The sequence below is a fragment of the Oncorhynchus mykiss genome, chromosome 24 (assembly GCF_013265735.2).
Source record: "Oncorhynchus mykiss isolate Arlee chromosome 24, USDA_OmykA_1.1, whole genome shotgun sequence".
NCBI classification, from domain to species: domain Eukaryota; kingdom Metazoa; phylum Chordata; class Actinopteri; order Salmoniformes; family Salmonidae; genus Oncorhynchus; species Oncorhynchus mykiss.
The window spans coordinates 12,436,792-12,508,880 of NC_048588.1; the positions used below are offsets into that span (position 1 = coordinate 12,436,792).

At 42.5% G+C, this 72,089-nt stretch overlaps 1 protein-coding gene across 2 annotated transcripts; it reads left to right on the forward strand.

Annotated features, from left to right (window-relative positions):
• The first annotated feature begins 2,157 nt into the window (after positions 1–2,157).
• On the forward strand, positions 2,158–38,256 carry snx19b (sorting nexin 19b). 2 transcript variants are annotated; one of them, XM_021582284.2, is made up of 12 exons: positions 2,164–2,473; positions 2,930–4,645; positions 4,913–5,051; positions 5,172–5,272; positions 7,224–7,343; positions 8,027–8,133; positions 10,295–10,388; positions 10,508–10,679; positions 12,011–12,140; positions 32,698–32,882; positions 33,362–33,449; positions 35,428–38,256. In XM_021582284.2, exons 2-12 carry the CDS (start codon positions 2,960–2,962, stop codon positions 35,549–35,551), a joined length of 2,946 nt encoding a protein of 981 aa, XP_021437959.2. In that variant the 5' UTR covers positions 2,164–2,473; positions 2,930–2,959; the 3' UTR covers positions 35,552–38,256. The 2 variants fall into 2 exon arrangements, with proteins under 2 accessions (XP_036817804.1, XP_021437959.2); XM_036961909.1 differs by lacking the exons at positions 12,011–12,140; positions 32,698–32,882; positions 33,362–33,449; positions 35,428–38,256 and adding an exon at positions 11,353–11,999 and having other exon boundaries at positions 2,158–2,473.
• The last annotated feature ends 33,833 nt before the right edge of the window (positions 38,257–72,089 follow it).

Sequence of the window (72,089 nt, forward strand, 5' to 3'; positions counted from 1 at the left end):
TTCTCATGTACCAAATGAAAAATACAAGTTAAATGGGTTTCCATCCGCATTTTCAACTCTACTGATGGTTTTGTCACAAAACTGTTGCGTTGTCTTGGCACATGTGCTCTAGCCAACAGCTCTCACATACAGTGCGAGTAGACTACCTACATTATAAGATTAAAAGGCAGTCAAGCATCGATCATCATGTCACCAGAATAAGACCCTCGATATTAATTGCAAAGGAGCATCAAGCTCATCACCTTGCACATTACTTGCACATTCACCACCCTGTGAAGCTCATCATCATTTATTTAATCTGTAGCCCAATAAACTGGATGCTTTCCCTTGTCATAGTGGCAGGACCACATAACATATCATCGTGTGACTGACTCCACGTTTACTTCGATATGAGGGTTATTATGTCAATAGTGGCGCATAACGGTGTTTCCACCGCCATTTCTTGCATAATTAATTTTACCGACACAAAAATATCACACCATGTTGTAATAACAACTAGTCTGTCAGCATTTATAAAATTGTACCGGCATTTCATGTTTCCATCAGCCCGACCTTTTTCATGCGTCAGGTAGTGTGAGAATTGGTAAAGTGTGACACATTCTGAAAATGTGCTTTCCAGAATACAGAATCATCCCATTGTCTTAACCCCCAACATGATACCATTATAAATAAATTAAGAACTATACTACACTCTAAACACGAGGTGTTCAACAAGGGTTCTTGTAAGATCCTCAAAGTCCTTCAAAGAACCGTAGGGATCTTGGCACTGAAAATTGCCCTAAAAAGGTTCTTCCAAGAACCCCATAGGAGGTGGGGTTCATCGATTAACCTCCTTAGTTGGTGGGGGTTCTTGCAGGAACCTAACTGCCCAACTGAAAGATTTGGATTTGAATTTGAAGGGGGTGCAGGTCCAGGCATTTAAATGAAAAATGTAAAGATCTCCTCAATTTAAGGTAAGGGTTATATGATCTAAATTGATATTGTTTTGTGATAATACCATCTATCTTTTCATATTTGTGTAAATCTTTATACAATAGAAAATGGACACAATTTTATGGATATCAATCAACAAAGAGGTAAGAATATGTATGCTATAAGAATATGTTGAAGGCTAGCTGTATTGGGTGCCGATGACTGAATTGCTCACTTTTGTGTTTGTGTCTGCAGGTATACAGATGAGGAAGCATACAAAGGTATATCAATTGGTATTGGTATGTTATGCAGATCACACGCCGTCCTCCTCCCTTACCTATTCAATGAAAATCACATAGGCCTCTACATTATGGACAAGGTATGTGTATGAAAACCATTATCAAAACAGTTTTTTTTCATCCACATTTACCACAAAAACCAAGGTATGAATACTGTCGTGTGCATGTTTTGTTAAACATCTGTATAATTACTACTTTTTGGATTTACAGACTTCAGCCCCTCCCTACACCTCTGATGATATAACAGGAAACCAGTTAGATCACCATGCACTGCATAATCATTCTGGCTATGGATACGGAGAACATCAAAACATTTACTTCAACACGGAAGAGGATATACCAATTGGACTTGGGGCTCTGCTGGGAGTTTACCTCATTATTTTGATTTTTTATTCTGCTTTGCCACTAAAATCATGAAGAACACTGACAACTAAATTATTGTTCTATTGTTATGCGGGGGTTTAGTTAAAAAATGAACCCCAAGGTCAACAGGTTCTTCAAGGATCCCTTAAAGGGGGTCGACCTTAACCCAATTGAGATGGTTTGGGATGAGTTGGACCTCAGAGTGAAGGCAAAGCAGCCAACAAGTGCTTAGCATTTGTGGGAACTCCTTAAAGACTGTTGGAAAAGCATTCCTCATGAAGCTGGCTGAGAGAATAACAAGAGTGTGCAACGCTGTCATCAAGGCAAAGGGTGGCTACTTTGAAGAATCTCAAATATGAAATATATTTGGATTTGTTTAACACCTTTTCAGTTACTACATGATTCCATATGTGTTATTTCATATTGTTGATGTTTTCACTATTATTCTACAATGTAGAAAATAGTACAAACGAAGAAAAACCCTTGAATGAGAAGGCTTGTTCAAACTTTTGACTGGTACTGTATATTTAAACTCGGAATAATTCTTATTTGGATGGAAAACCAGCCTTTGCATTTTAGCCTACGCAGTTACAAATTACGTCGACATTCCTTAATTCGCTCCATAGCGTTATGGAAAAAGGGTTTATTGGATTAATGTGGCAACTCTCTTGCTGTGGAGAGAAAAATTTGCATCAGTTTTGAGACGTCATTGACTAGAATTTTGTAGACCTGGCAACCCTGGTCAAGAGATACGGGAAGTAAACAAACTGATGGAGCTGTCAAAAAAAGAAAACAAGACGTTGCCAGCTTCTTGCAAGTGATACAGTTGCCATGACTGCTTGTATCATTTTACTTGTCGTACTTTCCGGAACATCAAGCTAGGGGTACATTTGACGAAGGTAAATTTAGCAAGGGTAATTTAGCTTGGCTAGCTAGCTAACGTTACTGTAGCAAGCTAACGAAAGGAAAGACGACCCGGCTAGCAAACTAACAGTAGCTTCCCACCCCCACCATGAATAACCAGACATCTCATCATATCAATAATATATCATCAGTTAATTGTAAAGTCAATGTGTCATTACAAAATCGTTAGATGAAGCTAGCTATGTGGATTGTCACTTTTACATGGCAACAAGCTAACGTTAGTTAGTTTAGTACAGTAGCTAACGTTAGCTAGGTCCACTCCACTGGCTGCTACTAGCCAGAGCTACTCAGCTAACCAGGCAAGAATTCCTGTAGGTTTCAGAGAAGAAATTTAGTTCATCACAGATAATAAATTCACTAGCTATGTCTGTGTTGCCAGGTAGATAATGTAAAAGGAATCTAACGTTACTTATGTTATAAATTTTTTGTAGACACTGAATATAAAAGTCATATGAAGAACCATGTCTCACACTCAGTCCGAGACTGTTGGCCCAATTCAGTGGACCATGGCGGAGCTACTGGGTCAGAGGAGCCTACTGGGCTTTGGAGCTCTTCTGACATGGCTGATTCTCTTCCATTTACTGGTGAATGTATGGCTGCTGTGTGTCTTCACCAGCCTCCTGGTGGTCATGGGAGGCTGGCTGGGATCTCAGGCTGTCCTGGACTCCAACAGAGTTGTTCACCTAGAGCGGTTCATCACATTGGAAAGGGTCCCTCCTTTGCCTGAGAGTGAGCGGCAGCTAGACCACGAGATACAGACCACCGTGCGCAAGATAATCAGAGACTTTGTGTCCTCCTGGTACTGCATAGTGTCCTCGGAGCGGCACTTTGAGGTCGAGGTGCAAAGTGCCATGTACTCCATGGCGATGGAGCTGAAGAATCGGTCAAGAAGAGTGGACAGGAAGGTCCTGACCCAGAGGGTTTTGGACCTGTGTGGCGGCCACCTTCAGAGCTACCTGAGAGCCAAAGAAGTCATGGCCGAGCTGAAGAGGCAACCGGATGGAGAGAACAGCCTCTGGAAAGCATACTCCCGGGTCTGCACACCTCACCCTGCTGTGAAGAGCTCGGCCATGGAGGTGAACTACGCCAGGGCTATTGTTGACCTGCTGCTGCATGTCCTTGTCCCACTGCCTCACCTGGAAACCCGAACGGGAAGGTTTGTGGTCGGAGAGCTCATCACGTGCAATGTCCTTCTCCCCTTCATTACGAAACTATCGGATCCAGACTGGCTGAACCTGTTAATCGTTTCCATTTTCACCAAGTCAAGTATGCAAGCCCCCAAAGCCTCAGAACCACCAAAAACACCATCACTGCCACATCTCACTGTCTTAGAGCAGGATCAGCCCCAGCAAGACGTTCAGGTCCCTTGCTCTTTACCCTTAAGGATCCTATCAGAAACACCTAACGACACAGAGGCTGCCACACCCGAGTTGGCTGCTTACGATATCATCGACTCGGCAGAATTGTACTGCCCTCAGAATAATATAGAGGAAGAAGAGCCTCGACAGGCTAGACAGTACATTGGTATCTGCCCAATGGACTACCTGAGACCAGTCAAATCCAACCCGTTCTACCAAGAGACCGACTCAGACCTGGACTCTCCTCTGACAGATTTCAAGAGGAGCTCAATGGAGTCCCTGGTTCTGATTGGTGCAGAGGAAGCGCTGTCGGACCGGTTTCGAGAGTGTGCCACGCCCACTGACATCAGCAGCGTCATGGATCTGGAAGATGACCTCCGGGTTTACCCTGGTCTAGCCGAGGTCACTTCCTCCCCCAAAGTCCTGGTCTCTGAACAACAGGATCACCCCGAAGCCTTCGCTAACGTGTTGTGCACCACGACCGAGGACGTTCCCTCGAGTTTCAGCAGCCTCCAGGACCTGGAGATGAGGGACAGCGGCACTAGCCCAGAGAGAGAGCTACTGAGCGTAGACCTGGCGGTGGGCTGCCACTCCAACGGGCTAACGGCGTCGGTGAGTGGCCCTCTGCAGACCTCCTCCCCCATGGCTCCCCTGCCCTCCTTCAGCTTCGAGCCCCTCAGCAGCCCCGAAGGCCCAATCATCATCCAGAACCTTCGAATCCCCGGGACCATCACGGCCAAGGAGCACCGTGGCACCGGCTCGCACCCGTACACTCTCTACACGGTCAAGGTGAGTTATTATTGCAAGGTGAATTTGTTTAATGTTTGGAGAACAGTATGCAGAACATTACATGTTGGTGGTTTGAATATGCTAGGTTACATATGTGTCATATACGCTGCTAAAACAACTTATTCTGATCATTGATGAGGTGTGTTGGTTTTAAGGCCAGAACACTGAGTAGAGGAAAGAAAAGGTAAGTAGTGGAAAGGGAAGTTTCGGGGTTATTTTTGTCTATATTAATCTAGTTTGTTTTGTGCTATAACATATGTCTTTCAGTATGAAACAGCAATGGACTCTAATATCCCAGGGTCTATCCAGCCAGTTGCCTATCACACGGTCAACCGGCGATATAGTGAGTTTCTCAACCTACAGACCCGCTTGGAGGAGAAATCAGACTTGCGAAAACTCATCAAAAGTGAGTATTGTTATCTGAACAATGACAGGCGTTTTCAGGCGTTTTAGTTCCATGTGTCATGTGGAACTAGACTGGGTGTCTTTCTTACAGCTTCTAACTGATCTCACTAATATGGTTTAGATGTGAAAGGACCAAAGAAAATATTTCCAGACTTGCCGTTTGGTAACATGGACAGTGACAAAGTTGAGGCCAGGAAAGGGCTGCTCGAGACTTTCCTCAAGGTTGGTAACATCTTAACTCAAGCCTTGGGAATTAAAACAAAATGTTTTTGTTCATTTTGTACTTTGTAAACTGCATGTATTATACACTTTAATGTAATATTTCTCATTGCCATATACAGTTGAAGTCGGAAGTTTACATACACCTTAGCCAAATACATGTAAACTCAGTTTTTCACAATTCCTGACATTTAATCCTAGTAAAGATTCCCTGTCTTAGGTCAGTTAGGATCATCACTTTATTTTAGAATGTGAAATGTCAGAATAATAGTAGAGAGAAGGATTTATTTCAGCTTTTACTTCTTTCATCACATTCCCAGTGGGTCATAAGTGTACATACACTCAATTAGCATTTGGTAGAATTGCCTTTAAATTGTTTAACTTGGGTCAAGTGTTTCGGGTAGCCTTCCACAAGCTTCCCACAATAAGTTGGATGAATTTTGGCCCATTCCTCCTGACAGAGCTGGTGTAACTGAGTCAGGTTTGTAGGCCTCCTTGCTCGCACACACTTTTTCAGTTCAGCCCACAAGTTTTCTATGGGATTGAGGTCAGGGCTTTGTGATGGCCACTCCAATACCTTGACTTTGTTGTTCTTAAGCCATTTTTCACAACTTTTAAAGTAAGCTTGGGGTCATTGTCCATTTGGAAGACCCATTTGTGACCAAGCTTTAACTTCCTGACTGATGTCTTGAGATGTTTCTTCGATATATCCACATAATTTTTCATCCTCATATTGCCATCTTTTTTGTGAAGTGCACCAGTCCCTCCTGCAGCAAAGCACCCCCACAACATGATGCTGCCACCCCCGTGCTTCACGGTTGGGATGGTGTTCTTCGGCTTGCAAGCCTCCCCCTTTTTCCTCCAAACATAACGATGGTCATTATGGCCAAACAGTTATATTTTTATTTCATCAGACCAGAGGACATTTATCCAAGAAGTACAATCTTTGTCCCCATGTTCAGTTGCAAACCGTAGTTTGGCTTTTTTATGGCGGTTTTAGAGCAGTGGCTTCTTCCTTGCTGAGCGGCCTTTCAGGTTATGTTGATATAGGACTCGTTTTACTGTGGCTATAGATACTTTTGTACCCGTTTCCTCCAGCATCTTCACAAGGTCCTTTGCTGTTGTTCTGGGATTGATTTGCACTTTTTGCACCAAAGTACGTTCATCTCTAGGAGACAGAATGTGTCTCCTTCCTGAGCGGTATGACGGCTGCGTGGTCCCATGGTGTTTATACTTGCATACTATTGTTTGTACAGATGAACGTGGTACCTTCAGGCGTTTGGAAATTGCTCCCAATGATGAACCAGACTTGTGGAGGTACACATTCTGTTTCTGAGGTCTTGGCGGATTTCTTTAGATTTCCCCAAAGAGGCACTGAGTTTTAAGGTAGGCCTTGAAATACATCCACAGGTACACCTCCAATTGACTCAAATTATGTCAATTAGCCTATTAGAAGCTTCAAAAGCCATGACATCATTTTCTGTTTAAAGGCACAGTCAACTTAGTGTATGTAAACTTCTGACCCACTGGAATTGTGATACAGTGACTTATAAGTTATATAATCTGTCTGTAAACAATTGTTGGAAAATTACTTGTGTCATGCACAAAGTAGATGTCCTAACCGACTTGTCAAAACTATAGTTTGTTAACAAGAAATTTGTGGAGTGATTAAAAAACAAGTTTTAATGACTCCAACCTAAGTGTATGTAAACTTCAGACTTCAACTGTAGATCTGAGTGAAATTTATTTGGATGAATTAACATAGTGTTCATGACATTACAAAATCAAATACTATTTTATTCATCACGTGCTTCATAAACAACAGGTGTAGACTAACAGAAAGCAAGCATTTCACTGTTAGTCTACCTACACCTGTTGTTTACGAAGAATGTGACAAATAAAATGTTATTTTATTGTTACTTGAAAACTAACACTCATCTCCCCTATTTTTCAGCAACTTTGTGCTATACCCGAAACTGCCAACAGTGAAGAAATGCAGGAGTTCCTTGCTCTTAATACAGATGCAAGAATTGCCTTTGTCAAGAAGCCGTTCATCGTATCACACATAGACAAGGTATGTGTTATTGATAATCACTTTAATTAACTAGGCCTGTATGCATTAGAAACAAGGAGATGCTGTAGAGAAAACCTCAATGCGGAGAGTGAGGAACTTAACAGGCATCAATATCGCACTCCCAAACATTTTACCTTCCCTGTAAATGATAATGGTGAGAAGTTAGACTGTTTTTTCAATATTCACGTTCCATTCCCGATTATGCGTAATCATGGTAGCATCCACAACAGTGTAGAAGTGCTCAGAAACATCATATCATTTTATTTACAGTAAAAGTCACTCCATAATGACACAATACATGATTTACCATTCATTTCTATTGGGCACAAAATATTCTGAAACACAACCAAAACAAACTACAGATGCATCCAACAAGTTTGTGGAGTCACAAGTTTAATATAGTCATTGCGAGGTAGGAATATGGGACAAAAATACTAAACCTTTTACTCAATTTAATACACTATAATAGGGGGACTAAATACAACAAGTGTGTTCATTTCTAAACGGTTAAACACATATGTATGAAAATACCCTCAGACATTATGCACTGTCGCTTCATATAATACATTGGATCTCAAATCCAAAATGCTGGAATATAGAGCCAAATTAAACGCTTTTGTTTCACTGTCCAAATACAGTAAATTCGTAGGGGAATGTAACTGTGTGAACAAATGGCTCTGTAGATTGTGGATACCTTGAAGACGGCGTTTCCTCGCTCAGAGCTACAGAGCCCTACAGAAGACATGGACGGAGACTCTGAGGGAAAGCCTTCCTCCGATAAGAAAAACAAGTAAGTCAAATGAACTCCTTCTGTAGAACAATACAATAAATGGTGTCTCAATAATAGAATCAGAGTTGGAAGTAATGGATTACATGTATTAGGTAATAACATAAAAATGTTTATGTAACTGTAATCAGGCCAGATTACATTTTTTAAAATGTGTAATTGGATTACAGTTACATTCTTAAAAACAGCTGATTGCACTACTTCTTCTAATATCAAGATGTGGGCTGTAAGTGTTTGCCTCAAACACACAGAAATGGCAGATCAAAGCCGTTTTGAGCCCCACTGCTTAGAAGTCACCTTTCAGTGGGAATGGAATCTTTTCCTTTCTGCTCTAATCTATTTTGAAATCTGCCTAGTTTCGTTTCACAGAAATATTTTTCACCACAAAAAAAGTCACAAAAAAGTTTGTGTATAAAGTTCATTTTTGATGAGTCAACACCCTTTTCACTTCCCAAGAACTGGCATGACAGATATGACAAACCGCTACTTACTGCTAAATCTCACGTTTCAGTGGAAATGAGTACACTGAAATCTACCTGTCTGTCTGTCTTGGAAGTCATACCAGACTGTTACATGAAGGGTGGGCCAGACATGACCATTTCGTGGGAGGATGTAGGCCTATAATTAATAATTCAATTAATAATTAATAATTTCAAAATCAAAGAATGAGTGTTGGAAAAGCTTTTCCTGGTACTTGACAGTAACACTGACGTTTTAGTGATGCCATTTCATCAAGAAGATGCATAAAAAAGTTGAGCCAGCACTTTCCCAAGGATTCTGGGGTTGAGTGGGCAGAGTAAAGGTGTCTGCATATGTAAGGTCAGTTTGCTCCTAGCAGAGCTAGGTCTGCTCAGAATACTCCGTTAAAATTCCTTTGCTTTTGTCCCTCTTAAGATGCTGTATCAACAATATAGCCAGTACACTTCCTCAAAATAGTCTAAATTAATCTAAGATAACTCAATACATTTGTAAATCATGTTGATGTTTTTGCCTTGGAGGTCTTAGTCAAACAAGTGTACATCTAGCTAAGATGTTTGGTGCAGTATTTCTCAGGCGAAAAGATTTGCATGAAAACGAGTCATCTGCCGTTGAATGACAACACTTCCTTGAAGAATCCCTAGTGTTGACCAATCACTGACAAAGGGGCGAAGACTTCGGCTACCGAACTTCGACAAGCTTCAAGACAACATTTTGTGTGCTCAAACAGCCCCAAAAACTTCTGCTGAACACCAAAACGTCCCAAAATGTTGTCATAATATATGCTTGAAATGTTTAGACTGGGAAGCTTACAGTAAGCTTTAGAGGGAACTGATTGTTCTGCAAGATAAACTTACGAGGCGTTAATCCAAAAGTAATCAGTTTACATTATTCAATTTGATTAATCCAATGGATTATTTTACAAATTACAGTTATTGTCATGTAATCTGTATTTACATTTTTCAAGTCCAACCCTGAATATATACACTGAGTGTACAAACCATTATGACCACCTGCTCTTTCAATGACATAGACTGACCAGGTGAAAGCTATGATCCCTTATTGATGTCACCTGTTAAATCCACTTCAATGAGTGTAGATGAAGAGGAGGAGACAGGTTTATGAAGGATTTTTAACCTCTGAGACAATTGTGACAAGGATGGTGCATGTGTGCCATTCAGAGGGTAAAGTGTCATTCAGAGGGTGAAGTGCCTTTGAACAGGGTATGGTAGTAGGTGCCAGGCACACCGGTTTGAGTGTGTCAAGAACTGCAACGCTGCTGGGTTTGTCACGCTCAACAGTTTCCCGTGTGTATCAAGAATGATCTACCACCCAAAGGACATCCAGCCAACTTGACACAACTGTGGGAAGCATTGGAGTCAACATGGGCCAACATTCCTGTGGAAAGCTTTCAACACCTTGTAGAGATCATACCCTGAGGAATTGAGGCTGTTCTGAGGGCAAAAGGGGGTGCAACTCAATATGAGGAAGTTGTTCTTAATGTTTTGTACACTCGGTGTGGGTGGGTGGGTGGATGGATGGATAGGTGGATATGTGTGTGTGTGTGTGTGTGTGTGTGTGTGTGTGTGTGTGTGTGTGTGTATGTATACATTATTTCATTATGAAATGTGCATGACATTTTGTGAAATGAATTTCTATAAAGTTCGATATGCGTGTCTGTTTACAGGTCCCGGCTAAGGTTCTCCAGCAAAATCACCCCAGTCCTTAATGTGTCTGACATGAGGCCTAAAGTGCTATACTGCTTAGATGAGGGGAGCACAGTAAGTACTTCACTGTACTGTGGTCTCTCGTCTACAGTGACGATTGTTGCATGACATTTTGTTATAAGAGTTTTTAATCCTTAAACACATGAATGTTTGTCATGCTTCTCTTTTTGCAGGGGTTTAACGGCCTGTCGGTTGCTGGTCTAGAGGCCTTTATTAAGGAGCAGGAACTAGCGGTGATGTGTGACGCAGAGGCTGAGAGGGAAGGCTGTCCAGGCCTCAAAGGAGAAGTTGGAGGCTGTGGGTGCACGCGGAATAATTTACCAGGTGCATCCATTCAAGACTCTGGTAAGGACTGTGCAGAGAATGTGGATATTTTAGAAGTTGCGGGTGCGTAAACTTACATAATGACACCCCTCACAATATTGTTCAATGCCCCATTAGTTCAATACAGGAACTAGGTTCATGCAAAAATCTTGGCTTGTGATAATGGATCTTTACGTTATGACCGCTTTCTGTTCATCCCGGCAGTGTCTGTTTGTACGTGCGTGAATGCATGCTTCTTACTGTGTGGACAGACAGACGGACAGAGTGGCGTGACTGTGGAGTCAGGGGAAGCACAATTCCGCCCACATCTTCCACTCCAGACTGAGCTTGACTAGCTCATTCATTGTGAAATTATGTTTTTTACTGTACATAAAAACAGGATTTGCTACTTTTCTTACTTGGTTTAAGTTCAGTTTCTGGCCCGGTCTATGAATATTCAGTGTTTTAGAATGTGGACCGAAGGTTTAGGTCCTCTAACTGATCTTGCCTCTTACTTCTATCTCCACACATGGAAGGCCAGCAGTCTATTGTATGTCTCCGATCCAGTGAATGGTGAAAAAAATGGTGATCTCAGTTTCCATATGAAGTCAATATCTCCCACGACTCGACATTGGAATGAGCATGTTCCTTTTTAATTGAATCCAAATTGCTAGGGCTTCCATGTTTTAACGTCTGCTCATTGTCTTGTCTGAAGGAGATGCGTTTCAGATGTGGGCCAGACTTTCATGGTGAGCCGTCTGGCTCACTCTCACTGACCAGACAGGTCTGAAACATCCAGATCACTCCTGAACATTTCAAGGTTGAAAAGTTAACCCGAATGATGTGACCAGCAAACCCATGCAGTACTATAATGTCACCACTAGAGGGAAGCATTGGCAAACATTTGTTGGGGGTATTTTTTTGTCTATGCTGAGAAATCTGTCCAGGAGCAAGAGGTTACTGTTTGTTCATGCCAATGTTTGACATTGTGTGTATCATAGGTTTTTTCCTTTTTACAGATTTCCTCTGACAAATTTTTGCCAATAATGTTGACATACAGTAGATATCCAACTCTTACGTGAGGCTTTAGTGTTTTGTGATTTTCATATTTCATAGCCAGAATGTTATTTTGTATTTTTGGTTGAAAACTGAGATGCAGTTGCTTTCTCTAAATGATTTTACTTTGGACCATTGCTAATGCATGGTAAATAGTGATACATACACAAGGCTTCAAACCTATGGTGTTTATTGTGCTTGTTTCAAGAATGTGGGCTACTTTGTAAAGTGTGCATATGTGTGTGTGCATGCGTGTCATTTACGTGTGTGTGTGTGTGTGTGTGTATTTGATGTGTGTTTTGTGGCACTGTCCACAGTGGGGGAGACGGCCCTGGCTGACGTGGCCCTAGACATCATGTGTCTGCTAATGAAGGACCAGTGGAGCTGGCTGTGCACCGACAACATCCGGAAGACTATCCGGCTGCTGTTTGGAACCCTCATTGACAGGTACTGTACTGATGCATGGACCATAGAAATATAATTATTACTCTACTCCATTCTATTACTCTACTCCATTCTATCAGCCATAGAGCACATGTCCTCCAAAACTAGTTGACATCTGTCACCACTTACCAGTCAGCCACTGACCTCCCATATCTAGTACTGTATATCAGAACATATGGAAATCAGGAACCTATCATTTCGAAATGGACCTTTTCAGAAGATTGACTGTGTGACTTACTGTGCACCCAAACTCTTATTAGAATGAAGCATTTAGCAAAAGGCTTATGTGGATACAGTATTGTTCCAGTATTATTTTGTCAAACAAGTAAGGTGTCTTGCATATCTCAAGGAGTTTATAAAAAAGGCCAACGTGGTTGTTGTTGTGGTTTCTGCTGAATAACTGGAAACTGTTCCTCTAATGTGCAAGAGTACAGTCTCTGAGCTCGTAAAGAATTTGCACCTCAGCGATGTTGTGTACTGGGACCAGAGCATGTGTGCGAAGTTGTGCGGTCAGAAATCCCGCTCATCGCTCACTGAACGATGCTTGTGCTCCACTCCGGCGCCCCACGTCCTTTACAGCGGCCCCGCTAAAAAACACTGCTCCAGATTCGCTCCATTCATTAAAATCACAGTTTAACCAATTTTGTGATTACCTGGACCTATCATTTAGATTTGAAGTATTGAAACCAAACCATATGATTAGAATGAAACGTATTTTAATAAACACTAAAAGGTGACAGTAAAAAACACTCATCATTTCAAATAGGCTACATGTCACATTAAACAGCATAAAACACTGTAAATAGGTCAGGAGCCAGACAGGGAGCCTAAGAAGCATCGTTCAGAAGGAACGAAAATGAAATATTTAGGCTATATTATTATTATTATTATTATTAGCTGATTATTTCAAGGTTATAGCCTCCAAATAAATAAATGGTGAAGCATTTGTGAGTGAGACACGCTAGGCTGGCATGAACATTAAGCGCTCAGCATTTAAACATTTCTTTGTATTCAATTATTATAGTCTATAAATTGTGCATAAAGGCTATGACTTACTTACAAGTAAATAAAATGAAGAATGTCTTAGGCCTATTCACTTTTAGAAACACGAACTTGGCCGGAGTCTGCGGCTGATGCGATGGTGCCTGGAGAGCTTGCCTTCTTACCTTCTCTGCGCTTGCAGAGCCACTAGGGATGCTAAACACCCTTTGGGCCACTTGCCAGGCTGGGCAGGGATGCAGAGTAAAAAATAAAAAAAAGAATAAAATATATAGGTAGGCCGAAAGGTTTTTAGGCAAAATAACCCAATCAAAACAGAAAGCTCCTTGAAAGAGGTTATATGTCAGGCCTATTGTGCCAAAATCAATGATATTCTATAGATAAAAGAACCAAAATCAACCAAACTTTTACGAGATCAGATTTGTGATGATTATAAATACTTTGCTATAATGACACTTTGCTAGCTACCCACCTCATTCCTTTCCGTTAGCAAGTGCTCGTAGTAAGTACACCATCATGCTTTCGAGATACATGTCTTTTCAGATTCCATAATGGTTCTTTAGTTGTGGACACTACATCACCGCACTCCCTCTCTTGCTCTTGGTCCTCCTGATCTTTGGAAGTCAATCAATCAATCAATCAAATTTATTTTATATAGCCCTTCGTACATCAGCTGATATCTCAAAGTGCTGTACAGAAACCCAGCCTAAAACCCCAAACAGCAAGCAATGCAGGTGAAGAAGCACGGTGGCTAGGAAAAACTCCCTAGAAAGGCCAAAACCTAGGAAGAAACCTAGAGAGGAACCAGGCTATGTGGGGTGGCCAGTCCTCTTCTGGCTGTGCCGGGTGGAGATTATAACAGAACATGGCCAAGATGTTCAAATGTTCATAAATTATCAGCATGGTCGAATAATAATAAGGCAGAACAGTTGAAACTGGAGCAGCAGCACAGTCAGGTGGACTGGGGACAGCAAGGAGTCATCATGTCAGGTATTCCTGGGGCATGGTCCTAGGGCTCAGGTCCTCCGAGAGAGAGAAAGAAAGAGAGAATTAGAGAGAGCATATGTGGGATGGCCAGTCCTCTTCTGGCTGTGCCGGGTGGAGATTATAACAGAACATGGCCAAGATGTTCAAATGTTCATAAATGATCAGCATGGTCGAATAATAATAAGGCAGAACAGTTGAAACTGGAGCAGCAGCACAGCCAGGTGGACTGGGGACAGCAAGGAGTCATCATGTCAGGTAGTCCTGGGGCATGGTCCTAGGGCTCAGGTCCTCCGAGAGAGAGAAAGAGAGAAGGAGAGAATTAGAGAACGCACACTTAGATTCACACAGGACACCGAATAGGACAGGAGAAGTGGAAAAAGTCACCTTGAAGTCACCTTGATTTACCACCTGAGTGTTTCATAGGTTTCTTTATGAAAATATTTAGTGAACTCCATGACAGTAGCTAAAGCAAGGAGCTGTAGCAGCACACAAGTAGACTACAGATGCATGCTGGGCTGGGCATGTTCTGAGCTTGTGAAGTGAGCGAAATTGGAGTGGGAGAGAAGTCCGCTGCTCCAACTTTTGGGGAACTCGCTCCACGCTCCAGTCAAATTGGTCACACTCCTCTCCTCGCACATATGGGACAGGTATGTTGGCTCTTCGGAGGGTAATCGTTATTTTGGCGGTCAAGTAGCCTGTCACTTTGCATGCCTGTGTGTCACGGTCATTTATTTGAAAGGGTAGTCTCAAGCAAGGGGAGATTTTTCTCTAATTCTCCAATGACCTTTCGCCTCTCCCCACTTTCCGAGTCCGACATGCTCTCAGTCAGAGCTTGACACACAGACACACACACATTTCCGGTACCCACAAGGATAGCAATATGCACACACACGCACGCAGTTATAAACGTGTCTGTCATGGTCCCTTCAAATGGCTTCACAATAATACCATCTGTCAGGAGCTCGTATTTTAAAGGAATGTTTTTCCTTTTGCTCCGAGACAGATGTTTTCTTCACATTTCACAGAGTCCCGTTATTTATTTCACGTTGCAAGTTTACAGTGATTTGGAAGATATACAGTGGGGCAAAAAAGTATTTAGTCAGCCACCAATTGTGCAAGTTCTCCCACTTAAAAAGATGAGAGAGGCCTGTAATTCTCATCATAGGTACACTTCAACTATGACAGACAAAATGAGGGAAAAAAATCCAGAAAATCACATTGTAGGATTTTTAATGAATTAATTTGCAAATTATGGTGGAAAATAAGTATTTGGTCAATAACAAAAGTTTATCTCAATACTTTGTTGGCAATGACAGAGGTCAAACGTTTTCTGTAAGTCTTCACAAGGTTTTCACACACTGTTGCTGGTATTTTGGCCCATTCCTCCATGCAGATCTCCTCTAGAGCAGTGATGTTTTGGGGCTGTTGCTGGGCAACACGGACTTTCAACTCCCTCCAAAGATTTTCCATGATTTTTCTTGATCTGGGGCTCCACGCAAGATCAAAATGATCACAAGAACGTTGAGCAAAAATCCCAGAACCACACGGGGGGACCTAGTGAATGACCTGCAGAGAGCTGGGACCAAAGTAACAAAGCCTACCATCAGTAACACACTACACCGCCAGGGACTCAAATCCTGCAGTGCCAGACGTGTCCCCCTGCTTAAGCCAGTTCATGTCCAGGCCCGTCTGAAGTTTGCTAGAGTGCATTTGGATGATCCAGAAGAAGATTGGGAGAATGTCATATGGTCAGATGAAACCAAAATATAACTTTTTTGTAAAAACTCAACTCGTCGTGTTTGGAGGACAAAGAATGCTGAGTTGCATCCAAAGAACACCATACCTACTGTGAAGCATGGGGGTGGAAACATCATGCTTTGGGGCTGTTTTTCTGCAAAGGGACCAGGACGACTGATCCGTGTAAAGGAAAGAATGAATGGGGCCATGTATCGTGAGATTTTGAGTGAAAACCTCCTTCCATCAGCAAGGGCATTGAAGATGAAACGTGGCTGGGTCTTTCAGCATGACAATGATCCCGAACACACCGCCCGGGCAACGAAGGAGAAGCATTTCAAGGTCCTGGAGTGGCCTAGCCAGTCTCCAGATCAACCCCATAGAAAATCTTTGGAGGGAGTTGAAAGTCCATGTTGCCCAGCAACAGCCCCAAAACATCACTGCTCTAGAGGAGATCTGCATGGAGGAATGGGCCAAAATACCAGCAACAGTGTGTGAAAACCTTGTGAAGACTAACTGAAAACATTTGACCTCTGTCATTGCCAACAAAGGGTATATAACAAAGTATTGAGATAAACTTTTGTTATTGACCAAATACTTATTTTCCACCACAATTTGCAAATAAATTCATAAAAAATCCTACAATGTGATTTTTCTGGATTTCCTATGATGAAAATTACAGGCCTCTCTCATCTTTTTAAGTGGGAGAACTTGCACAATTGGTGGCTGACTAAATACTTTTTTGCCCCACTGTATTAATCACTTTGAAAATCTATTATTTCCAAGTTTCCTCAACCTGCTGTTCTATAACTTTCCACAGTGCCTCTGTACCTACAGTAGGCCTATGTTATGCAATTAGTTGCTTCTGTTTCCATTTCTTTGTGGGAAAACTGATTTTGAAGCAGTAGGTTCTTCTCTGCTATGATCAGTAGGCCTACCAAGTTATCCTAAAGCTTGATAGACCCTAATGATAGTATCTTGATAATGCATTTCATCTTAATTGACAACATTTATTTCTGGAGTCCTTGTGTATTAGAAGCAGTTTGGAGAACTCTACCTGTATTCACAAAGTGTCTCAGAGTAGCAGAGCTGATCTAGGATCAGGTCTCCCCCCATCCATATAATCATATTCATTCTGTGGCGGCAGGGTAGCCTAGTGTTTAGAGCGTTGGACTAGTAACCGGAAGGTTGCAAGTTCAAACCCCCGAGCTGACAAGGTACAAATCTGTCATTCTGCCCCTGAACAGGCAGTTATTCCTAGGCCTTCATTGAAAATAAGAATTTGTTCTTAACTGACTTGCCTAGTTAAATAAAGGTAAAATATTAATTCTGATCAAAAATGCTAAACTGATCCTATATCAGCACTAACACTTCTACTCTGAGATTAAGCATACTGGATGGTGTATAAACGCTTGACCTAGTTTAATTCAAAATAAATATCGGTGATGCTGTGATAATGCTTAGGCTAACTTGTTTTCCTAATGAGATTTTCTCCTCTGACTCTTGCCGCTCTGACGACTTTTACGAGGGTTTCCGTTTCAACAGGAGCATCGGAAAGTATCGTATCACAGGGGCCCCTGGGCCTTGATGTGTGAGCTGAGCCTCAGCCAGACTGGGATGTGATTGGCCATGTGCAAGACCAATCCTGTTCATGAAGTCGAAGCTTCCTAGTCTTCATTCTAATTCTATGAGGAAAAACTGTGTTTCTCTTTAAGATTAATAGAAGGATTTTGATTAATGTAATGAATGTTGCTTTTTTGAGAAGGTAGTTTTGAGGTTGACATTTTGAGTTTAGGCTCATTAAACTTATTTTCTTGAATGGAAAGAGAGGTACTTCTGGTGTCGTCAAGGTACCTCTGGTTGGCTTCCCTTCTCTGAGAATGCCTTCAGCAACAACGTCACAGAGGTTCGGTCATAGACGGGTATAGCTGACCCTGTAGCAGTAAACTCAACATGCATACAATGTTCTCGGGTTTGTGTGATCTAAATCACCTAACCCTCCCTAAAGACAGAGGGCCCTGTATTAGTGGCCCCTGTGTTGTTGGTCCGAGCTATTTAAAGCATCAGTCTGTCAGCAGAGACCGTTCTCACTGGTGACTAGTCCTCTCATCTTTTTACATGTTGCTCAGCTATGCTAGCTATACCCTAACAGACAGGCCTAAGAGCCTCTGGAGATAGCAGTAGAGGAAAACACGTTTTAATTCTTTCACTCTTTAAATTCTCTAACAAGGGAAAGGTTAGCTAGGCTAAACAGTTACTAGGCATATAGCTTTGGCTACTGTTGACTGTACTGTCTATCTGTTCAGGTTTTCGAGACACTACCGAATTTGATTAAAGGTTCGCAGTACTTCTCAGTGCAGTGCATCGATGACTTCAGAGTTTTTGAGTTGTTTACTTACAGTTACAAAATTGAAACGCCAAGAAACCAGCGCTTAACCTATTTAATATGACATAAGCTTTTAGTAAAATGCAAAGGAGATGCAGGCTATGGAAACCCGGTCCATGACTGTCACCGGCACCGCTTGCATGTCTGCTCTGCTTTAATCAAGAACCGCGAGTGGCTGGAGCCCGGCCTCCAACACACAACGTCTGTGTGATGAATTTGGCTGGAGACATGCTCTCGTAAATGGGGTCCAAGGCATTGGTTAGGGAGATGCATAATTTTATAGACTGGAAACTGGGACAATCTAAGATGAAAATATTCACCCTTAGACAGAAGTCTGGAAAATCCACTCGAGGCCAGATTTGTGTCTTTTTGTCTGTACATGAAGCAAGCACAATCTTCAGAGGAACGGCATCGAAGGAATGACTGACAATCTTATAGCATTGAACAATATGCCTCATATACTGTCCGGTACATTTGGTAGGAGTGTGGTGCTAGCAACACCAAGGTCATGGGTTAAGTTCCTGCAGGGATCACATACACACATACTCAATTTATGCACTGTTTTGTAACTCTCTTTGGATTAAATCATCTTCTCAGTGACATTATATATATATAGTGTAGCCTCACAGGGTACAGCAGCAAAATGATCTTTAGGCTTTGTGAATGACAACAATTTCATATACACAGATATGAACTTCACACAAACAGTCCTTTCAATCTGTCTGGTTTCTGAACAGTGGGTAACGTCGTAAGTGTTAAATATGCCACATTTCCCCATAAGGTGGTCCCACAGGGTGATTATATTCTTGTTTTGTTATGTGCAGTATCCTTCAGCCATCAGTGTACTTAAGGGACCATCTTAAGCCAAGGGAATCTGAGATCTGTTTTGCACGACATGGCTCTCAAATGTGTCCAGATGCATTTCCAAAGTGAGAAGAGGTGTTGAGAAAGAGGTGTCTGTGTCCTTCTCCACTGTTTTGTATCACATCGCCTGTACCGTTTTCCCATTCTCTTTCATTTTCACCCTTTAGCCCCTGTCTTATTATCAGTTCAATAGAATGATAGTTTCCTCTTTTTGGTCATTTTGGATCCCACTTCTGACACCTGTAGTTTGAGACAGGGGTATGCCTATATAGTACTGGACTGTTGTTCTAGCATCCAATGTCAGTCTTACTGGCATGACATAACGGTGATAAATGAAGTGATGATTGAAACCTCCCAGTAGTCAAGTTGAATAAAGTAGCTTAACTTCGGTGCAACATTTTGCCTCAGCTGAGCACAGTTGATAACATATTCCAGTGTGGGACATTTTGCTCCCCAAGTCCAGAAAATACTTCATATTTGGGTAATGAATCGACAGCAAGCCAAGTATGACCCTTGACAGAATAGACAAAGTACAGGTGTTCCCTGCTGGAGTGGCACCTGAAATACCCTACGACTCCATCACCACACAACCTTCTTTCTCAGGATGTTGAATGGTGCACTTGCTCGTGGTGGAGGTGAGGTGGCAAACAACTACTGTACGTTTTACATATTTAACCCAGTTGAGGACCAGTCTGACCACAGCTTGTACAGCCCGGCTCTCCAGCTCTGCTGTCATGTGTGGAGCAGATCCGTGCGGTGACATGTTTTGCCATGTCAAATGGGTAATTTGCACTGTAGTGTACAAGAGGCTTCCCGCCAATTCCACAGCCGACATCCATTTTCGGAGGGGGAAAGATGGAATGATGGGTCCTGCCAGTATACTGGTGGACAGGCCCAAAATGTTACAGATGTGTATTACTGTTACCCAATAGTTTGCTTGAATTATTTTTTATTTAGCACCTAAAAAAACACCAGCTGTTTCAAGGCAATGTTTTTCTGTTGGTGTCCTGTTATGGATTCCGCCTTGTCCCCGTATTAACTTTTTATTTCTCTCAACTTCATTAGCTGTCTTTTTGGGGAGGTGTCAAAGCTGATTTTTTTATTTTTTTATCCAGAGTTAAGTGTGAGGCCTTGTTGTTTTTTAATGGTGAATGCTTTTCATTGACAGCCAGGGCGAGTTCAGCTGTTCAGCCTAAATAATTGGCCCCAAAATAAGCATCCTTCAAAGGTGGTGGTTTCTAACAGTGGTGCTGGTTAGTTTCATTGCACAGAGGGTCTTCCTGTGCTTCATACTCTGAGTTATGAGTCGTTCACCCAGCAGTGAAGGAGGGGTGGAGGAAGACCCCATTGCAGGCGCCCAACTTTTGTTTGAGTCCACTACACTGGTGGTCAGGCCATTGGTTTCCAGCAGATTTGGCAGAGCAGGAATGGAAAAGAGCCCTGTTTATGTAACCTTATCACTCGTTGTTCCGTTGAGGAGGTGTGACATCCCCAACAGTCTGTTCTGACACGGCACCCTCTTCAACAGTGTGATCATGCTGTCCGAGACAAAGACAATGAGCAATATCAGTGTTGAACTTGTACCCAATGGAAAGTCCATTGATGGAGGGAAGGTTCCTCGTGACCATGTTGCAATCAGGTTTGGACCAGGCTGCATTGGTTCCATCGTTACCCACCACCACTTAACAGCTTGGCTGGCGGAAAGTGTCCGGACACCCTGTATGGGTTCTAGTGATCTGCCAGGCAAGGATCAAGTCTTGGTGAGTTTTATTCCCCCCTGCCGAAGCAAACGTTATGAAATACATTGTTCTATGCTGTACTCCCCCTAGTTCAGTCAGCTAGCTGTGTCTGTAGGATACTTGCAATTTAAAACATGCTTATATCAGACATATTGACTTCCTGTTGGTTTTTGGTTTAAAAGTACGAAAGTTAGCGGTTTGGGACAGTGGCTAGGTCCAGGGGACCTATATTGTTTGTTTCCTGAAAAGTGCACAACCAGCAACACGATCTGAGGCTGGGTAAAATTAGCCCTGATAAGCGATAAACACACTTGTCAGTGACGTGAAGTCAGCGGTAGACTAATGCCTCTGTTCACACTATCCTTTTTATTCCACCTGAGCTGCATGGGGACGGCGTGCTCTGTGACCACAAACCAAAGGCATAGTTCTGCAGTGACTCGGGCTCATAAAGTTGTTGGGTAATTTTAGTTCAAACGGATCAATGTTCCTTTGACCAAAAATGGTAGTCTTCAGCCAAAGCAATACAGCCCAGCGTCAACAACATGAATAGTTGCAGGCACAACTTGACAATCTTTTATGCCTATACTAGCCTGACTGGCCATCCGTTTTTATGACTGATTCCTGGCCAAGCATTCAATTTATATTCTCTTAAACTAAGGAATTGAAACTAATTAATTCAACAGTTAAAGTTATTTTGATTGGGCTCTGATTGTAATTGCCTTCACTGGTATTTCTTTGTATTGAATAATTTATTATGTGTAGCATCTGAGTTCCAAAGTCAAATTAGACTGTAGGCTAGTTAGTACGAGCAAGGTACAACCATGTGTTAGTTAAAGCTCAGTTAAAGAGAGCCATGTGTATTGAAATGTTGGATTACTCTAGTAGGTTATACCAGTGTTTCCCAAAGTTGGTCTGTGGTATTGTAGATGCAGCATACTGCCACTGACACGTACTGCAGTGATACTGCACTCTGACTCCAATCCACTTTGACAGCAATCTTTTTTCGTAAGGATGGGATCTTGGCGAGTACAGCTCCTCTCCATCACCCTCTCTCGGTCCGTGCTTATCTTGGGCTGGCGGTCGCTCATGGTTCCTGGTATTCTTCTCGTCGTGTGCCGCTCCGACCACAAGGAAATTCTGCTGGGTGATTTTCTTTTCAGGATGACATGTCACCTGCTGCCGTATATTGCTCTGTCCTGGCAAGCCCCAACCCACAAGTAATTACTAACAGAGAGGAATACTGTCTGGCAGGTTCCTCCTCTCATTTCTCATGTGAGAGACGTGTATTTCACCCAGACTGACTGGTCTGCTACTACGTCTTCTATAACTGTCTCATAGGCTGCATATATTCAATCACTCTCCTTTACTAATATGTATGGCAGTGAAGGGTTTGCGAATGACAACGATGAATTGAAACAAGCTATTGGCAAAGTAACTCATGCGACAGGTATGCGACAGGCATGCAAATACTGTTTCTGACTTCTATGAGCTGTGTTGGGTGTCAAGCCAGTACCCAAATCCTATTGGAATGTTAGGTGTATAACATTTTCCTTATACTTTCTTTGCTTTCCACGGCATTTCAGTATCCAATCTTTCTCAGCTTTATCCCATTTCCTGTAATTGAGGATCTTTTAGATAGTCTGTAATGAGATAATTATTCTGGTGGTTTTCATGGTAGCTAAAATGCCGTAGTCCTCCAGACCACAATCGTTGGTATAGAGTCTGCCCTATGCGCAAGTGAATCAAAGGGGGATATGATCTTCAGTCTGAGAGACTATTAGCAGGAAAAGGGCACTTTGAGATGGATGTTGGAGAGACACAGCCTCAAATTGTCCCTGGCGCGATGCACTAGACTGTGAAATCAGCCTTTCTGAAAACCTGCCCCAGCCACACACGGTCGGTAACGTTAGATGTCAGTGTGTTGACCAGCCGATGAAATGCGGTGCCACGACACTCCCAATAAAAACAGCCCCTGACACACACAAGACACACGCAGATGCACACACACAGAGATATGTCTTACTCTATTTGTGAGGACCAACAATTGATCCCCATTCAAAATCATATTTACCTAACACAAATTCTGAACCTAACCACAAACCCCTAATCCTAATCATAACCATAACCGAACCCCGAAATTGTATTTGTACAAGGGAGGACAGCAACATTTCCTCACTTCTCTGAATTTGAGTTGGTTTACTTTTCTTGTGAGGTCTTCTGGTCCTCACAAGTATAGTCAAACGTGCACACACACATACACCGACATAGCACGGATGGGGTAGATGGTGGATGTAGACGGTGATCTGATGATGCCAGACCATACCTGGTTAGGCTATGCCAGCCTGCGCCTCAGTGGAAACAGACACATCAAATGCCTGTGGAGGCCAGAGGAGAACTAGGTAATACTTTACTATACTGTGCTGCTCCTGCTACTGCTGGCCTTTCTGGCTCACGATCCGCCTGGAGTCTGAAGGCTGCCTGGAGGCCTCAGTCTGCCAGACACCTTTTGGATGCTAATTGGCTCTACAGAGGTTTCAACGGAAGATGTTAGCACAAGACCTGGGTTTAAAAAATAGTACTTGAAATCTTTCCAATACTTAAGCTGTGCTTGATTGAGCTCGCCTGGTGGAATGGGACCACTGAAATAGTTATAAGAGTGCAAACCCCATCCATCTGACACATTCCAGGCAGGCTCAAGCAAACACAAGTATTCAAAATATTTCAAATACTTTTTGAACCCAGGTCTGGTAAGCACTAGTTCTCTGATGCAGCGCTCTCCTCACTTACCCAGGCATGCCAGAATGATTAGGACACCAGACACCATACAAGGTTTTCAGAATAAAGACCACAGTGGAGATGGATCTATTTGAAGAGAAATGCACCCCAGATGATCACACTCCTCCATTCTTACCAGGAAGTCGGCTGTATAGAGTGGGGCTTTTACTAACACTTTTACTAACACCGACTGCTTATTTTGTCCCATCCAAATGACTTCCCACTCTTGGAGGTGGTTACGGTAAGCACAGCTCAAGTCTGCCACGTGGTTATGTTTACCAAGCACTTTGTGCTGTAATATCAACACTGGAAGTGTATTGAATGCATTCCATGAACAATCACAGAGGAGACTGCCATTATAATGAATTTAAGAAACTTAAAGAACTCTCTGGCAACAAGATAACTATGGCATTTTAATAGCTCGAGCTATCACCTTATAGTTAACCCTTGATAGTCTATGGTTCTGTAATGAAAATATTTCGCAAAAGGCTTCTGAATCTTTGTTAACATGTTGTTCTACCATCCTTTTTCTTATTCATTTAGTATTTTTACCTCTCTTGGCCATTTGTGTGCAAAGAACAGAGGGAGATTGTTAAGGGATTTTGGATTGCATCGTGTGAGTTTTAATGAAATGCTCTCCATGTCTCTACTACAGATTCGGATTGAACGCAATTTGTTAAGCTTGCCTAATAGGCCAATGTAGAAGCACAACATAGTGTGTTCTGTTGAGGTCATTAGGGGTTATTTGAGGTGTTCACCAAGCTATCAGTCTCCCTCTGATGATCACACTGTGCTGGTAGGCCTATGTGCAACCACACGTGTTCACAGGACTTCACACACAATATCCACCCCTGGTTTTTAACAGTCTCATGAGTCTCCCTCCAAGGCATTGTCAGATCCAGAGGAGAATTATAACATTGCCCCTTAAAGCCCCTTTTAGTGGGAGCTGCAGTGAGCCAAGTAGTGCATGTCTATAGTATGCCTGCAGTGCTAAAGCTCTTCATAATGATGCCCCAGCACTGCCACTGAATAGCCCCCACTCTGCTGTGTCATTATTTGTCAGCCCCCCAACCTCTATTCCTTATGAGGTTCTGCTGGGCCTGTAATTAACATGAGTCATACAGCGGCAGACTTCCCGTAAGTCCTTTCCAATTTATGGACAGTCAAGATGTTGGGTCATAAGAAAAAAATATGTGCTCTTCCCTGTGAGCTCTCAAGTGAAGAGGCCACAGCTTTTTTATGGTGGGGGGGGGCAACATCCTGACTGTTTATAAGTTGAAAATTATGCCCCTGTCCCCCACACCCCTCATCACACAGAACTATCAGCCTTAAACCCCCCCTCTTCTGGACATATAGACAGTCGAGTTTCCTCTAGCAGACATCCAACAGGAATTGTCAGACAGAGACAGACCTCTCAAGAGCCCCTCGATGATGCGCCTTATTGCTCAGGCCATCTGCCCAATGTTCTCCTCTTTCGGAGATGTAAACTCTGGCTTGGCTTTGATTTAAGCCAGAGATCTCTCCTCTTGTACTTTACACAAACTTCTGATGTAGCACTTGGCCTTGAGGGCTGAGACTAATTGAGACCCAGAGTACACAATTTCTTGGCTTCACATCGATGTGCAGAGATGTTATCAGGGTCGAGATGCAGCCGCAGCGCCTCTGACTGAAGTAGAGGTGCTTTTACCGCTGTTGGAAGAAAGGTGTCACGCAGATGAGATGACATCCGTCTGTCGGAAGACATTTCTGTTCCCTTTTATCCCAACTCAAGCTCCTAAGTTGTTTCTTTTTGCTTATGGTTAAAGTTCCAAATAGACGTTTTGTGGATGTGTCATTAGTGCTCTGATACATGGAGAATGGCTTTGTGTTTCAGGTGATCAGCAGTTAGCGGTGGCCTAGCCATACCATTTTCTATTGTCTTTGGACTGAGGAGTAGCATGCATTTTGTTGTTGTACGATATGGTGGTCTCTTTGGTCAGAAATAATCCCCAGCTGTCCCCCTCTCCAGCCAGTGTTGTTGGTCTGTAGCTAAAGGCCATGTTCGTTCATTATAAGGCTAGCGAGTTTTTGCAGCACAGCCCATCTGGAGCCACTTTGGGGATGTAGCCGGCGGATAAAGACGGCGCTCTCGTATTACCAGCCGTACTGTAAATACTTGTTTATTTGTTTGTCTTTCACTCTTTATTACGTCCGTGTGGTTGTGTTGTTTCGTTTTTTTACAAACAAACGAGTCCTCCATTAAAGGGATACTTCGGGATTTTGGCACTTCCCCAGAGTCAGATGAACTCGTGTATACTATTTTTATGTCTGTGTCCAGTACAAACTAACGTTAGCACAGTGACTGGAAGTCTAAGGGTATCTACTAACATGCTAGCAGATACCCATGGACTTCCAGTCATTGAGCTAAAGCTAGTTAACAACTTCCTTCAAACTGCACGCAGACACATGAAAATGGCATCCACGAGTTCCTCTGACTCTGGGGAAGTAGATTGTTGCCAAAATCTTGAAGTATCCCTTTAAGACCCTTGGAATCTTTCCCTGGACCTTGTATTAGGTGTTTGAGGAGTAAAATGCTCTTGTTGTGTATGACATGGGCTTTACTATTGTTGATGCAAATGATAACTGTGAGCTAAAGCAGACACGTTGCACTGAGGAGGAACACTTTGTCTCAGTCCAGTGTGCCTCTGGGTTTGTGGAACAGTCTGTTAACATGTAATGAGTTGTTTAAAGGCTGGCTACAGACCTCCATTCCCAGTTTGATTATTCTGCTAGCTAAATAGATTGATGGAATTCAGCTCTTTGGCTGCCTTGGCATCTTGCTCTGTTTGGCAACAGCATTGTGGGAATTCAGCTAGCAGTTGGATGGATGGATGGACGATGGCCTTTTTTTGTTTAATTACCCAGTGCACACACAGTACACCTGCATTCACTAACACCTGCACCCTGGACATGCTTAAAATCCATCATTCTGATTTTTGTTCGATGTTTTGATTCTGGTAATTAACTCAATGCAATTTTGAGTCGTGAGTGAAGTGGAAATGCATCATATTTTTCTTAGGTCATCTAGCCGATTGTTAAGCGTTGTTGTAATTTAAACTGAAGTGTGATGCAGGATTTGAATGTGTTTTTTAATCCAGCGGCTATTTCTAAATTAGTACGCAATGTCTGCTAGTTCAGCTGTGCTGGAGTCCGACGTTAGAGAAAGTAGTAATTTTATTTTCCCCATTTTGTTTGAGCTCTATAAAAACACTTTCATGTCTTCCTCCACATTATTGTTTGAAAAAGTGTTTTTACTATTGGCTGCCGAGTCCCAAGTCCTTGTGCTATTTTCACCCAAGACTTTAGAATAACAACTACAGTTTATGTGATTGGCACCGGATGGTTTTACACAGATCACATGGAATGAGTGTTAGTCTGAACCCAGACAGGCCTCGCGTTTTAAACTGGTTTGACAGGCTCGCATCCCACTGCCATGGCAGAATATCCCTAACAATAAAGCACAGGTTCTTCATTCTCAAGTGCTATAGGGCCTTCTTCATGATGGACTTCTCAATCCTAAAGTCCTCATTTTGATAAGATAATCGTCTACGTCACGTGTCAAACTCATTCCACGGAGGGCTAAGTGTCTGCAGGTTTTCGCTCCTCCCTTGTACTCGATCGATGAATTAAGGTCACCAATTAGTATAGAAATCCTCTCACCTGGTTGTCCATGTCTTAATTGAAAGGAAAAACCAAAAACACACAGACACTAGGCCCTCCACGGAATGAGTTTGACACCCCTGGTCTACGTAAAAAAAAAAGCCAAGGAGATGCTTTTCCATTCATTTTTTTCATTAACCCTGTGTGTGTCAAGGTATTACATGAAGGTGAGAGAGTGGTCCACTACTTCTATCATCTCACTTCGAACAGCTAGCGAGTTCCAACAAGGGCTCCAGTGAGGAGAAATGACAATCAACTAGCAGAGCCAATATGCTCCAAATCTGCTGATGTTAAAGGGTTCCTCCCAGCATGTGCATCAGGGTCGGTCTCTGTCTGTCACAGACGATGAATTAACTGTCTTTCTCACTCCCCTTTCCATTGCCCACCCGACACAACACCACGTCGTGGACTGTGTCAATTTTTCCCAGCAAATTTCACATGTCAATTAGGCACTTCAAAATAAATATAGTTGTCACGTTGATGTTTTTGCAGTGTCAGAAGAAATCAAGGCACCTATTAGAATTTGAAACGGGATTGTTTAAACATGGCTGGCTATGGGAGAGCTTTAGTAACCCCCTTTTTTCCCATTCTTCCTGAGGTGGAGAAATGTATTCTCTGCTAATGCTGCGTGTCCCTGTCAAAGCCGCCGCCAGTCAAAATGGACTGCACTTCATAAACGGCCCGACGGGTCAGCAGTAGGAATAAAATGTACTACTGTTGATTCCGAACAACTCACTTTTTTAGTTCCATCTCCTTACATTAGCTATGGTCCAACGTCAGCCCTTAAATGGTTTGTCTGGACCAGTGCAGCTTTTGTCTTCTTGTTATCCCAGAGAGGCCTGCATTCCATCCACCGACGCCGATGTTGAGTGGCTGGTTAGCTATTGCACTTTGTGTTGCATCATTTTCATCAATGATACTGTAATAAGTACTGTATTGTATTACATATTTAGAAAGTATGTGGTGGTGGGAATTGGGTGCCGTTCATCGATATAGCAAGATGCACAATCTTTTCCAGAGACAACATCGCCCACTGTGTAGACTTACTTATTCGGTTGGTTTCCCTGCATGGTTACTCATGGCAGGAGACCTTCACCAGGTGCACCGAGTCAGGGCGAGGTTATTTCAACGTGAACATGACTTACTCTGATGCCGACTGTGAAAGACATCACCGCTCTGAGTGTTTCCAGGGCCTCGGTGTTTCCTGATGAAATAGTGCAGTCGGGCTGCTATAAATCTCCCCAGTGACTGGGTAGGAGGAGCTGGAGTGACTGCTCCTTCCCCAAGACATAAACCACGACCGCGTGCATGTCAGACCAGACCAGACCAGCCCTCCCATGACATTATAGACTGGGGAGACTTGGGAGGTTCCCAATGCTTTCAGCAGGATCTGCCGCAATGTCCAAAGATTTTCCCAAATGAGGGGAAAAAATAATGTTTGGCTGAAAGAAAGTCTGTTTGGCCTTGGCAGCTCGTGCCCACGTCTTTGTGTTTTCGACTCGCCTCTGCTGTTTTGTCGTCGTAAGCGACCATGATTTAGGCTAATGCGCTTGCCTCCGGTCGGTACTGTATGTGGCGTTGAACAGAATACTCATCATTGTCCACCTTCCGAGGGGGCTAAAATAAAACTGCAGAGTTAACTTCAGAAGAGTAGGAGATCCGTGGCAAACAAATGCCAAGGTTCACTTCCCAGAATTCATAGCTGCTCTGTGAGACATGACAGTTTCTTCAGTCAAGGAAGTATTGAGCTCAATGTGCAACACATTTTTGTAAGGAATCCATATTACTTGTGTTACGTAACTTGTATTTTCTCAGAACTCCTAGTCATTGTTATTTGTTAGTTGAACTCAGAAGGTCTCTCATTGGAATGTATTTTTCCTATTAACTTATCTTCACTCTCCCTCCAAGGCATACAACATATGTGCAACTATAATAATTGCTCACATCAATCTTGCCAGAGGTTCTTAGCAGGCAATCCTTCATAGGCTTTATAGTAACATTATCTCACAGTCCCACATCATGGTTCCACACAGATGTCAGGATGTCATTGGTTTGGGAGGCCAGCCTCGCTGTTATGAAACATATTAACAATGAGAAGGTGCAAGGTAGTGAAAAGAACACGAACAAGGGCCGTCCATGTCCCTCAACAGTGTGTGGCAACACAGGACGAAAGATCCTGTCATGAAATAACTCAATTAAAGGAACATCAAATGTGCCATGAACGATAAATGACATTTTGCCTTGAAGGACATATTCTGTTGAACATATTTTAGTGGCATTTTACAGTATTATGTAACATCTGCAGAGTGTTATTACATGATTTTGATCAAGTCTCTCATCCAATTGAATACAGTCTGGATACAACCACTATTTGTGTTCTCTCTTTGCTTAAGTCCTACTCAAGAGACCACCAGCAAATCTTCTCTCGCTGTGTGTGTATGACTGGAAACGCACCGATCATTTTACAGGCATGGCACGTTCTTTGGTCTGCTTTCATTTAGTTGATTAACACCATCTACTGTATTTCTATAAGGTTATCGTTGTACGGCCATTACCTTGTGCTCAAAAAACCTCTGCACGTTATGTGGATGGCGGGTTGTTGCGTTCTGTGCCTACATTATGTAAGTCAGTCTGGGTTTTAATCTCGTTGGGAGTTAAATATCCTCTCTATGTGACAGTATCGCCATACACAAAGTCTTCCTTTAGAAGTGGACAGTTTACCTTGTCAGAAGTGGACGGTTTACCTTGTCAGAAGTGGACGGTTTACCTTGTCAGAAGTGGACGGTTTACCTTGTCAGAAGTGGCCGGTTTACCTTGTCAGAAGTGGACGGTTTACCTTGTCAGAAGTGGCCGGTTTACCTTGTCAGAAGTGGACGGTTTACCTTGTCAGAAGTGGACGGTTTACCTTGTCAGAAGTGGACGGTTTACCTTGTCAGAAGTGGACGGTTTACCTTGTCAGAAGTGGACGGTTTACCTTGTCAGAAGTGGACGGTTGACCTTGTCAGAAGTGGACGGTTTACCTTGTCAGAAGTGGACGGTTGACCTTGTCAGAAGTGGACGGTTTACCTTGTCAGAAGTGGACGGTTTACCTTGTCAGAAGTGGCCGGTTTACCTTGTCAGAAGTGGACGGTTTACCTTGTCAGAAGTGGACGGTTGACCTTGTCAGAAGTGGCCGGTTTACCTTGTCAGAAGTGAACGGTTTACCTTGTCAGAAGTGGCCGGTTTACCTTGTCAGAAGTGGACGGTTTACCTTGTCAGAAGTGAACGGTTTACCTTGTCAGAAGTGAACGGTTTACCTTGTCAGAAGTGGCCGGTTTACCTTGTCAGAAGTGGACGGTTTACCTTGTCAGAAGTGAACGGTTTACCTTGTCAGAAGTAAATTGATGTTTCAACGAAAGGAACTGTGATGACATCGGGATTGCACTGTGCCTTGACCTGTGCAGCCAGGTGGTATTTCACCACGTAAATGAGTTCCACAGGTACATCTTAGCTTGTCAATGCTGTAGATGCGCAGTCTGGATGAATGTCAAGGCTGCCTCACGTCCGCTTGCTGCTTTGGCACATGCTGCACGAACCAAGCAAAAAGGCAATACCGTCTCGTGTCCAAATAGCCTAGTATTTTAAATCTTCCAAATACGCTGAGCATTTGGTTGAGCCTACCTGGAATGACAGACATGGAGGGTTTGCACTCTTGGAATTATTCCATTGGAATAGTATCTGTTATCTAGTAGTATCATATCTGTTGTATAGCGTGCAGGGATGTGCTGCTTTTTGCTGCTACATCAGGAATTCCTAACTTTTTGCCGTCATTCTCTATTCATACTCAGTGATACTTTCTATGTTGCCCTGGTAATTTTACTGATGTGATATTCCCTGATTCATCAGGAATTTCTGCTTCTCTGCCATCAGCCTCTATTCATGAACATTTACCCTACTCCCACACTGACCTCCTATCTTTACAGCTCTACAGTGCTTTCAGAAAATATTCAGGCCCCTTGACTTTTTCCACATTTTGTTACGTTACAGCCTTGTTTTTCCCCCTCCTTCAATCTACACACAATACCCCATAATGACAAAGAGAAAACAGGTTTTTCGATATTTCTGTACATAAAAATACTTATTTACGTAAGTATTCTGACCCTTTGCTATGGGACTCAATGTAGCTCAGGTGCATCCGGTTTCCATTGATCATCTTTGAGATGTTTCTGCAACTTGACTGGAGTCCACCTGTGGTAAATTCAATTAATTGGACATGATTTGGAAAGACACACCTGTCTATATAAGCTCCCACAGTTGACATCGCATGTCAGAGCAAAAACCAAGCCATGAGATCGAAGAAATCGTCCGTAGAGCTCCCTGACAGGATTGTGTTGGGGCACAGATCTGGGGAAGGGTACCAAAAAAAATTCTGCAGCATTGAAGGTCCCCAAGGACACCTTGGCCTCCATCATTCTTAAGTGGAAGAAGTTTGGAACCACCAAGACTCTTCCTAGAGCTGGCCGCCTGGCCAAACTGAGCAATTGGGGGAGAAGGGCCTTGGTGAAGGAGGTGAACAAGAACCTGATGGTCACTGACAGAGCTCTAGAGTTCCTCTGTGGACATGGGATCCCTACGGTGAAGTGTGGTGGCAGCATCATGCTGTGGGGATGTTTTACAGAGGCAGGGACTGGGAGACTAGTCAGGGTCGAGGGAAAGATGAACAGATCAGTCCTTGATGAAAACCTGCTCCAGAGCACTCAGGACCTCCGACTGCGTTCCTGAACACAGACTTAAACCCGGAAATAGCTGTGCAGCGACGCTCCCCATCCAACCTGACAGAACTTGAAGGAATCTGCGGAGAAGTATGGGAAAAACTCCCAATATATATTCTCCATACTTCTCCGAAGATTCCTTCAAGCTCTTGTCAGGTTGGATGGGGAGCGTCGCTGCACAGCTATTTCAGGGTTTAAGTCTGTGCTCAGGAACCCAGTCGGAGGTCCTGAGTGCTCTGGAGCAGGTTTTCATCAAGGACCGATCTGTTCATCTTTCATATATATATATATATATATATATATATATATATATATATATATATATAAATAAACTGAGTAAAGGGTCTGAATACTTATGTAAATGTGATTTCAGTTTTATTTTTTATACATTTGCGAAAATGTTTACAAAAAATAGGTTTTTGCTTTGTTATTATGGGGTACTGTATGTAGATTGATGGAGAATTTTAAAAAAAATCAATTTTAGAATAAGACTGTAAAATAACAGGATGTGGAATAAGTCAACGGGTCTGAATACTTTCCGAATAGACAGTAAATCAATAAAGATACAATCTATAATATGTTGTCCTGATCACATCCCTGATGTGTGTGTTGTCTGTCCCTTGCAGGTGGCTTGACGTGAGCGTGGCTAACCTGACCTGTACCCAGTACTGGGTGATCTACCTGCGGGTGCTCCAGGAGGCTGTGTGGCCGGGGGGCAGCCTACCAGCTCAGCCCCGCCCAGAGCGCAGCCACCAACAGAAGGAGGACACCAAGCAGCAGTCTCTGCACTGCCTCATGAGACTACTGCCAGGTAAGGGATCACTAATAATGAAGAGGCAGGCTCGTGTTCATTAGGCACCAAATGGAAGGAAATGGACTGAAACCGGGGGATTATGGACTTGTTCAATAAGAAACGCTAATTTTTCTTTTTCCGTTCCAATTATTATTTGTATAAAACATTTTCATGAACTTTACTAATAAACATGACCCAGGAGTTTATCCTGACCTTGTGACCTGACCATGAAAAAGGAACCAGGTTATAATTATAACTTTGGTCTGGAATCCAGTACAGCACATGATCAGGAAAAACTCCTGGCCTATACACACTCATTCCTATCTAGCTCTGCAAACATACAATTCATCAGTATTACAGTCGGAGATATTGCTTATGTGCAATACAATGGCATTTAATGTAAATTACTATATCCAACTAGCTATGGTTTTTAGCTTATCCCTGTTGAGTCCTGTGTGGCCTCACGGTCCTATATTTGTACTCTTCTGTGTTTACAGATCTTCTCTCAGATATGCTGGGCTCAGACAAATACCAACTAAGCTGGCAGACTGCACTGGAATCTCTGCAGGACCCTTACATAAACAGGTGACCACACACACACACACACAACAAAGTAACGTACACTACCTGTCTCTCTGTCTGGCCATGATTTAAAGAGCCTGACATCATGGTCTTGCAATAGATTATGAAGGAACATGACATGAGGTGTTGATAAAGGGTTCTAAAGCCAAGTGATGAGCTGGTTTTGGATCAGTGGGCATCAGCCAAGTTTTCTAGTGTGTTTGATATTATATACCTCTTTCCAGACACGTTTCCAGTGGGTAAAGCTGATGATTTCTACATTGCCAGCCCTTTGTTCTTGAGATACGTTAGTTTTGATTATTGCAGCATGTGTCACAATTAATCTTCTTATTGAAATGTTCAAATAAGGTGTGTAAGGTACAGTATAATATATTTACAACAAAACTAAGTCCCTGTAGTGTTTGAAACATGCTGTTAGAATCAAGAAAGTTGTCTCAATTGTAAGGATTTCATTGCTGATCTAATTTGGCTCGTTGAACCTTGTAGGAGGTTTTGGTCCTCTTCAAATCAAATCAAATGTATTTATATAGCCCTTTTACATCCGCTGATATCTCAAAGTGCTGTACAGAAACCCAGCCTAAAACCCTAAACAGCAAGCAATGCAGGTGAAAAAGCACGGTGGCTAGGAAAAACTCCCTAGAAAGGCCAAAACCTAGGAAGAAACCTAGAGAGGAACCAGGCTATGTGGGGTGGCCAGTCCTCTTCTGGCTGTGCCGGGTGGAGATTATAACAGAACATGGCCAAGATGTTCAAATGTTCATAAATGACCAGCATGGTCAAATAATAATAATCACAGTAGTTGTCGAGGGTGCAGCAAATCATTAAGAGTATCTCTACCACTCCTGCTGTCTCTAGAGAGTTAAAAATAGCAGGTCTGGGACAGGTAGCACATCCGGTGAACAGGTCAGGATTCCATAGCCGCAGGCAGAACAGTTGAAACTGGAGCAGCAGCACGGCCAGGTGGACTGGGGACAGCAAGGAGTCATCATGCCAGGCAGTCCTGAGGCATGGTCCTAGGGCTCAGGTCCTCCGAGAGAGAGAGAGAGAAAGAAATAATTAGAGAGAGCATACTTAAATTCACACAGGACACCGGATAAGACAGGAGAAGTACTCCAGATTTAACAAACTGACCCTAGCCCCCGGACACATAAACTACTGCAGCATAAATACTGGAGGCTGAGACAGGAGGGGTCAGGAGACACTGTGGCCCCATCAGTAAGCCAGTGACTCAGCCCCTGTAATAGGGTTAGAGGCAGAGAATCCCAGTGGAAAGAGGGGAACCGGCCAGGCAGAAACAGCAAGGGCGGTTCGTTGCTCCAGAGCCTTTCCCTGTAGTGTTTGAAACATTATTGAATTTGATTTTGATTTGATTTCCGTTCACCTTCACACTCCTGGGCCAGACTACACTCAATCATATGACCCACTGAAGAGATGAGTCTTCAGTAAAGACTTAAAGGTTGAGACCGAGTCTGCGTCTCTCACACGGGTAGGCAGACCATTCCATAAAAATGGAGCTCTATAGGAGAAAGCCCTGCCTCCAGCTGTTTGCTTAGAAATTCTAGGGACAATTAGGAGGCCTGCGTCTTGTGACCGTAGCGTACGTGTAGGTATGTACGGCAGGACCAAATCAGAAAGATAGGTAGGAGCAAGCCCATGTAATGCTTTGTAGGTTAGCAGTAAAACCTTGAAAAAAACATATATTTGGCCTGTATATGCTCTTGGCCTGTATGCTTTCGCCTAAATCATGCTTTGATGTAAATTAGGGAAATTGCAACACAATTGCAGAAATATCAGGTTGTAATTTGACCCATTGTAAAATTCACTAGCCACAAATGAAGTTTTCAACATTTTAAACAAACTTAAAATGTCCACCTGTAACTTGCCAGAATGAAATTATGTATAATTTTGGAGAGAGGAAATGTTGGACAGCAGATTTCTGGAAGACCCCTGACCTTTAACCTGTGACTCTTACCCTGTACAGACACCTGGTCTACTGTATCTGGGACCTTCTCCTCGAGTTCCTCGTCCCTGAAACATCTGAGGAGCACTTTCAGAAAACCCTGCTGCAAAGTCTGTCCAAAAACGCAGAGAAACTACCACCATAAAAGCCGTGGGAGAGATACTCGCGCACACACACACACACACACACGTTTAATCAACTGTGTCAGTGAATAGCCCCCGATGAAAGTCCAGCCTGGCGCATCTGGATAAATTCCATTATTCATGTGTCGCCACCTTCACCGCTGAAACTTTGGATCCGAGGACATCCGGGTCTGTCTCCGATTTAGTCCATGACGCCTGTGGGTCTCAAACATCGGCCACACATCCGGAGCAGCTTTGATTACCCAGCACCTGTTTTCTGTTTGATCAGAATACCTCTCTGATCTCAAAAAGCCCAACACACCAAACTTCCCAAATCCACCCTTTTCCTGCTTCCTAAAACCTCCAGCTTTGTACCAAACTAATTTCAGATGGACTTCACACCATCGTTATCCCTCGTGGTCTTTCTGCATCCTGTTGGAGCTAGAAGTTTACTAGAATCGCTAGTGGTTTGGAGAAGTCCAATTAGATTTCTTCCCCCACTTTAGGCTTACTGTGTCGTGCTTTGCCCTTTCGGGATGACTTGCCTTTGTGTTCTCTGTTATATGCCCCTATTCCTTTTGATACCCTTGGCTCTACACCGAGCAGCACATGTGCTGTGTTGCATTAATACTGTACTCCCTTACTCCTGGGATCCTCCTGAGGCCTGGCTCGTACTGATATGGTCCACTGATACGTTTCTGTTAAAGTGGTCACTCGCACGTTTTGAACTTGTATGATGAAGGCCACTGCACTTTGAAGCTCTTGATGGCCGCTTTTCCCACGGGCCTGAAATGGTGGTTTTAAGTGATATACTATACAAGTACATCCAATTTTCAGTGGTCTCTGCTATTTTCTGAATGTGCAATCCTACAGGAGGGTGTGATTTGGTTAATGACCTATAATGTACGGCACATTTCGATGTATATCATTGATAATTTCTTTGAAAGTAGCAGAGAGCCCTCTCTGGAAATGTGATGTGTTTTAAGAGCATGTTGTTCCAGACAATATGTCTAAGCTAAATCAAAAAAGGTACTTTTGAGATATTTATAATAATGTTGTTAATGTTGAAACAATTAATGTGATTATTATTATTTTTAAATCTAGACATACTCCATATTTCAGAGCACACTATAAGGAGGATAATGACACCAAGATGTCTGTACCACATACTGTTCACAGATCATAGGGTCTTATAGGGTCAAAGGGCCTCAAAAAAGCATGTGAAACATCCTTCCTCTCAATTAAGTTTTTATGTGAGAATTGGCAGAACAATCTGAGATGACCCAAATATTTTTGGATGTTGCTGGTGTGCAATCGCCTAACTTATGTCTGTGAAACTGGCACAAAGACTTCTCAACATTGGCATTCCGTGACACAAGATGTTCACCGTGTTTGACATTCCTCACTCTTACTGATGCTTATTATTGCCTTTATATGTGTACAGTAGGTCTGACGCCAGGTGAAGCTCATGCAGGCAGCATAGTAGCGTACGTCTGATGTCAGAGGTCCAATGTGTCCTACACAATCCGTTGCACTCTCATCTTTGTCTTAAAATAACATAATATTGCAGTCATTCTTTATTTCTGTATTCTTGTTAACGTGATTGATTTATTTGATTGTGTTTAACTTGCTTGTTCGATTTGTAATGTGAAAATGTGTATTGCTCAAAAAGATTGACCAGGGATACCAGTGGTACCGAAGAGAATTAATACCTGTAGGAAATGCTTTTAAATTGCCTTAAACATGGCTGGAAGAGGTCTCGTCTGTCTTTACTATGTAGTCTGTGGACATGCCTTTTGTACATCGTGTCACAAAGTAGTAGCAAACCCCAGTGACAAGGTGTGTTCTGATGTGCTGAATGTTGTGTACTGTGATGTTTATTCCCTCCTGAACACGTTCCTAGCTGTTACCTCTGTTCCTGTTGAATCCTTTGTGATGAACATTAGGGGTAGCTTGCGTTTTGCAAGACAGTTGTCCTGTCCTCAAATGTATCACGTCACATGAAATGTTCATGTTCAACACAAAACTAATTTGACAAACTTGTGAGTGCCGTTTTCACATGGAACACATTGCAAATCTGTCAGTTTGTTACGTGGCTTTTTTTGCTAGTTGTTTGAGTACTGAACAAAAACAAGTTTGTCAAATTATCTTATGTACTCTGTATGGTGCCATTATAGACACAATCATTTGTTTACCCCATGATAAAAACAAGTTATCAGTGATTAATTAACTTACAGAAGTGGTATTGTTAGGCATTTATTTGATTTCTCGTCAGAAGGGTTCTGCACGCAATGGCTGCTAGCTGCTATTCCACTGAAGTCTCGCCATTTCTCCCTAACTTCCCTTTTGTCAACACCTCATGTCGTTCTCAATCGTCTTTCCTCAATTCCTCTTGTCCTATCACCTTGCCTCCTTCTCAAAACACATTGGAGGAGAAGGTCTGAGGGGAGGGAATTGAGAAAATACAATTTATCACTTAATTACATGTCTGATTTGACATTACAATCCCAATTCAGTTTACACCAGTGAAGGCTTTTTGAGTGTGGAATTGTACATATTAATGCTTTGAATGTGACTCTATGTAACTCTGTCAGTGTGTTATAACTGGACTCCATCACAAGGTTTTACATTAGCTGGTGTTGATCATTTCCAAAACCAATAAAATGACCTAAAGTGTATACCATTTGTTGTTCAATATCAAACGAGGCAAAAAAATAAATAAATTGATGTACTTGTGCTTTTTATATCTTATAAGCCTAATTAAACGTTATGTTTCTCTTTGTAGGAGATTGCCTCTGACACAAAATGGTTGTTCAATAGTTTGAATCGTTGTGAGATGATAAGCCTTTATAAGGTGCTCACGCATGTTTATGACAACTGTACAATACACTAGAACTACATAACAATGCATTCTATTTCTCAGCGTTAGTGTCATCAACATTTAACATCAGTGTCATCAGCATTAACATGAACATGAATGCAAACACATTTTCTCCAGACCGTAACAGTGAGGTCATTGAGGCTAAGGCCCAGTAGTTTCTTTTGATTTGAGCGTTTTTCATTGGCTAAATCGTTTATAACTCAGAGCCGTATAGCTAGCACGTCCCCATTTAAGAAGGGCCAGAATGTGTTCATGAATGGAACATAGGTAATCCATCTTCTTTAAACAATGGCCCAGAGCTGCAACATCAAACACAGTCATCGCCTCTCTACCTGAGAGCTTTGTTTGGCCTTTGTCTCTCTGTGTTGATCAAACGAGAGGCTACACCATAAATTAACACAGGTGTGAAGAGAGAAAACACTGTCTGCGAGGCGTCCATGCCCTGATCCTGATGACGCCATCTTTAGCCAAAGCCATATGGTGAGTCAAGGAGGGGAGCACCGGTTGACCGGGGAACAATGGTATTCTGTGCAGGGCCTGCTTTGCCAAAACACGTAAACGTAAAATAGCAGTGTTATCAAGGAATATTTGAATTAGAATATGCAAATCTGGTCTGTGTTCATTGGGACATGCATCTGAAACAGTTTTTAAAACGTTTTTCAACGGAAATAGAAATTTGGTGGCTTTACAGGTAATTGATTTAGCAGACGCTCTTCAGTCCAGGTCGTCCCTCCCAGTTTCAGCCAACTTTACATGACCCTGGTCTTAGCAAATGCATACAACCACCAACCAATGAGAGCCAAATATTTTGGTATAGATTTGCTGTCTCCAAAGGAGTGGTACATTCTGATGTTTATGGCCTACTCTGGAGTCTAAAAGCCCAATCTAATATTATACTACATTGGGGGAGCATTGCACGAACACTGTGACTAGACCAATATGTTTACTGAATAATCCAAAGAAACTCACCCTAGGGTGTGAGTCTCGCAGCCTCATCACTCATGTTCTCAAGATCTCTTATAAAACGATAGCTGTAACAAACACGTGCATGCACACAGTCACACAAACGCAAACCAACACAGTCACACACACACACACACACAGCTTTCTGGCCCACTGTGAGAAGGAGAGTTTAAGTTTGCATATTCATTTGAACCCAAAAATCCAACTATTCAAAATTCTATTCTTATGGATCAGTGTGAAAAAAGAAAAATAAATCTGCCGAAGCGCCTTGCCAGGTTCCCCGCTGTGCCCTGAAGACAAATGGTTCACTTCCAATGGCAATAAGGAAAATGGATGAAATCTGTAGACCTATCATAATTCAAATCAGAACAGACCCTTGGAACCGATAGTTCTTTGCTTGCTTGTATAATACCACAAATTTTTTTACAGAATGGCATTAAATGACCATGAAGTATAATCCAATGGCGATAAAATAAGGATTTGCTCTTCAAATCTATAGTCAAACCTGATAAATAACAGGGTCATTGTCACATGGTCTTTTAGGTACCTCCTTTGAAGTGCCCAATATGACAAGTCAGACGATTATTTCATGCATGAATGATCTTTTCTCAAAGTACACATACTAAACCCAATTGGCAAATCAAGTTGACTACCGCCAACTCCCCACAGCCTCACCCAAGGACCATCATCATCGTCATCTCTGCGCCTGTTATCCAGCATGGAGATTAGCTAAATGTTTCCCCAACAGGGACTTACGTTCTAGGTTTGTTTATCATGAAAGTCTCCCATCCAACCAAGGGCAAATGTTTAGATATATTTTCTCTGTCAATGTTTCCATGAGGTGCCTGGGATCCACATCAACTGATCTATATCGTGTTTCCACAGTTTTCCCCTCTCCCTCTACTCTCGTGAACGTTTCAGTGACAGCTTTGATTAGATTGAATGTTACGTAACAGCTGGGTGAAGTGGAGATGATAAAAGGGGAATCATTTTGTCTGACTAGGCTATACACAGTAGTTCTGGTCTGGAACTGTGGTTAAGAGGGCGGTTTTCTGAACCATTAAGGCTTGGCTTGCCCCCTTAAACATACACAGAAGCTATCTAGTGGTATATCACACTCTATACATATTATACACATCAGGGGAAGTGGTATGCATAGAAATAGGATTACCAGAAGGGACAATGACCCTTAGACCACAGCAATTAGACCGGAACACTAATGGGTACACACAATATGACTGACATGGTATAATAATGATATTTCAATATGGGTACTTACATCACAAAACTCAACGCTCCCATGCGAGGATCTGACGCAAATGGGTGGACAAGCCCCTACACAATAGTCATGGACAGACAAAGCTGGTTAGTGTAGCCTAGCTAACCTTGACCATGGCTTCACTGAAGCAGAACCCGTGTTTAATTTTTGCAGGAAGGCAAATAACTGTGCATTATACAACGTAAAGGTTGAACTGCGTTATGCAAGCCAAAGGGTTCTGATTGTCCAACCGACATAAAGGACCCAAAAAGAAGTTGTCCCTTGTTCAAACATAATCAACGTGTGCGTGTGTGTGTGTCTGTGTGTGTGTGTCAGTCCAAACAAACAATGTGAACTATGTTAAGGTTTACATGTAGTTATAAAGATGTCATATTAACATTTTCACTCTGTAAATGTTTGTTACATTATGATGAATGAGTAGGCTTAACATCTCGGTATTCTCTCTATCTTATGCGAGGTAGCAGCTATTTGAATCGGATTGTGCCTTAAGAGGCCCTGTCCTATTGAATTGGCCAGCTATTCCTGGAGAGATATGCTTGGGTATGTCCCCAATGGCACCCTATTCCCTACATAGTTCACTCTACGGGCCCTGGTCAAAAGTAGAGCATTGTATAGGGAATAGGGTGCCATTTGGGACGCACCCTCTGAGTGTCCTTTTTTGTCAAACTGTGGGGGGTCTCTGTGATGTGGCGGTGAGCCAGGGAACAGTTTGACTATCTACAGTACATAGAGTACATGCCTCTGCAGGCCACACGTCACAGTGACTGCACTTTTCCACGCCTCCCTCTCTTTAGAAGGAATTTGGAAAATTGTGCCTTGTTGAATCAGAAACCGAGTGCAACAAAGGAGATTGATTTTGTATTGTCTTGTGAGCACTGGTTGCAGAGAATCAGCGTTGCATCCCAAATGACACCCTATTCCCTATTTAGTGCACTACTTTGACCATGACCCATTAGGACACAGACTCAGTGTTGGGGTGAAAGGAGACACTCATGGATCCACCATAACCTCACATTTATAGACTGTCAGGCCTGGGTCGCTGCGGCAACTGAGAAGGTTCCAGCTTTTAGCTGTCAGAGACTTCTATGTCAGTAAAATGTAGGCCCCAGGAAGCAGGCTTTCAGGCCAATCTATCTTCTCTCACATATCCAGAGCGAGGCCTGTGGTTGCTGGGGTGAACTCCTCCCCATCCCCCACCACCATACAAAAGCTTCTTCTTCACTGGAGAGTAGAACAAGTGAATCGATGAAGCTCCTTTACTGTGGCGGGACATTGAGTAGGGAAGCAAGGATATTGAAAATTGTACGATTTTCGCTATGCAGATAGCTGGAACATTTGAGGGAGAAAATGCATGTCTGTTTTCCCAGCATGGAATAACTTCCTTGAGAGAGGGAAAAAAACAAAGGAGAGAGGAGAGAATAAATCAACAATTTAGAGAGGAGAGGATATAGAATAGTATGTCTCCATTTTTACATTTAAATATATATATAAAAATTGTAAGGTTCATTCTGTCATTTCCAAAGGTGACTTTTATGTTATTTCACCCCTGACAGCTATTTCCCCAAATGAGCAAGCAGTAAGTTGAAAAATAAATCACTTTTGATCTTCCATATAGTTAGTTGCTCAGGTTTTGGGCACAACTAAGGCCATAGCATTGATGCAAGGCGTGCATGGACGGAGCTCTCCAGATGGATGGTGCCCACAGGTATTTGTTGTTGGCACACAGCATAGAGTTGTAATAGAGTAAATAGAAGAAAGACTTGTTTAAGATCAGCAGGAACCCCACCAGTCTTCATGTCCTCAATTACATTGACAACATATGTTCTCACTGAAAGTTACAAAATCCCTAGAGCTTGAATCACCAACATTATTTGACACGCTTTGGGTTTTTGGCAGTGTTGAAAGGCACACTGTGCCTGTTTTCTTTAGTTTTCTTTTCGATCTTATGTAGACACACGTGCCAGGCAGAAATTTCACGGGAAAGAAGAGCAAGGACGTTTGAGGTAGTCTTTTAAGCTCGCTTCGCTTACTAGTAATACCACATTGGTGGACTTATTTGTAACCTGTATGTTTATCTGTATAATGTGTCTCACATTGCGGCTGTTATTTGAACCTCTCTCCTGTTCATTGTAATAGTGTCTTTATACATCGAATCTATGAGCATGATATATGCTATAATATAAACGGGTATACATAGTTTAGCATATATATTACCTTTAAACCTACCTCTTATTCTTGGTGAAATAATCAAAAGTGATTTCCTTTTTAGATAAAATGGTTAACGCATGACACCACTGCTGCACACCATACCACGCCTATCCTACTAAATGTTGTTGTAATGTCGATGAAACACACCATACCACGCCTATCCTACTAAATGTTGTTGTAATGTCGATGAAACACACCATACCACGCCTATCCTACTAAATGTTGTTGTAATGTCGATGAAACACACCATACCACGCCTATCCTACTAAATGTTGTTGTAATGTCGATGAAACACACTATACCACGCCTATCCTACTAAATGTTGTTGTAATGTCGATGAAACACACCATACCACGCCTATCCTACTAAATGTTGTTGTAATGTCGATGAAACACACCATACCACGCCTATCCTACTAAATGTTGTTGTAATGTCGATGAAACACACCATACCACGCCTATCCTACTAAATGTTGTTGTAATGTCGATGAAACACACCATACCACGCCTATCCTACTAAATGTTGTTGTAATGTCGATGAAACACACCATACCACGCCTATCCTACTAAATGTTGTTGTAATGTCGATGAAACACACCATACCACGCCTATCCTACTAAATGTTGTTGTAATGTCGATGAAACACACCATACCACGCCTATCCTACTAAATGTTGTTGTAATGTCGATGAAACACACTATACCACGCCTATCCTACTAAATGTTGTTGTAATGTCGATGAAACACACCATACCACGCCTATCCTACTAAATGTTGTTGTAATGTCGATGAAACACACCATACCACGCCTATCCTACTAAATGTTGTTGTAATGTCGATGAAACACACTCTACCATTAGTTTAAAGATCCCTGACTTCAGTCATCCATGAGACCATGACTGTGTCTTTATTGAGCCACACACTCTGACTTATGTGATCCCTGACGGGGGTGTGTGTTCATTAAGTATGTGACAGTGGGAGATGGTGAGGAGGGTCACTTTGCTGTACAACAGTGCCCGCTGGTGGTTATCTTCCTGTCAGATGGCCACGGTACAGGATGTCGATTGACAAACTCCCTGCTCTATATTGTAGTTGTAGTAGCTACACATATAGTATCCAGTGTATCTTTTCCAGTATCAGTGTATCTTCAGATTAAGCTTGGTAAATAGTTTGCGTTGCAACTAGAAAATACAGAAGGGTGTGATTCTTTGTACTGTTCTGGTTTGTTAGTTATCTTGGTAAGTAATGAAACACTAGTTCTCCCCTGATATCACAAAAGTTAAAAAAATATTAAACATCCTTTATGTACACCTGCACAATATTTTACTCAAAAATAAATGACTTATGCCTATCTTTATGTTCATAGAATTCTTCTTGGTTGTAAGCGAGCACATTTTCCCCCAGGGGGAGCTCTGGTCAAATAGTTGGGTTTCAGTGCAATTCCACATGACTTATGTATCGACAACAGGGAGTCTGTATCATAAAACATAAAACATTGGGATCCACCTGTGACCCTATCTTCTCATCTCTTCTATCAGTCAGTCAGTTAGCTCCTTCTAGAATGTTTAAATACTCATAATCCATTCAGAAAGCAGTTTTACCCTCCTTGGGCCTACAAATCAGCTAAGCATCGCTGTACTCTGTATGCTGTACTTTATTTGATGCCGAGAGATGGGAGGAATGCAGTCGTTTCATTCAGAGGATTCAGATGTAAATATCAGTTTGACTGTGTCGCAATGCGGCCGGAAATCATAGACTGAGAAAATGCTCTCACTCACAGCTGTGACCAAAATCTCTTCTCTTCCCATAATTGACTGCACCTGTCTTTTCAAATGGACAATATTTGTTTTGATTGCTCCAACAAAATGAGAGGGCTAATGCCTGCGATATTGAAAATGCCATTCGCAATTTCAATATTCCTTCATAACAGATCATTAGATGGTCATTTAGTTTCAGTCATTAGGTTTGGCTGAACAGTGGTGGTCTGGTATGGAATCCATCACTATTACTGCCAAATCTAACAGGTGCATAGAATGCAATGAATGTTTGAGAAAAGCCCAAACAGATCACAGAACTTTGTATTTGCCAATGATCATACAGCTCATTAGTCATACTCATCAGTCAACCTACTGCTCTCCTGAAAAGCTAAGTACCTGACTCATTTCATCCATCTTTGTATTTGTGGTTGCACTTTACACATGAGAGCCTTTTAAAGCCAGTGTGCAGCTGTACTTAGATTGTAAGACTTTGCTTTCTTTCACATGAAATCAACAGTTTCCTCTTTGATAAAGTTGCTTCCCACTGGGCACAGACATACATTCAATGTCTATTCCACCTTGGTTCAAAGTAATTTCATTGAAGTGTGCCCAGTGGTTTGTTTGCTCAAGTAAATAGGAAATTCAAAATGGCAGCCAATAAAATTTCAAATAATTATGCAATAGTCAAGACAGTCCAGAAACCCACAATCAATGCTATCTTCATGTGCAGCACAACACAGTGGAAGAATACAGTGTCAGGATTCCGCGACTGCTCGTGCAGGTAGGTATCTGTGGGTCTTCATTATAGCTGTTATTAGATTTTTTTGCCGGTCATCGGAGGTAGTTGCCTGTGTTGGAAGAATGTGTCCTCTAACTGACAAGTTTAGTGTTCACTATTGCTAGCTAGAGATATAACACAACAGAACTTTACATGTGATACAATTTCATAGATCAGATTGAATACAGCTGGAACTGACACAGTATTGCCTGATGTTTGCATATTTGTGTGACAACTTCCGTTCAGGGTATTATCCAATTGTACCTGCCTATACTATTGTGCCTTTGTACTAACACTTAAAATCAAGGAAAGTGAATTGTTGATTTATGATACCACGTTAATCTAACTCCTTGTGATGTCTCAGCTGTTGCTCTTTAGTCAATTAAAGAGAAATGCATCAGCCATGATAGGAATTTTGGGCAAATGATCATCTCAATTCAAGTTCATTTGTCTTAGAGAAGACTCATACATTTCATCTCTGGTCCATCTCTTTATTGCTCGTAAGGGACCTTTTAGGATTAAAAAAAAATTGAGACATTAATGATCACACACGGATTCAAAATTGACATCCATTTCACAAAATGTAGTTAGTTACCTTTGCTCCACTGTGCAGCTCCTCCCCAAGCCAAGCTATCAGTGCATGGGTAGTAGAAGGCAAAGAAGGGGTTAACTCATGAATGACTGGTGCCATTACCGTGACCCCAAATGACTCTGACCCCAGAGCCAAACCAAAGAAAGAAAACAGGATTTATTTGGATAGAATTTGTTCCTATAAAAATGGCTCTTTTATTGGGAGACCTGATGGCTATCAGACTTCTTAGATGGCAACTGACTTTATGGTGCTCCTGATTGGTCAATGATCAAAGCCTGAACCTTGTTTGACCCTATCAGGCTGCAGCTTGATCTCAGGAAAGATTTACATAGGGCCATTTAAAGGGAGATTGAGCAGAGCGTTAACTGGTAACTGCCAATTGACGACAAAGAGCAGATACTGCACAGCGCTGTCATGTTAAGAGTTTATTGCACAAGTGAAATCCTATTGGCATGTCCTCAGGCAGACGCTATATCCTATGATACTGTGCTTGGTCCAGAGTTGTTATGGAATAATAGCAAAGATGTGCTTTCTTTATAAGTCAATGGCATTTGGTACAATTGATACTTGGTTCTGAGTTGCACGATAAGGGGGAAAAACAATTTCATGTAGAAGTTAATACATTTTACTCTGTAGAAGGTAGAAATCTTCCCCCTCAGATGGAGTAAAAAAAATACATTAAATTAAATTGCATGCTGCCACTTTTTGGCAGAAGTGATGAATTGCTGAAATAAAATGGGAAATATTTGGTTCTGGCAGTTCAAAAGCTCTAGCGAGGCACAGTCATGTATTGCATCTGCCTTTCCTCTGGTGACAGATGGTCTGAACAAACCTGACCTGCTGCATTGAAATCCACTCACTTATCGTCCTACAAAGTAACCCTTATCCCTTCACCCGAAGCATCAGTCATCGTTTACCCCCAAAATGATACCTAGACTAGTCCCAGTTCTGTTTGTGCTGTCTTGCCATTGATCATGCCAGGAGTTGGCAAGACAGCAGAAACATATCTGCGACCAGGCTAAATGATCTCCACTTCCAAAGGGTACATCACTGTATGGGTATAGTCGTGCCACTGACAAGACCATCTGCGAGAGTGGAGTTGCTGCTTCTCAGGAGTCTGCTATGTGTTTGTTGAATTCCCGATTAATTCCACTCTCTTGTCTTTCAGCGGCAGCGGCTGTCTTTTTCAATCATCCTTCTCTTAACTGACAGGTCTGGACAGGCTCAGCTGGCCTAGGAGTTTCAATCACAGAAAATAATTGGAAGTGTTGGGTCCTTATTTAAAATGTTAAAGTTAGATTGAGTTGAGACCAATGGTTTATGTATGTACTAGATGACTGTATGGGGCGCTGTGTCGAAGCCTCCATCTTGGCACTCCCCCACCATTGTAAAAAACATTTAGGAATCTATAGAAATGCATTTATTAATGTCTACATTCATTTTTGAAACATGTATTCTATTACAGACACCTTAATGCATACTTTAAATTATATTATGTGAGCTAAACATACAAATTACGTTTTAAAAAAAAATATGTTTGGTAAAAATCCTTAAAGTATAATATTTAGAGATGATTAATGTCTACTACTGTTGCCACTATAGCAAAATAATACTTATATAAATGTAATTTTGTCCTTGAAACATTTAATTGAAATATTGTAGAATTCCATTCATTCCTATGGAGAGCTGCTTCAAAGCGTATCAATGGCCAATACATAAGATCAGCAATCTAGGGTTTATATACATCGTTGGTCGAGACAGTTGAGCAACAGACCCTTAGAAAATAATTACTAGAAGGGACAAAGCCCCTCAGACTGTGTCTCGACCAATGGGTAGTCTATTTCTATGGACAGACCACCCATTCTGGGCAGTACTCCATTCTCTCCCCCCACAGTTTGGACCTCAGGTTGAATGAAGACAGTTGTCTAATGTAATATCTGTTATACATCTCTGGATCCATAACGGGGAGGGATTCATATTTCAGTTTAAATCAAACTGATTCGCCACATAACGTTTTCCAATCTTCCCCTTGGATAGTTTCCCATCCCATAACTGAAAACAAAACCTGAACAGAAACCTCATCTGTCCTTCTTTCCCTCTTTTATTTGCTGGAGAAATACGTAGCTGACAGTTACCCAAAGCAGTACTTCAGACAATATGAGCAAAGCCGTTACGAACTCTATACCTTGCCAGTGTTATTACACTCACTGCACTCCTGACAATTCTTGTAGTTGTACTATCATCATGATCATAGATAAACGTAGGAATACAGACTTCAGGAATAACACAATGATGAACAGCTTGGAAGTTGTACCATACGTGTTTCAGCAGTCAAAAGCCAGTGATATTCTCTATGGGGGAATATACAGTAAGAGGCAGGGCAAAGGTTTCAGTGATAACTGAATAATGTCTTATCTTCTCTGGCACACCTACGTGGGGAAGTTTGGTCAACAAGCCATACTAGCCCTCTGATGTCATAAAGTGTAGTTGTCTCCCTGTTCTGATGGATGTCTGATGTCGGTTTCTCTTGTCCAGTTGTCTATCCAGATGGGAGTCTCTCCATCTACTGTGGGTGTTGATGTGTGTCCTCTTCCTCCCTTCTCTCTCTCCTTCTCTCTCCTTCTCTCGGAACACCAGGAGAGAGAATACCAGAGCAGGTTCTCTGAACACCAGGAGAGAGAATACCAGAGCAGGTTCTCTGAACACCAGGAGAGAGAATACCAGAGCAGGTTCTCTGAACACCAGGAGAGAGAATACCAGAGCAGGTTCTCTGAACACCAGGAAAGAGAATACCAGAGCAGGTTCTCTGAACACCAGGAGAGAGAATACCAGAACAGGTTCTCTGAACACCAGGAGAGAGAATACCAGAGCAGGTTCTCTGAACACCAGGAGAGAGAATACCAGAGCAGTTTCTCTGAACACCAGGAGAGAGAATACCAGAGCAGGTTCTCTGAACACCAGGAGAGAGAATACCATAGCAGGTTCTCTGAACATGCTTAGACCAGTTGGCTTCACTGATATTTTCAAACTCTCCTCGCCCTAGTCTATAATCCCAAAATCTTTCAAACCATTGTCCCTGTTCCCAAGAGCTCCAAGGTAACCTCCCTAAATGACTATCGTCCTGTAGCATTCACATCTGTAATTATGAAGTGCTTTGAGAGGCTGGTCATGACAGACATCAACACCATCATCCAAGACACCCTAGACCCACTCCAGTTCGCATACCGCCCCAACAGATCCACAGACGACGCAATCTCAATTGCACTTCACACTGACCTCTCCCACCTGGACAAGAGGGGAAATAACTATGTGAGAATTCTGTTCATAGACTACAGCTCAGCGTTCAACACAGTCCCCTCCAAGCTCATAACCAAGCTAGGGAACCTGGGACTGAAACCCTCCCTCTGCAACTGGATCCTGGACTTTCTGATGGGCCTGCCCCAGGTGGTGATGGTAGGCAACAACACTTCCGCCACGCTAACCCTCAACAAGGGGGCCCCTCATGGGTGTGTGCATAGTACCCTCCTGTACTCCCTGTTCACCCACAACTGCATGGCAGCTAACGACTCCCAACACCATCATCAAGTTTGCTGATGGCATGATGTGGCAGGCCGACGGCGATGAGTCAGCCTACAGGGAGGAGGTCAGAGACTTAGCACAGTGGTGCCAGGACAACAACCTCTCCCTCAACGTCAGCAAGACCAAGGAGCTTATTGTGGGCTATAGGAGAGCACACCCCATCCACATCGACAGGGCTGTTGTGGAGCAGGTCGAGAGCTTCAAGTTCCTTGGCATCCACATCACTAAGGACTTAACATGGTCCACACACCCCGCATCGTCGTGAAGAGGGCATGACACCCCCTTTCCCCCTTCAGAAGGCTGAAAAGATTTGGCACGAGCCCTCTGCTCCTCAAAGTTTTACAGCTACACCAACAAGAACATCTTGACTGGCTACATCACTGCTTGGTGTGGCAAACACACTGCCCTTGAATGCAAAGCTCTACAGCAGGTGGTGAGTGCTCAGTACATCACTGGGTACGAGCTCCCTGTCATCCAGGACCTCGATATTAGGCTGTGTCAGTGGAAGGCCCGAAAAATTGCCAAAGGCTTCAGCCACCCAAGCCATAGAATGTTCACTCTGCTACAGTCCAAATGGTACCAGAGCATCGTCTCCTGGACCAACAAGCTCAGAGACAGATTCTACCCCCAAGCCATAAGACTGCTAAATAGGCATAAGAGTGCTAAATAGTTCATTAAATGGTTACCCAGACCATCTGCATTAACCCTGTCTTGCACTGACTCGATGCAAACTCACACAACTATATGTACACACTATGTACACATTCACTCACACACACACTTACACTCTGACTCAAAACTCACACACATTCACATACACTACATAAGCACACACACACACTACATACGCATACACACACACACACACACACACATACAGACACACACACGCACACACTTTCACGCTCATCAAATGCTGCTGCTACTCTTTATTTGTTCTTTATTTTACTCTTAATATTATCTGTCCTGATGCCTAGTTTACCCTGCCGTCGTGTACATATCTACCTCAAATACTTCCTCTGCACATTGATCTGGTACTGGTACTCCCTGTATATAGCTCCACATTGATCTGGTACTGGTACTCCCTGTATATAGCGCCACATTGATCTGGTACTGGTACTCCCTGTATATAGCGCCACATTGATCTGGTACTGGTACTCCCTGTATATAGCGCCACATTGATCTGGTACTGGTACTCCCTGTATATAGCGCCACATTGATCTGGTACTGGTACTCCCTGTATATAGCTCCACATTGATCTGGTACTGGTACTCCCTGTATATAGCTCCACATTGATCTGGTACTGGTACTCCCTGTATATAGCTCCACATTGATCTGGTACTGGTACTCCCTGTATATAGCTCCACAGTGATCTGGTACTGGTACTCCCTGTATATAGCTCCACATTGATCTGGTACTGGTACTCCCTGTATATAGCGCCACATTGATCTGGTACTGGTACTCCCTGTATATAGCTCCACATTGATCTGGTACTGGTACTCCCTGTATATAGCTCCACATTGATCTGGTACTGGTACTCCCTGTATATAGCTCCACATTGATCTGGTACTGGTACTCCCTGTATATAGCTCCACATTGATCTGGTACTGGTACTCCCTGTATATAGCTCCACATTGATCTGGTACTGGTACTCCCTGTATATAGCTCCACATTGATCTGGTACTGGTACTCCCTGTATATAGCTCCACATTGATCTGGCACTGGTACTCCCTGTATATAGCTCCACATTGATCTGGTACTGGTACTCCCTGTATATAGCTCCACATTGATCTGGTACTGGTACTCCCTGTATATAGCTCCACATTGATCTGGTACTGGTACTCCCTGTATATAGTTTCATTCTTGTGTATTTTATTCCTTTTGTGCTACTATTTTATTTTGATTTTTTAAAACTCTGCATCGTTGGGAAGGGCTCTTAAGTAAGCATTTCACGGTAAAGTCTACACCTGTTGTATTCGGCGCATGTGACAAGTACAATTTGATCTCTCCCCCTCCTACTAATCCTGAGTGGCCTAAACAGATGCTGCTCCATCACAGCTCCTGCATATCACATTGTTGGCCAGTGAGGCAATGAGTCACAGAGAGACAGTTTTCGCTGGGAAAGTGAACCGATCCGTTCACAGGCACATTAGACACATCAACAGTGGCAGTTATGTGAACGCTTCTGCTAATTTTGAGGCGTATGTGAGGGGGAAAAAAGGAGCAAAAAATAAAACGACAGCTAAAGTCATCAACATCATCGATGGTCTGATTTGAGGTGCTTGTTTGAGTTGGAGGAGAGCTGAAAAGCTGTTGAATGACCACTAATCATGTACAGTTTACAGTAGATAAAGTACATGTGCTTGAGAGATTGTAATGGTGACAGCTCTAGTGTCATAAACAGTACAGCTGATCCATTTACTGTGTTAATAGTGTTGTCATGTTTTGCTGTTATGTTGTTGTCTTAGGTCTCTCTTCATGTAGTGTTGTCTCTCTTGTTGTGATGTGTGTTTTGTCCTGTATTTATATTGTATTTATATATATTTTTTAAATCCCAGGCCCCCGTCCCCACAGGAGGCCTTTTGCCTTTTGGTAGGCCGTCATTGTAAATAAGAATTTGTTCTTACCTGACTTGCCTAGTTAAATAGGTTAAATAAAACAAATAATGGGACCAGTAATGCAGGGAATGAGGTAAGTATTTAGAGAAAGAGTTAAACTCTTGTTACACTTGATGAATGACAGGGTAGCAGACTGATTAGACAGTTATTTGCAAGGTCACAGATGCTGTTTTTCTTGTCATTCCCGTAGAATATGACATTAAAATAATCATTCAAAATCCTCTATATTCATCAGACAATATGGCAAAAGCTTTTTTTGTAGTCTTAGTAATCGCAACGAAACGTCAATGTGAAACGGAATGAAATACTATTGGAATATTCACTCAAAAGGTCAATTAGGGTGTCCTTGTATGACTGACTGGGGTTCGAACCATGGTCTCTTTTAGCCCTCAAAGCCAAAGCCTAGTTATTAGCTTGGAGGAGCTAATAAAGATTCCAGCATGTTTTCCTGCATCTGTCCATTGTGTGCTGATTTACTCCAATATTCATGACATGTAACGCTGTTGTGTCATCCAGCCCATATTTGCAGTGTTTTTCCTTAGCAGTTGAATTGTGACTATACAGGGCCAAGACAAACTGGATATTTTGGCTTCCCAATCTGATGAGGTGATGCTCTGACTTTTCCACCAAGTCAGTTGACCTAATGCTACAAGGCTCCAGCAAGCTACTTCACCATACACATCACATACTGGAGCTGCCGTAGCTTTAGGAAGCATACGCTTCCCCCCAAACTCTTTCCGCCCCGGTTTCGGTAAAAAGATGAGGGATGGGGCTGGAGAAATGTAACCACATAAACAGAGTTATGGATGTAAGCACTGACCATCCATGATATCAAAATGATAGTTTTAACCATTACATTTACTTTGTTTACAAACATCGGAGTTAAACAAGTTTCTATTTTGGGTTCTGATGGGTACGACAGTTGAACTAAGCTCGTGAGGCATTTATAAGCCATTTATAAGTTATCAAGAATCAGTGGGTACATGTCATTCATTTAAGTTTTAAAAAATTATGTATCAATTGCAGATTGCCTCTTTAATCATTGTATGTGTCATGCCATTTTGTGTTTACGAGAGTGTAATGCATGTTCTCAATATTTAGCAATGCTCTCTTACACAGGCTCTGGGACGTGGCGCTGAGCTAAAAGGTTTCCCCTTTTATTGTCTTTTCTTACAGCAACTATCAACATTTCATTTGAGTGGCAATGGCCATCTCCAGAGATCTAGAGAGATCTTTTAAACCAAAGAGGGTTTTAAAAACAGACCACAGAGATAAGCAGCCTAGACCACCCTCTTAACCAAGACATTTAGGGTCCACGTGCAGTGTTTATAACATTCTTTCGTTGAGGATTTGTTGAGTACCTCAGAATTCAACCAATTCTGCATACACGTTTGTTCATAATGAAATGCTAAATCATTTTCAACATCTTAGCACATACAGTATACTTCTCCAATGGGATTCTAGATCTGACCATTAGGCTACATGACACATGACATGAGCTTTAACACTAGAATTACACTCCATAGCTCTGTTTCAATTTAAAAATGTAGTGTGCTCAACATTTCTCATGTACATTACACTTGTCATGGTATGATACAGTCCTTAGGTAAAGCTTGTCTAATTCAGTTAGCTCATAGCTCTTCAGCTTGTGATGAAAAGTATAGTTTCCTCTTTGGTTGAGCCAGGAGGTTAGATGACTGATAGGGTCCAACCCAGCTGAGCTGAGCTCTCTATTCCTCCTGGATTCAAACCAAATGGACGAAAAGCAAATGTTCTCAGTGGGAAAGGAGTTTTTCCCTCTCATAACTATCCTTAAGAGAGTAGGATTTGTTAATCAGCTGCACCTGCTGAGGGCCCTCAGCTGCATGGTGGGAAAATGCTGGTATATTTGGTCAGTGTCCCTAGAGGACTTAAGGGTTAAGGACTTAAGGTCAGTTCAGTTATTGTCATATTGATTTCCAATCAGAAGAGAGGTACACAAAGCAGGACATGTGAAGCATGGATCATTTCACTGTATGAGGGAATATCACAGTGGACACGTCTAAGCAATGTGTGTGTCCCATACATGTTTTCATTGTATGGTTTTCAATAGTACTAGTTCAGTATACTGTAGTTCAATAGTAGTTCAACAATTCTCTCTCTCTCTCTCTCTCTCTCTCTCTCTCTCTCTCTCTCTCTCTCTCTCTCTCTCTCTCTCTCTCTCTCTCTCTCGCTCTCTCTCTCTCTCTCTCTCTCTCTCTCTCTCTCTCCCCTTCCTGCTGGTTAGTACTTTATGTGGCTTCATAGCTGCTTATCAACACTCTTATATAGGAGGGTAAATGTAAATAATCTCCCAGCTCATAGAAATGTAGCTACAGTACATCACATAACATTGAATATTGGTAGTAGTAATCAGGTTATCTTAATACAATATATACCTTAAATGTTGACATCAGCCTGTTTGGCCATTCTCAACTGACTGCCTTCCAAACCAACCTCCAACAAGATCACTGATTCGACTATTAATATCTGCTGTACCTGTTGGGCTTCAGAAAGCAGCTTTTCAGATGCATGTACAGTTAGTTTCATCTGGAGGATGAGATTAATCAGTAGTCAGTCACGTTTCCTCCCTGACTGATCAGACTCTGGCTGTGGCTCTGCATGCTTTGCTGTGGGAGCATGCAGCAGGAAGTGTGCAAAGGTCTTGAGCTGACAGTCACTGATGCCTGGGGCGGATTGCTCAGGATCTCCTTTAGCCCTTGGCGTATTGGAAACGACACAAGATGTGATCACTACGTAGTTAGAAGCAACTGATTTTGTATGGGAGGGACAAACTGGAATGCAAAGCTGCTGAGGAATATTGCCCTCAACATTTAGAAAATATAAATTCTTTAACCCTAGCGGGCCAAACTGGTTGCAATGACATCATTAGGACAGTTTTTGTGAAGTCCAGGCCACGTTGTATATTAGTTGGGAAAGGAAGTTTTGTTAACGTCTTTTTAGCGACCAGAAACATACGTCTTTATATCCGGTCTGACCACCTACGTAGTCTAGTGAGTGTGTGTATATAGTCTACGGAGTGTGTGTATATGGTGTGTGTATATACATATATATATATATATAGTCTAGTGAGTGTGTGTAGGGTCAGTACAAGATAGAGTCAGTGCAGATAGTTTGGGGACCATAAATTTACTATGTAGCAGTCCGGCTATTTAAACTTATGGCTTGGAGGTAGAAGCTGTTGGTCCGAGAGCTGATGCTCCGGTGCCGTTTGACGATCGGCAACAAAGTGAACAGTCTATGACTTGGGTGGCTGGATTCTTTGGCAATTTTTCAGGCCTTCCTCTGACACTGCCTGATATTGAGGTCCTGGATGGCATGTAAACTTCCGACTTCAACTGTAAGAACCGAAACATGACTTGATGTCGTCATGAAAAAAGAAGTGATCTAGCTATAATGTCTTATTTACCGGTTTACAAACACAATGATGTATTTTTGATGTCACATTCAATTGGGAACATCTGAGGATAAATAATGGAATGATAATAATGACACCGCTTTGTGATGATTGGGCGAACAAGAGCCTTTGACCTCATGACCCTACGAGACATTCTCTTTCCTCCACTGTTTCAGGGTAATCGAATTTCCACTAAATCCTGTGTGCAGATATTTGTTCACCTGGGACACAGAAAGGGGAAATGTTGGCTTTTTTTGTGGAAAGCGGTGGGTGGGGGGACGTCTGACAGAGAGTAAAACCCAACCAGCCGTGAGCTGTTGCTTTTGGCCGGTCGGTAAAGACTGCAGTGAGGCGGCTGGGCTGGAGCATTGAGCATGTCCCCGCACCTGTGTCCACTCCTGACTGACAGCACGCTACTCCCGGTCACTCTGCTTAGTGACAGCAGTGACCTCACCTGCGATGACATCATGAGATTGTCTGAGTTGGACAGATGGTAGCGCGATTGGTTTGCACAGCTGCAGAACCACATGGGGACTGTTTACACCAGCCCATCACGTTTACACCACAGTCCACAGCTAAACTCAGATTCCTTAATACTGCAGGGACCTCGTCTCCAGTGGATCTGATGTCTCTGTTGTTGATGCAACCACTGCAAAGTGCTTGGCATCGTTCTATTGTATGTTTGATCAGTTCCTGTGTGAGTCATTTTCCTTGGCAAATTCTACATCACAATGCTGTGTCTGGCGCAATTGTTTGATTGAGTGACATTTCCTCTCAAATATGCATCACAGCATGATGAAGCTATGTACTGTGTTCTCTCGGATTTGATATGGCTTTTTAATTGTGGGTGTTGATATACAGAGAAAGGCTTGTATTTCTTTACAGTCTTCTACGCCTTCTCCCTCTGTGCCGATATTTTACGTGTGGACAAAGCGTGGATGCCATGTGCAAAATATGTTTATTTAGCTAGATTTTATTTGTTTAACTTTCTCTTAATCAGATTTTTCACTTAACTGATTAGGAAACAAAGCACATATTTTATGTGTTTCATTTAGTGAAGGTTCCACCTGGGAAAAATAGGGAGACAGTCCTCCTCAAACATTTTTCCAGTGGTGGAAAAGTATTGTCATACTTGAGTAAAAGTAAATATACCTTAATAGAAAATTACTCAAGTAAAAGTCACCCAGTAAAATACTACTTCAGTAAAAGTCTAACAGTATTTGGTTTTAAATATACAGTCGGGAGAACAAGTATTTGATACACTACCGATACACTATTTTGCAGGTTTTCCTACTTACAAAGCATGTAGAGGTCTGTAATTTTTTTAATCATAGGTATGCTTCAACTGTGAGAGACGGAATCTAAAACAAAAATCCAGAAAATCACATTGTATGATTTTTAAGTAATTAATTAGCATTTTATTGCATGACATAAGTATTTGATACAGAAAAGCAGAACTTAATATTTGGTACAGAAACCTTTGTTTGCAATTACAGAGATCATACGTTTCCTGTAGTTCTTGACCAGGTTTGCACACACTGCAGCAGGGATTTTGGCCCACTCCTCCATACAGACCTTCTCCAGATCCCTCAGGTTTCGGGGCTGTCGCTGGGCAATACGGACTTTCAGCTCCCTCCAAAGATTTTCTATTGGGTTCAGGTCTGGAGAGTGGCTAGGCAACTCCAGGACCTTGAGACGCTTCTTACGGAGCCACTCCTTAGTTGCCCTGGCTGTGTGTTTTGGGTCGTTGTCAGCGCTGGAAGACCCAGCCACGACCCATCTTCAATGCTCTTACTGAGGGAAGGAGGTTGTTGGCCAAGATCTCGCGATACATGGCCCCATCCATCCTCCCCTCAATACGGTGCAGTCGTCCTGTCCCCTTTGCAGAAAATCATCCCCAAAGAATGATGTTTCTACCTCCATGCTTCACGGTTAGGATGGTGTTCTTGGGGTTGTACTCATCCTTCTTCTTCCTCCAAACACGGCGAGTGGAGTTTAGACCAAAAATAAATATTTTTATCTCATCAGACCTTCTCCCATTCCTCCTCTGGATCATCCAGATGGTCATTGGCAAACTTCAGACAGGCCTGGACATGCGCTGGTTTGAGCAGGGGGACCTTACGTGCGCTGCAGGATTTTAATCCATGACGGCGTAGTGTGTTACTAATGGTTTTCTTTGAGACTGTGGTCCCAGCCCTCTTCAGGTCATTGGCCAGGTCCTGCCGTGTAGTTCTGGGCTGATCCCTCACCTTCCTCATGATCATTGATGCCCCACGAGGTGAGATCTTGCATGGAGCCCCAGACCAAGGGTGATTGACCGTCATATTGAACTTCTTCCATTTTCTAATAATTGCGCCAACAGTCGTTGCCTTCTCACCAAGCTGCTTGCCTATTGTCCTGTAGCCCATCCCAGCCTTGTGCAGGTCTACAATTTAATCCCCGATGTCCTTACACAGCTCTCTGGTCTTGGCCATTGTGGAAAGGTTGGAGTCTGTTTGATTGAGTGTGTGGACAGGCAACAAGTTATAAGTTACAAGTATACAGGCAACAAGTTCAAACAGTTGCAGTTAAAACAGGTAATGAGTGGAGAACAGGTGGGCTTCTTAAAGAAAAACTAACAGGTCTGTGAGAGCTGGAATTCTTACTGGTTGGTAGGTGATCAAATACTTATGTCATGCAATAAAATGCAAATGAATTACTTAAAAGTCATACAATGTGATTTTCTGGATTTTTGTAGATAGATTCCGTCTCTCACAGTTGAAGTGTACCTATGATAAAAATTACAGACCTCTACATGCTTTGTAAGTAGGAAAACCTGCAAAATCGGCAGTGTATCAAATACTTGTTCTCAAGTATCAAAAGTAAATGAAATTGCTCAAATGTAACGAAATATTAAAAGTATAAACCAGACGGCACCATTTTTTTTTATTGATGGATAGCCAGGGGCACACTCCAACACAGACATAATTTACAAACAAAGCATTTGTGTTTAGTGAGTCCGCCAGATCAGAGGCATTAGGGATGACCAGGGATGTTCTCTTGATAAGTGTGTGAATTGTCAAAATGTAACGAGTACTTTTGGATGTCAGGGAAAATGTATGGAATAAAACATTCATTATTTTCTTTAGGAATGTAGTGAAGTAAAAGTAAAAGTTGGTAAAAATATAAATAGTAAATTACAGACACCCTAAATATTACTTAAGTAGTACTTCAAATTATTTTTTACTTAAGGACTTTACACCACTGCATTTTTCAAACATTAAATACAATCAAAAACATTGTAAAAAATAGTCCTTGTTTTCCACATGTCCTCCCATTAACTTACCAGCCATGACTGGTTTCAATAAACAAATGCTCACATGCATTAATTTGTTATCCCAGACAGAACTGGAAGAGTGAGTTTGGTTCAGCCACAGGTTCCCTTGACATCAAGTGATTCATGTCCATGTTTATTCTTGATGTGTTGTACATGTTCCTCTCCATCCATCACATTCATAGAGGGGGTGTTCCCCCGATCAAAGATCCCCCCCCCCCCCTCATTGAACTATTAGTCATACTACGTATGTGTTGGCAGTTACAAGGGCTTAGCGTACAGCTAGTGACCATGTCCTCATTTGTCAATCACCCCATGACAATGTTTCTGCATTACCTTCATTTATCACGTCAGCCACAAACAGCTCTCCAAAGAAAAGCGCTTCAGCAAACATCCTGAAATTGCTCTTACTTACCATGCTTTTACGTGACCCAAAGAAATGACGTTGAACCAACGTTGAGTTGACGTCTGTGCCCAGTGGGGACACTCTTAGAATGGCAGGAATGACAACAAACAGTACACTTGGTATTTTCTCAACAGCTTACACTTCTTGCAACAATTCTTCAACAGTGCTCGTCTTACTCAACTGCAACCTATTGTTAAATTGACAACACGTTATAGACATTAATAGGCTGTTGGCGCATTAGACATCGGAATACAATTCTGAATACATTTTGTTCTCCAGTAAATTTGTCCCGGATGACATCATGATATGACTGTTGCATTACCACACTCAGATGTGTATTAACCCCACTATGAACATCTATGAAAAACATTGTAAGTTATTTCATAAAGTATCAAGTGACAGAGGTTTTGGTTTTAGTGACTTAGAAAAAAATTGCCACAAAAATGCCACAAGGGTGAGATCATTTAGAAAAGATTCCGGCAAGGTTGGCGGGTGGCTGTTTATTTTTCAAAATGAAAAGAGGGAGAGATACATGTATGTGAGGTCATTTCATCCACTCTGTAATATATTGTTATTATTGTTAAAAGTATAAACTACAACATCTTTTACTTCTATTTCGTCACCTCAGCAACAAGTGCGAAAATGGCCAAAACCGAAAACAATTTGCTCAAGAGTGCAAACTACATTAACTTTCCATTTATAAATGTCCAGTAGTAACATGTCAAGCTTCTACCCTGAAAGCTGTGAGTAAAAAAGCCTGTGTGTGCAAGGCAGCTGATCTATCCTACTAACTGAATTCTCCACAGTTTCCCTCTGAAGACATCCACTGTCAGCAGAAGTGTCCAACCTTAACCTCTAGAATGGTGAGTAGCCATGACATTGACAACACACTGTAGGGGAAATAGGTCCGCCCTAACCAGGCATCCCATAGCTCCAGCCTTTAAGCTCATAGAGAAGAGAAGCTTATTCAGATTCATTTTCTCTGCATTGTTCAAGCCAGTTGTTTCATGTTTTTTACTGGGCTGCACTTAGGGTGTGTGGTGCTTAGCTCTGATGAAGGTGAGACAGTGAGAACACTATTTTCTTGATAATTGGTAGGCTTTGAGGCTCCTGGGGAAATGATCACAAACCCATAAAATATGTTTCTTCAGGAGTAGCAGATGGTGCAGTGAGTATCAGGAGGAAAAGTCAAGGGAGCCTCCAGGGACGGTCAATGAATGTCTGCTAGTGGTAGACACTGTAATTTAGATGGAGATGGATGTCTTGCCTTAATGATTTTTTTGCACGCTTACGATTTGGTTTCTGGACAGTGACCCAGAAATACCACACCCCCAATCATGGAAATGGAGATACTTTTTCTCTCTCTTGTGAAAACACATGTTCATTGGGGTCATTGAGGGTCATGACACTCTGAAATTGTTTTCACAGTCCCTGGAATTTCATCCAATTTCTTCAGGAGGTTGAAGGTTGGAGAAACTGAATGAAAGTTTTATACTAAAGTGGAATCACCAATCGCCATAGGTCAGCGGTTTTATTTCTTGAAAAACTAGCTATCTACTGTAAACTTTTTTTTTTTTTTACACAAATTACAACTTTTGAGGCTTAGGGAAGCCTTCCTAATCCCTTTATAAGACCTATTTAGATGCTTGAGAAATCATTCACAAGCAAATGCAATGGGTGGCAATGGGGCTATGCCAGATTTGGCAAACTACCATATGTAATGACATTAGATGTCATCCTTTATGTAGCATGACTTTGCTTTATGTAGATGATTTGTGAAGCACACGTGCTGATGACAACTTTAACAAATAAGTTGTAGTTCAAGTTGTAGTTCAAGTTATTGTGAGACCCTAAGTTCCAAATTCCTTCTCCATACACTAACAAAACCTTGAGTGGAACCAATGTGATATTTGCTGATATCTTCTGATTTTCCCCACTGTTTTAAAGTCCCCCAGTGGCTCTCTGACCTCTCATTCCATGGAGCCTATTATGTTGGAGAGAGGGTGGCAGGTTCGCTGCTTTTGACTGATCCTTATCAGTTGACAAAACAAGAGGGTGCTCTGGCCTGAGAGTCCTCGCCAAAAATGTGAAGAGAGAAAAAATTAATTTTCTCAATTTTTTTCTCTCAGTATTCACTTTGGGCATGAATTCTTAACATTCATGGTCATCTGTTTTCAGAAGAATGTATTTCTTTCAGTTCAAAGAGTATGTCTTTCAGTTCAAAGAAATGTAGCCATTGGGTTTGAGGGTTTGAGCATTTATTGTAAATCCGGGTTATTGTGGCTCTTTCTTTTGGATGTTCTAAGAATAACTAAGAATAACTTAATAACAAAAAGACTACCGATTATTGAACCTTACATGAGAATATATTTTCTCATTGACTTATCTGTGGATGTGTTCAGCAATAAATACATTTGTGAATAACATAGTTGTTATTCAAGAGAGTGCAAATGGCCAATAACATTTTGAAGCCTTGTTGTTCATGTGAGCAAGGTCGTGACTAGTTGGAAAAAGGCCTTTGGTCGAAATCCAAACATTCCATCTATAAATCTAACAATATGATCAAGGGTATAATGTCTCATTTGTACTTTATTAAATTAGAGTGGCTATTTAAAATGCATGTAATATTCAAAAAATACAGCTTTAAGCTATGAATAAATCATGAACTGATAAACGTGACTCTCACATGTGTTTTACAAATAAAGTGGAACAGATTTTCATTCTTACCTTGATAATATGCATGGATAAATCCACATACTATACTGACTTCATCAAAATAAACATAGATATCAGAATATTTTGATCATTTATGTCAGCTGTTTGAGGGGCAATCTGGGATTTGAATAATATATAATATTTAACCTTTATTTAACCAGGTAGGCCAGTTGAGAACAAGTTTTCATTTACAACTGCAACCTGGCCAAGATAAAGCAAAGCAGTGTGGCACAAACAACAACACAGAGTAACATGGAATAAACAAACGTACAGTCATTAACAGTAGAAAAGTCTATATACAGTGTGTGCAAATGAGATAAGATTAGGGAGGTAAAGGCAATAAATAGGCCATAGTGGTGAAATATTTACAATTTAGCAATTAAACATTGGAGTGATAGATGTGCAGAAGATGAATGTGCAAGTAGAGATACTGGGGTGCAAAGGAGCAAAATAATTGGGGATGTGCGGATGAGGTAGTTGGGTGGGCTATTTACAGATGGGCTATGTACAGGTGCAATGATCTGTAAGCTGCTCTGACAGCTTATGCTTAAAATTAGTGATGGAGATATGAGTCTCCAGCTTCAGTGATTTTTGTAATTCGTTCCAGTCATTGGCAGCAGAGAACTGGAAGGAAAGGCGGCCAAAAGAGGAATTGGCTTTGGGGATGACCGGTGGAATATACCTGCTGGAGCGTGTGCTACGGGTGGGTGTTGCTATGGTGACGAGTGAGCTGAGATAAGGTAGGGCTTTACCTAGCAAAGACTTGTAGATGACCTGGACCCAGTGGGTTTGGCTACGAATATGAAGCGAGGGCCGGCCAACGAGAGCATACAGGTCGCAGTGGTGGGTAGTATATGGGGCCTTGGTGACAAAACGGATGGCACTGTGATAGACTGCATCCAATTTGCTGAGTAGAGTGTTGGAGGCTATTTTGTAAATGACAATGCCGAAGTCAAGGATCGGTAGGATGGTCAGTTTTACGAGGGTATGTTTGGCAGCATGAGTGAAGGATGCTTTGTTGCAAAATAGGAAGCCAATTCTAGATTTCATTTTGGATTGGAGATGCTTAATGTGAGTGGTGAGGGATGGGGCTGGGTAAATGTAACCAATCTCAAATTCTTAGACCGAAATATGTAGCTGTACAGGATGCATGTGAAATTACATGGTATGCTCTAAGACAAATGGCTTGACCATTCTCGGCAGTTTGACTGATGCCATGGTCATGTCTCAACACATGCTGTATTTTGAAGGAGCCTGTCAGTGAATTCCATACGTCAATAGCAATGCTTTAGTCTTGACGTATTGGTTCTGGGTACCAAGACAGTACATATTTTTTTTGCACTCTCTTGAATAGTTTAAGACTGACAAAGTGAACATTTGTGTATTTTGAAAAGTCAAAACGAGAACACTTTTGCATATAAGCAGTAAAAGAAATGAAGGCATATGTTGAATAATCACTTACACAATGATTGGCACATTTCGTTTATCTGATTCACACTGAAACATTCAGTTTAATACCATTAAATTTGTATTGATTTGACAATTAAAAAAACACAATTCAACCACACAGGATCCACTGCATACTGTACATCAGCCACCCCAGTCATAGAATGTTCTCTGTACTACCGCATGGCAAGCGGTACCGGAACACCAAGTCTAGGACCAAAAGGCTTCTCAACAGCTTTTACCCCCAAGCCATAAGACTCCTGAACAAGTAATCAAACGGCTACCTGGACTATTTGCATTGTCCCCCCCCCCCCTCCCCTCTCTTTCACGCTGCTGCTACTCTCTGTTTATCACATATGCATAGTTACTTTAACCATACCTACAGTTGAAGTCGGAAGTTTACATACACCTTAGCCAAATACATCCTAGTAAAAATTCCCTGTTTTAGGTCAGTTAACACCACCACTTTATTTTAAGAATGTTAAATGTCAGAATAATAATAGAATGATTTATTTCAGCTTTTATTTCTTTCATCACATTCACAAAATTTGTGTTTGGTAGCATTGCCTTTAAATTGCTTAACTTGGGTCAAACTTTTCAGGTAGCCTTCCACAAGCTTCCCACAATAAGTTGGGGGAATTTTAGCCCATTCTTCCTGACAGAGCTGGTGTAAGGTTTGTAGGCCTCCTTGCTTGCACACACGTTTTCAGTTCTGCCCACACATGTTCTATGGGATTGAGGTCAGGGCTTTGTGATGGCCACTTCAATACCTTGACTTTGTTGTCCTTAAGTCATTTTGCACAACTTTGGAAGTATGCTTGGGGTCATTGTCCATTTGGAAGACCCATTTGAGACCTGACTGATGTCTTGAGATGTTGCTTCAATATATCCACAAACGTTTCCTACCTCATGATGCCATCTATTTCGTGAAGTGCACCAGTCCCTCCTGCAGCAAAGCACCCCCACAACATGATGCTGCCACCCCTGTGCTTCACAGTTGGGAAGGTGTTCTTCGGCTTGCAAGCCTCCCCCTTTTTCCTCCAAACATAACGATGGTCATTATGGCCCAAAAGTTATATTTTTGTTTCATCAGACCAGAGGACATTTCTCCAAAAAGTATGATCTTTGTCCCCATGTGCAGTTGCAAACCGTAGTCTGTCTTTTTTAAGGCGGTTTTGGAGCAGCGGCGTCTTCCTTGCTGAGCGGCTTTTCAGGTTATGTCCATATAGGACTCGTTTTACTGTGGATATAGATTTGTTTGTACCTGTTTCCTCCAGCATCTTCACAAGGTCCTTTGCTGTTGTTCTGGGATTGATTTGCACTTTTCGCACCAAAGTACATTCATCTCTAGGAGACAGAACGCATCTCCTTCCTGAGCGGAATGACGGCTGCGTGGTCCCATGGTGTTTATACTTGCGTGCCATTGTTTGTACAGATGAACATGGTACCTTCAAGGGTTTGGAAATTGCTCCCAAGGATGAACCAGACATGTGGTCTACATTTTTTTTCTGAGGTCTTGGCTGATTTCTTTAGATTTTCCCATGATGTCAAGCAAAGAGACACTGAGTTTGAAGGTAGGCCTTGAAATAAATCCACAAGTACACCTCCAATTGACTCAAATGATGTCAATTAGCCTATCAGAAGCTTCTAAAGCCATTACATAATTTTCTGGAATTTTCCAAGCTGTTTAAAGGCACAGTTAACTTAGTGTATGTAAACTTCTGATTCACTGGAATTGTGATACAGTGAATTATAAGTGAAATAATCTGTCTGTAAACAATTGGTGGAAAAATTACTTCTGTCATGCACAAAGTAGATGTCCTAACCGACTTGCCAAAACTATAGTTCGTTAACTAGAAATTTGTGGAGTGGTTGAAAAACTAGTTTTAATGACTCCAACCTAAGTGTATGTAAACTGCCGACTTCAACTGTGCATACTACTTCAATTATCCCGACCAACCGGTGGCTGTATATAGCCTCGCTACTGTATATAGCCTCGCTACTGTATTTAGCCTCGCTACTGTATATAGCCTCGCTACTGTATTTAGCCTCGCTACTGTATATAGCCTCGCTACTGTATATAGCCTCTCTACTGCTATCGCCTCGCTACTGTATATAGCCTCGCTACTGTATATAGCCTCGCTACTGTATATAGCCTCGCTACTGTATATAGCCTCTCTACTGTATATAGCCTCGCTACTGTTTATAGCCTCGCTACTGTATATAGCCTCGCTACTGTATATAGCCTCTCTACTGTATATAGCCTCTCTACTGTATATGGCCTCTCTACTGTATATAGCCTTGATATTGTATATAGCCTCTCTACTGTATATAGCCTCTCTACTGTATATAGTCTCTCTACTGTATATAGCCTCTCTACTGTATATAGCCTCTCTACTGTATATAGCCTCGCTACTCTATATAGCCTCGATACTGTATATAGCCTCACTACTGTATGTAGTCTCTCTACTGTATATAGCCTCTTTACTGTATATAGCCTCTCTACTGTATATAGCCTCTCTACTGTATATAGCCTCTCTACTGTATATAGCCTCTCTACTGTATATAGCCTCTACTGTAAATAGCCTCTCTACTGTATATAGCCTCTACTGTAAATAGCCTCGATACTGTATATAGCCTCTACTGTATATAGCCTCTCTACTGTTATTATTCACTGTCTTTTTTACTGTTGTTTTTATTTATTTACTTATGTATTATTCACCTAATACCTATTTTTTACTTAAAAATCACACTGTTCGTTAGGGCCTGTAAGTAAGCATTTCACTGTTGTATTCGGCGCACGTGACAAATAAACTTTGATTTGATAACCGAAAGTTGAACAACTTGTTATTTTTTAATGCACTCAATTATTTACTTAGTCTCAAGTGCATATAAACACATTATTTAATTATACTTGTCTTCAATGTGTTTGTGAAATGGTGAGAAAATGCCAATATTTTCTGAGATTTGATACTTTGAACAGCTGCAAAGCGGAGTGTTTTAATGGTTTGAAAAGGCAGCAGCATCTGCTAGGTTTATCACATGATGTGACATCATTTACCATAAAGGAATCAGGGGCCACTGGGACACATTCCTGGTATGGTTCTGTTGTCCATTAATATCAGACATGAAAATGTAATATATAATAAAGTGGACACTTCAGCTATGAAGGATGTCTGTTTCAGCTTTGGGAATTGTTGGTGTGTCTTCACACAAGCAGGATATGACTTTGACTTGGTGCATGAACACTTGAACAAAACAGTAAGCTATCAACATAGAACCAGAGGCAACATCTGATGAAAAAAGATTCCCACAACTCGTATTGTTGCCATTTCTGAGGCCTGATAATGGTGTCTAATCTACTGTGGCTCTCTATCAGGTATGACAGTAAGACCCAGATGCAGACAACGTCAAATTAGTAATGGTTTAATAATCCAACAGGGGCAGGCAATCGACAGGTCAAGGCAGGCAGTGGTCAGTAACCCAGAGGTGGAGCAACGGTACCAGACGGCAGGCAGGAGGGCTCGGAGTCAGGGGAAGGCAGAGTGGTCAGGCAGACAGGCTCAGGGTCAGGGGCAGGCAGAGTGGTCAGGCAGGCAGGCTCAGGGTCAGAGGTAGGCAGAGTGGTCAGGCAGGCAGGCTCAGGGTCAGGGGTAGGCAGAGTGGTCAGGCAGGCAGGCTCAGGGTCAGGGTAGGCAGAGTGGTCAGGCAGGCAGTCTCAGGGTCAGGGTAGGATAGAGTGGTCAGGCAGGCAGGCTCAGGGTCAGAGTAGGCAGAGGTCAATCATCCAGAGGTGGGGCAAAGGTACAGGTCGGCAGGCAGGCTCAGGGTCAGGGTAGGCAGAGTGGTCAGGCAGGCAGGCTCAGGGTCAGAGTAGGCAGAGGTCAATCATCCAGAGGTGGGGCAAAGGTACAGGTCGGCAGGCAGGCTCAGAGTCAGGGCAGGCAAGGATCAAACCCAGGTGGGTGAGAAAAATAAAGACTGTGAAAAGCAGGAGCTGAGACAAAACTGCTGGTTGACTTGACAAAAATACAAACTGGCAACAGACAGATATAGAACACAGGTATAAATACACGGGATAATGGGGAAGATGGGCGACACCTGGAGGGGAGTGGAGACAATAACAAAGACAGGTGAAACAGATAAGGGTGTGACACTCTCTTTCAAACCTTGAGAGGACCAAAACATTGTCATATTATTTTGTGAAGTTTGATGGTCTGAGTGTTTTCTTCTTTCAATTCCTAATCTCAGCAGAAAACGTACAAATCTGGTGGGTGCAAAATGTTCAATTGTTTCAATAATACAAAAGAAAGTCCTCAGAAAACGCAAATGATGTAATATGTTGACATCCAGCTAAACACTATATGGCAATAAATGAACAATGAGCTCCTACTTACGAGAGGAAAAAGTTGTGGTTTTTCCCAGAATATCACCAACTGTGCTCAATTACACAATGACGGCTTGAGTACCTACATGTAAACAGCATCCATATTGGGCTGCATCACAGATCCTGATATCTATCTGGTGGGTAACACTCATTTTGCCAAAACCCACCACCCTTCTTGATGAATAGTTCACTTTAAGCCGTTCTAGAAAAGATGTCTGAAACTCCTCTTCAGTGTGTCTGGCAGACAGACACTCAGGCACCTCCAGGTCCACCCAGAAGCTATTCTGTCGGAGGGGCGAACCTGAGTGGAGTTGTGGAACAAACATCTATCATGGAAAAAGAAGTGGACCATCTGAATAACTCTGCATGTAGTCCATGAGCAAGGAACTGCTGTATATTACTAGTATTGTAATAGTTGATGCAAGAACATGTAGATTTCTCTCTGTTGACTTTACAAAGACATTTCTGTGACTTCAGCACATGAAACCTTACAAACTTGTTTTGAATGATACAATACATTTAGTTCCATTTTTACAAATCATAAATACCCTTTCACCCCAATTAACCTTTGGAGTAAAACTGAAAGACACTGTCTTAACGCTATTTAAAAGGACACCCTTTGTTAACATTGAAAAGATTTAAGTTACCTTTTAACACCTCCGTCACAATAGCTTCAATGAATCCTACTCTCTCATAACTTAGTCCATGTGCTTGTCAGGGTTAGAGGTGAGCACATTTTTACATACTCTTAGTGGTGATGCCAATGAAATCATAATTCGATTTACACATGCCATCATGTGGGATTCGCTTTCACAACCCCGTTATGCCATGAGTGTTCCATTGACTCATAGTGCTGGCAGGAGATTATTTTGGGAACTTGTGGAATGGTAACTATACAGTTTTACCTCGTAAAGAAAGCCCACATACACTGAGTGTACAAAACATTCGGAACACCTTCCTAATATTGAGTTGCACCCCTTTTTTCCCTCAGAACCTCCTCAATTCGTTGGGGGATGGACTCGATGAGGTGTTGAAAGCAGTTTACAGGGATGCTGGCCCATGTTGACTCCAATGCTTCCCACAGTTGTGTCAAGTTGGCTGGATGTCCTTTGGGTGATGGACCATTCTTGATACACATGAGAAAATGTTGAGCGTGAAAAACCCAGCAACGTTTCAGTTCTTGGCACACTCAAACCAGTGCGCCTGGCACCTACTACCATACTGTTATGTATGGTACGAGGTGCTGTTCTCCGTACTGTACGTTGTTATGGTTTACGACAGTGTGCTGCTTTACGGATGAATGGGTTGTCAGAATGAGTGGCACATGTTATTAAACAAGAGAGTGATGTGCAATGTGAAACTGTGCGTTCTTTGACAGCTAAGATAGATATAACATTGGCAACGAAGATAGCTGAATTCAGCTTACCACCACCAGCACCATTCCTCGCCGTGCCTGGCGAACCTCCAGTCCCGTGGAATAACTGGTTTGAAAGTTTTAACATTTATCTCGAAGCTATAGACTTTTCTACAGTCTCCGACAAGCGGAGGACAGCACTGCTCCGTCACTGCCTCCGTACAGAGGGGCAAAGGATTTTCAGAGCGCTTGGATCGGCTCCTACATTCACCGCTGCAGTCAGCCTCCTATGGAACCACTTCGCCGGGAAAGAGCGAGTGCTCCTCTGACGCTACCGATTACGGAAAAGACACCAACGCCTGGGTGAGTCCATTCAAAGCTTACGTGGCTAATCTGAGGGATTTGGCTAGCTCTTGTAACTATGGGACACTTCCGGACTAGATCATCAGGGATCAGCTGATAGAGGGGACGTTATGTGAAAAGACAAGTGTTGAAACTGCTTTTGGAATCGGATAATTGTTAACTTGATGGAGCTATTAAAATAGCACTCCAGGTTGAAGTGGCTGTGGAATACTCTACTATGCTAACTGACAGCTCTGCATCCTACACTCGGCCTCCAGCCATTCTCACCCAGCAGCTTCAGCCCGAGCAGACGCACTACAATGATCACACGCTGTGCATGCCCTCCGTCGATAGCTGCATGGACACAGACACCGGTATGCCCTGCAGCAGACACACAGACAAACAAACAGAAGTAGCTGTGGCAACTGTGGGGCTAGCTCTCAATATTCAAGGGCTTCAAACTGCCCAACCCGTGGGAAAATATGCAAGGACTGTTCCTAATACAATCACTTTTCTAAAGTGAGTCGTTCTGCCACAGCTACTGGCTCCCCCCAGAAAAGGCCCTTATTTTCATCTCACTCTCAACATGAAATCACCCATCTTCACTAACCATGTGTCATTCAAGACATGCACCGTGCAGCTGGGCGAGGTGGGTTTACCTTTGCTACTGGATACTGGTGATGCAGTGTCGTTGCTCAACCTTGCAACTTGCTACAGGTTTTTCAGTCACCTACCACTCCAACAGCCCTCCACTGCCCTGTGTGGGTATGGTAGATCTAAGATAGACATTGCAGGCACCCTCCAGGTCCCAGTGCACTACGGCGGCCAAGCACCTGCACCTGCCATCATTCACATTTCACGTTGCAAAGGGGGTTGCCAACCTCCTGGGCCTCAACCTCTTCACAGGCTTGGGGTTCACACTGAGAGATGACAGTGGGTCAGCTATCCACCAAGTTACCGGCACATGGCAACAGAACTGGCCAATTCTGTTTGATGGACTGGGTTGCCTCACAGCTTTTACTCACAGGCCCTTAGTGAACACGGACGTGACCACAGTCATGCAGCCCCTGCGGCGCTTTCCCTTTGCACTGCGTGATGACGTCACAAAAGATCTCCAGTCACAGTTGGAGGCAGGCATCATTGAGCCGGTCAACGCTGCTCCCTGGATTTCAAACTTGGTCATCGCAATCAAAAAGTCTGGTGGAATCCGGACCTGTGTGGATCACCGTGTTGTGAACAAGGCTGTTGTCCTGGATAAGTACCCCTTGCCAACAGCTGAGGAGCTTCCCGCACAATTTCATTGCTCCATGGTTTTCACGAAGCTCGAGGGTTATCTTCAGGTGCCCCTCTACCCAGCCAGCAGAGACCTCACAGCTTTTGTCACTTTTGCTGGTGTGTTCTGATATACACGCATGCCTTTTGGACTTAGCTCCGCCCCCAGCTGCTTCCAGAAGGTGATGAGCACCATCCTCGCTGGAATACCCGGGGTGGCAGTCTATCTAGATGTCATTGTTGTCCACGGCCCTGACCTCCGGCTCTGCCCTCTCAGACCACAGCGCCCCTGCACCAGCTCCTCAAGAAGGATGAGCCATGGGCCTGGATGCGGTCCGCTTACTGAAGAGCCAACTCAACACAGCCCCAGTTTTGGCTCACTTTGACCCCGTCTGCCCCACCAATGTCACCTGTGACTCCTCAGCTGGAGCACTAGGAGCTGTCCTCTTACAGCTGCAGAATGGCATTGAGAGGCCCATCGCCTTTGCCTCAAGGGCCCTGAGCCCAACTGAACAACGGTACTCTGTGTGCAAATGAGAAGCACTGGCCTGTGTCTGGGCATGTGAAAGGTGGCACCTCTACCTATACGGCCGGCTGTTCACAGTCCGAACCGACCACCAGTCCCTCACAACGCTACTGTCAGCATCAGGAACTGGCCACAAGCCACTTCGGCTGCACAGATGGGCCGACCGCCTCAGACAGTATGACTATCAGCTGAAGTTCACTCCGGGGAGGGATAACGTGGTGGCAGACCTTCTCTCACGCTCCTTTGACACTCTTACTCTGACTGTCTTGCCAGACGACAACGAAACAGAGCTCGTGCAAATGTTCTACGCTCCCCTTCAGTCAGCCGTCTCACTGGAGGAGCTGAAGCAAGCATCGGAACAGGATCCCATTCTGTCTACCCTGCGCACCTACATACGCACTGGATGGCCAGCACGTGTGCCGGAAGAGCTGGTGACATTCGCAGGGTGAAGCACAAACTTTCTTTGTGGGAAGAAGTACAGTGCCTTGCGAAAGTATTCGGCCCCCTTGAACTTTGCGACCTTTTGCCACATTTCAGGCTTCAAACAAAGATATAAAACTGTATTTTTTTGTGAAGAATCAACAACAAGTGGGACACAATCATGAAGTGGAACGACATTTATTGGATATTTCAAACTTTTTTAACAAATCAAAAACTGAAAAATTGGGCGTGCAAAATTATTCAGCCCCCTAAAGTTAATACTTTGTAGCG

Coding starts and splice junctions, on each gene's coding strand:
- snx19b (XM_021582284.2), top strand. CDS start 2,960: ATGTCTCACACTCAGTCCGAGACTGTTGGCCCAATTCAGTGGACCATG. Junction 12,141..32,697: donor TTTGGAACCCTCATTGACAG/GTACTGTACTGA, acceptor TGTCCCTTGCAG/GTGGCTTGACGTGAGCGTGG. Junction 33,450..35,427: donor CAGGACCCTTACATAAACAG/GTGACCACACAC, acceptor TACCCTGTACAG/ACACCTGGTCTACTGTATCT.